The following is a 59745-nucleotide window of genomic DNA, read 5'->3' on the forward strand; positions in this document are numbered from 1 at the left end:
ACTCATCAACGACAGTGCAGTGGAGTCTGTGAAAAGCAGAAAGTTCCTGGGAGTGTACATCACAGATGACCTGACGTGGACTACAAACACCACCGCCCTGGTCAAAAAGGCAAAGACACAACTCCACTTCCTGCGGAGGATGAGTGAACTTTCCCATATCTGCACTCACCACCTTCTACAGGGGTGCCATTGAGAGCATCCTGACCAGCAGTGTCTCTGTCTGGCATGGCAGCTGTCTAGCTGCAGACAAGAAGGCACTGCAGAGGGTGGTGAGGACAGCAGAAAAGATGATTGGATCGCCCCTACCAGCCATTCAGGACCTGTACACACAATAGAGCAATGAACATTATCAAAGACCCAAGACACCCAGCACACAAACTGTTCTCCTTACTACAATCAGGGAAGCGCTACCGCAGCATGCGGTGCTGCACAAGCAGACTGGGAGACAGCTTCTTTCCACAAGCTACCAGACACCTGAAAACACTGATGAAAACAACATGAACATTCCAAACCTTAGAAAATTCCATGAACATTTCTTTCACCATGCCTCTTGCACTTTAAAGGGACACTGTGAGATTTTTAGTTGTTTATTTCCAGAATTCATGCTACCCATTCACTAATGTTACCTTTGTCATGAATACCTACCACCACCATCAAATTGTAAGTATTTATTATGACTGAAAAAAATGCACTTTTCTTACATGAGAAGGGGGATCTTCTCCATGGTCCGCCATTTAGAATTTCCAGAAATAGCCATTTTTAGCTGCAAAAATGACTGTACTTGGGCCATACTAGAAAATATTAGTTTATTACTTAGTAAACTTTCATGAAAAGATCAAATTTGGCAATAAGCAGTAGGCCAGTTTCAATGAGCAGCATAGTTGCAGTACCCTTTTTGACCATTTCCTGCACAGTGTCCCTTTAATAAAATAACGCTGAAAGCCCCCAAAAAGTGCATTTTGCTTAATATGTCCCCTTTAAGTTAAAATATATGTTAACGTGTGTCCTATTTGGCTGGATAACCCCTGGCCATCTCTAATTGACATTCAACTTTTAAAAAAAAATAAAAAAAATGTCTTGTCAATAACTGTCACTCACCTTCATCTAGGACTGCACCATTATGGGAAAAAAAAATCATAATCACGATTATTTAGGTCAAAATTGTAATGACGATTATTAATCACGATTATTGATTTTTTGCAGATCTTTTTGAAAATTATAACATGATGAAATATGACCAAGAATGAATTCTATACGGGATGAGCAAAATAAAATGAATTATGTTAAGGCGATAGCATGAAACTTAAGTGGACAGATTTCTGGCCAGAAACACCAGCCTGTCAGTAGGCTAGGTTCTGGCTTCAATGACACTCTCAAAGGTAGGTCACTATTGCCACGATTAAATCACGATTGAAATCACGACTTCGATTATTTTCGATTAATTACGCAGCCCTACCTTCATCACCTTGACGTCATCCTTCAGCTCCGCCAGGTGCTTTTGTTTCTCCTGGATTGTCTGTTTATGTTTCTTTTGGCTTTGGCCCAACTCTTCCTGTGAGGATGACATTAATGATGGGCAAGCGTGATTATAATGACACACATCATGACAATAACACTCATGCCTCAGTTCCTCCAGCTACCAGTTATATCCAAATGCCTGGCAGTGACATAATCACATGCTCCAAAGAACAAGACATAGGCCTACCGTAAATTATTATAATTACCTGTTTCTCAGTTTTCTCTGCTTCGACTGAAACCGTGTTACGTATGTCCACTGTGTCCATCCATGATACACTGCAGGCAAATACACTTCTGGTCAGTGCGACAGAAGACCTCCAGCAGTTTATCATGCTGAGGGCAGATCAGATCCTCAAGTTTACCATCAGCTTCGACAACTTTGTGTTTCTTGCCTGGGAAGAGGCCATAGTGAGTCTTGAAGTGAGTTCCACAAAAAGAGGACAGGCAAACCAGACAGGACTTGTCAGCTTTCCGTTTTCTCCCAATGCAGACACCACACTCAACATCTCCAGGTTCAGCATACATTTGATTTGGAGAGTCAGACTGCATCCCTGCCTCTTTCAACATTCCCACCATGTTTGTCAGCATGGTGTTTCTGCACAGAACTGGTCTCGGAGTGAAGGTCTGCCTGCACTGTGGGCAGCTGTTGAAACCTTTCAAATCTTCCTGGTCCCAGCAGTCTCTGATGCAATCCATGCAGAAACTGTGTCCACATGGAATTGTAACAGGATTTTTCAGAAGTTGCTGACATATTGAACAGATAAATTCATCCTGAGACACACAAACATTTGTTTCTGCCATGCTCATTGCATGATAGTGGAAGACGAAGAGAGAACCTTCACCTTCCAGAGAGGGGGGGTCACTCACGGAACACGGAAGAAGTTGCTCGTTATCGCCATCTAGCTGCAGTACTACCACAGTACCACCACAGACAAGTGAAAAATGAATGGGTTTCAATGGAGCCATGACTTCATTTTTTTTCTCGTAGCACATTTTTTGCCCAGAAATATTAATATTCAGTTCGAAGCTAGAACTAATAAGAATTCATTCAACAGCGTTTCAACAATCAGAGCTTGAGTTGTGCGCAGCTAGAATCGCGCAGCCAGGAGAAAACAAAAATTTAGAACCCATGGGTTTAAGTTAAGAGGTACATCATCCAATACAAGACTTTTTCTTAAGAAAATGAGGACTCCATGCTCTTCTATTAGATTATTCAGCTCTTAACTTAACCTTAACTTATCCTGAACCAGCTTTGTAGAAGGCCTATAGGCCCCATGAGCTATTCTAACGGGGGCAGTTTTTTTACATTAAAAAAAACTTGAACATAGGCCTACTCCAAATATTATCTCCAAAGGTATCGCTGTTTGCTAGTTGTCTGCTGATGTTGCATAACCTTTTGGATGTTATTGTGAATAAATAAAGGTGTTTTTTATGTAAACAAACACCTGCCTCCATTACAATGACCAGGATCTCGGAAAAGGGTAAAGAAAAAATAAATTCTCAGGTACTGACAAGTCCTAGCCTCGCGCACCATCCTACCTACGTACTTCCGCCAAGAGACTTGGCTCCGCACTACATGAATGCGAAATGAAATGGTAGTATTATGGGATGGTCAGAACCAGGCTAGACAAGTCCAGGGTAGTGTGAGCATTACAACTGCATGTCGAAATTGGCAGAAGTTATGGATAAGGATCCTTTAATACTTCCTTTCTTGGTAAAATCTTAAAATACAGAGCATCAGTGGTCAGTTACCAGCCTGTGCTGGGATATTGCTTGGGAGGGATATTGCCGTGTCTCCCCAAAGAAAGTGGATGTAACCAAGAAGCGTCATTTTGTTTCCTTTCCGGTATCCACTTTATGTCGGGTGAACGCCCCTTTAGGAGACCTTCGGTTAGGAGACCTTCGGAGTCCTGAGGTTGAGAATCAATGAAGTCCCCTTAGCGCTGTAGATGGCAGTAGCGCACGTCTTGCGCAAACACCTCAAAAAGAGAAGAAGAAGTAGGGGACAACGCCCCCTTAGGAGACCCAACTTGAGCACACGCTTTTGCATTGAGTGGGCGTGGTTTGCGATATCTTTGTTTGATTCAGTATTTTTGGTCTCCCTCTACAAGAAACTGGGATCCAAATGAAGTTCATACCGAGCTTGTGTAACTTAAGACTTTTTAAAAATACTCCATTTAAGTTGGTACCATTATTGGTGTATTCATTGGATCTTCTTGAGCGAGAAAAAAATAAAAAGATAATTCAAATGAAATTACACTTTAATTAATCCTGGCCCTTCCATGTAGGCCTCAATAAAATGCACCTAAGAGTCAAAACTGACATGTTCCTTCTTGTTAGGGTTACGCAACAAACAGCTGTAATTGAAACCATCCAAACAATTGCACATCAGTTTTATTGGTAATAACACATTTAAAAATCAACATTGTGAAACTACTACAGTACATACGGCTGTGCTGATGTCAATGAAATGACAAAAAAAGGCACCCAATGACATGGAGGTAAATAATACGGGACTGCACATGTATTACCTGTATATTAATGTGCTTTTCTCCCAAACATCTCATCACCCACAGTAACATCTTATTTGCACTGTAACAGAAAACGACTCCCTCTAATCTTCCTATCCATAGCAGGCCCACCTCCACAGAGGCCATGACAGTAGGCTCGTTCGTGACGAAGCAGTGCTGCTTTTGCTAGATAGTGGGCATGCACACTTTGCCAGTTTGATGCATTCTGGTTAGAATTTTCTAGCACTGCTTCGTCACAAACGAGCCTAATAATGACAGCCCTGAGGAGGAGATACAGTGGGATGTCTCAGTGCATGGTATACCTATGTACAGTGTCAGGAGACATCAAATCATAAAACAAAACAAAATATAAGAACATAATGGCATGAAAGGCTCAGGTGTGACGATCATGGAATGTTTCTGGATGGAAAGGGGTCATTATACGCAAGCACATTGAGCTGCCTCTGCACATGAAAAGCGCTACACACATGCCTTCCAGGCCTCGATTATACCAGAGGTATTGGCAATTGACACGGCAACAAGGCAGACAGACATTCTACTTGCATAAGCTTATATGTACTTCTGATCCTGGTAGTATCCAAAAGCCAGGATAGAGGGGCTGAGTGAATGTGGTCTGTATTTTGTGCAGGAGTGTGCTTTTGTCTCCGTGGATGCTGTAAAAAGACAGAATTCCTGCTTTGTGATCCAAATACACTCCAATTCTACTGCTGGGGACACCTTTCAGACGTGTTTCCTTTCTGTTGTGTATGAAAGAGCAGGAGGAGTGTGAACAGCTCAAACTCCAGGAGTGCTCGTTGTACCCAAACCAAGCTTTACTGCGACTTCCTTTCCGGGTGATCGCTTTAGATGAAAGCCCGATAAAAACTTCTTTTGAGCCCACGTTTAGTCCACTCCACTCCACTTCCCAATAGCATCTTCCAGACACACTCTCTTTACACAACACCTGTTGCCAGTGGTCAAACCGCTCTGGATTATCGGGACGCTGCTGCAGCTCGTCCTTCCAGGTGACGGCCTTGTTTCCTTCCGATAAATGAAGATTGTTCTGTGCAGTGATGGGATCTAGATGAAGTTGACGCCAACCTAATGTTGAGCAATGGAGTTTTTAAAATAACAGCTTCTAAAGTGAATTGCTTCATTACATTGACATGGTACCAGTTATTGACCATCACATTTCATATAAATTAGTGATAAGCTATTCTTTTTTAAAAAACATTACACATATTCTTGAGGGTGCTATATGCATCCATCCCACTAAATGTACTGCACATTACCAAATTATTCTTATTACATCTTTCACACAATATTTCAGACAATGGGAACCTTACTTGTGCCATACTGTATGGATGGATCTATGAAAATATATGAAATATGAGGTACTTACATTTTAAGAAATCCTGTCTAGCTAAGGGCTCCCAGAGACGAAAGAGGCGGATGAGTTTCACTGCAAAACAAGACACAGGGTTCCCACTCTAATGCAGATAAAAAATTCCATGATTTTCCATGACTTTCCAGACCCAAAACACAGATTTTCCATGACCACTTCCATAAAAAGAAATAGTGCTAAGTTTTAAAAAGTGTGAAAACTGAATATTATCTTCACCCCTTGAGCCGACGGCGAGCTACTGCCAGACTAAAGAGTGCTCATTGCATCCTAGAATGTTGCACATTACAGCGTGAAACCAAACCCTCTCTGGCTAAGCATTGTAGTATTGTAGTATAGCATTGTAGTATAACCAGTAAGAAACAATGTTATACACAAAACAAAACATTTTTTGCTTTTACACAACTGTTAACAAAATTCCATGATATTCCATGACTGTGCATGCAAAATGGTGAAATTCCGTGACTTTCCATGACTGGATAAACTTTTAGGAAATTTCATGATATTCCTAGCCTGATAAACCAGACTAAATGTGGATGTCTAATTTAGTCTGGCCTCGATGCATAATACATCCGAAGATTGTTGATGAGAACAACCTTCCCTCAAAACCCTGCCCACTTTGATTCAAAACACATCTTTGCGTTGTAATTGGTTTGCCAGATTCCTGGCATTCTGGCTTCATTGAATCATTATGCGAGGCCAGACCCACCCGTAGACAAAACATTTTGGCGTCCAGCGGGTGGCGCTGGTTCACCAGGCTATGGTATATTCCAGAAATGGAACCCTGAAGACATAATGTAAATGTAATGTAACAAAGAGAGGTCATCAATTAGCACCATTTATGGCTTTATTCTAAATGTAAAAGGAGGCTTTGATTCATTCAGACAGTTCATACATACCATTCTCTGCAATACTGCGTGCCCCCTGCTTAAGAAGATCTTCCAGTTTGTCCTTCAGCTGAGAAACACTCTGGGTCACTTTCTCAAATGTCACGTTTGAACAGACACGGATGTCAGGAGATGAATGTCCTTGATCAGGTGAAATACACAAAGACTGCATGCCCTGCAAAGAGACACATTGAAGTGAGATGAGGATGTGAGAAGTTTTGTTTTCCATAGAGGCTTGTTTCAGTGTTACAATGTATATACACTTATTTATTGGTATTATTTCTTCATTTTATACCCCTCTTTTGATATAGTCTACTTATAACAATTGTTGCCAACTGTCCCAGTTTTATTCCCCGATTGTGGGGAACTTAGAAAGAGTTCAGAAATCAATATTTGGTGTTATAACGCTGGATTTTAAATCACAGCTTTCATGCATCCGACATGCTCTCAACCAGTCTTTCACATCTTGCGCAAACTAAAGAAGGCAAGTGCTACACCCTCCATCATGACAACATTCTACAGAGGAACCATAGAGAGCGTCGTGTCCAGCTGCATCACAGTGTGGGGAGGAAGCTGCACGGAGAAAAACAGGAAGACACTCCAGCGTGTTGTGAACACAGCGAAGAAGATCATTGGAGTACCACTCCCCTCCCTGCAGGACATTTACACCACACGCCTCACCCGGAAAGCACTGATGATCATCAAAGACACAAGCCACCCTGCACACAAACTGTTCAGCCTCCTGCCCTCTGGAAAGAGGTACGGGCGCCTCCGTTCCCGTACCACAAGGCTTGCAAGCAGCTCCATGCACCAAGCAATCAAGATACTGAACACTCAACCCACTCTTCCTCCACTGTCAGCCTCTAGCCAGCCAGGCCACTGACACCCCCCCCCCCCCCCTCATCCTCTACACCAGACGTGGGCAAACTCAGGCCCGGGGGCCACATGTGGCCCGCTCTGCCATTTCATGCGGCCCTCAGAGCCTTTCCCAGAAAAAAATGCAGACTCGCATGGTCACTCATTCTTCAATGCGCTACCTAAAACAAGGGTCTTGGAAATCTAAGACTACTAAAGTCTACATCTAGATACAATTAGCAGGAATGGCATAACTGACAATGGTGTAATTATGCTGCCGTACACCAATTCTTATTATTGGCACGGGCAAGTTGCCTACGACATCCGGCCCTTTGGTCAACTTTCTAAACCCAATGTGGCCCTTGAGCCAAAATAATTGCCCACCCCTGCCCTACACCATATCTGCGACTGAACATTACACCTGCACTACTATTTTTGTGACTGAACTTTCAACCTGCACTAACTCAAAACATGCACACACACACACACACACACACACACACACACACACACACACACACACACACACACACACACACACACACACACACACACACACACACACACACACACACACACACACACACACACACACACACACAGCACTTTCTGCACTAAACCCAAACTTACACACACTGACACACAACTCTCTCTCACACACACAGACGCACACCGCAGTTTCTACCTGCACTAAACACACACACACACACACACACACACACACACACACACACACACACACACACACACACACACACACACACACACACACACACACACACACACACTGCTGCTGGTGTACTTGATAGACCTATTTTAATATTTATTTGTTTCTTCAAAATGCTACTATTACTATGTCAGAACGCTATAAAGGACTTTTAGAAAAAGCACAACAATTACCTCCTCTTAATGTATGTTCTCTACAAGTCTTCTGTTGTCCAGTCTTGCACTTTAAATGTCCGTACTATGAGCACTGTCTATGTCCATACTGTCTTATGTCCATGTATGAGTACTGTCTATGTCTATACTGTCTATGTCCTTACCTAGATTAGTCTATGTCTGCATGGAAAAGCAAGAAACGTAATTTCAAATTCTTTGTATGACCAGTGCATGTATAGAAATTGACAATAAAACCAACTTGACATGACTTGACTTCACATCGTTCTCGGATGACTTAATTCCACTCAGCTGTAAAGATTCAAGTTGCTGTCCTTTGTTTGATGACTTGTGACCACCGCTCTTCCTCTTTATCACACTTCAGAAGTTTTCAATCTGACTCAACCCTGTCATGGCCAGCCCAATTTCCAGGCCCTTCATCTGGTGGTCCTACTGTACATCCACACACCAATACAGTGGTTCTTAACCTTTTTTTCTGAATGCACCCCCTTAGCTGTTCCCAAGACAAGCCGCGCACCCCCATGCCAAATGTCTACACGTGTATACGCACCAAAAAAATGATTTAAGTGATTAATTACAATGATTCTTACTTTAGACATTAATCAATACTTTAATGAATTTACATGGGAACGAAAACATGTTTAAATGTGGTCTTAATTTGGCCAAATTATAATGTTTGGAAACGGAATTTTGGTCACAACCTCAACACAAACAAAATTCCGCGCACCCCCTGAAATCTGTGCCGCACCCCCAGGGGGTGCCCGCACCCCAGGTTAAGAACCACTGCACTAATAGACCAAGCTGCTTGGTTAGGAGCATTGTCCTTGCTTACCTTTTTTTAAATAGTGGCAACCTAATCATAAAATCATATCTTGCACATTTATGACTTGGTAAACTCTCCTCATTGTGCTCCCAACTGTACAGTGATGACAATTGTGTTGAAGTCTGCTTTATGCTTACCTGCAGAAATCTAGTGTGATCTTGTGTTTTTGAGAGCCGCTCCAGTTTAGCATCTCTCCTCTTTAGCTCAGCAATCTCCTGCTCCAATTTCTTCAAACGTCCTTCAGCTTGGGTTACATCAGCCTTCTCCTTATCTCTGATCAGCTTCGTCACCTCAGAGCATCTTCTCTGAATGGAGCGAATCATTTCAGCAAAGATGCCCTCCGTGTCCTCCACTGCTCCCTGAGCAGACTTCTGTTCAAATGACAACATTTTAGGATAAGTCATCAGTCTGGCCTTCTCTTTTTTTCTCTGGCTGTGAACCGGCCATTACAGTGAAACATGGATATGTAACTTACACCAGATGCCATGTTTAGCACTTTTTGGCGTGGTCTTACCCTGGACATCGCCATTTTGGTACAGTGTACTTTTTGTAGATACGTACCACCATCTATAGCAGTGGTTCTTAACCTTTTTTCCTTAACGCACCCACTTAGCTGTGCCCAAGACAAGTCGTGCACCCCCAACCCAAACAACCCTACACACATCTACACATATCCCCAACCCAAACAACCCTACACATATCTACGCACTAAAAAAGGATTTAAGTGATTACAATGATTCTTGCTTGAGACATTAATAAATACCTTAATGACTTTGCATGGGGACAAGAACATATTTTAAATTGGTTCTGATTTGGCTTAATTATAATGTTTGCTAGCAAATTTTGGTCACGACCTCAACATAAACAAAACTCTGTGCACCCCCTGAAATCTCTGGCGCACCCCAGCTTAAGAACCACTGATCTATAGGATAATGTGTGTCACCAATTGATAGCGTTATACTGGCTAAATATGGCATCCGCAATTCATTCCAATACAAAGCAGTGACCAACACAGCATCCATTGCGCATATCTATGACTGTGAAAGGTGTTAAGCTCTGTGGCTGGGAAAACAATGGCTGAACTTAGCTCTGAGTGTGGCAAGAAGCCTTTGGATTGCACCATTTCAAACAAAACTTAAATGTAATTAATAAAGAGATGTCTTGGTATCCCTTATCTCAGTGTTTCCCAACCTTTTTTGTCTTGTGTACCCCCAAGCCTTTTCGTTGTGTCATGAGTACCCCCTAAGTCAAGTTCTATATCGCTTTCTCTATCCCAATGTAACTAAGCTCCATATATTTGTTAAAATGTCATTTTTCCAAGTACCCCCTACAGTGTGCTCGCGTACCCCTAGTGGTACACGTACCCCTGGTTGGGAAACACTGCCTTATCTCACCTCTAACCGCCACTCACCTTCATCACCCTCACCGCCTCCTTCAGCTCTTCCAGGTGCTCTTGTTTCCCCTCGATTGTCTGCTTATGTTTCTTTTGGCCTTGGCCCAAGTCTCTCTGTGAGTAGGAATAGTTGGCAAGCACGTCATCACACACGGATTAGAGTTACGTAGATAGATTTACATGATATATATTAGCATTCTACATTGGTAATTAACTATTACACCCAAATGCAGAGCAACAATTTAGAGTTCAGCTTCTGATCTGTACAAAAAGTAAAAGTGCACAAGTACAGAATGTGCACCATCTGCTGATGAATGTAGCATTTACTCACCTCACTTCATGTTTCAATTGTAATTCCAATTAAAACTATATGAATATATGAAAGATCTCAATAGCTCTAGCCTGGCAGAGTTGTTGTTGTTTTTTTACCAAAGGGGAATTCATTTCAAAAGTTAACAATCAGCAAGTACATTATTAGGGATAAGGATGACATGAAAGGAGAGGGTGTGACAGACCTCATACTTTGCTTCATTTCACTCTAAATGAAAATTCGGTCAAAAGATGAAAACCATGCTCTTATCCCAATAGCTCCAAAATCCATCCTGACAGTGATATAATGCCAGAGAACAAGGTAAAACCAGTAACTGAACATCCTTACCTGTTTCTCAGTTCTCTCTGCTGCGACTGAAACCGTGTTATGTCCACTGTGTCCATCCATGACACACTGCAGGCAAATACACTTCTGGTCAGTGCGACAGAAGACCTCCAGCAGTTTATCATGCTGAGTGCAGATCAAATCCTCCAGTTTACCATCAGCTTCGACAACTTTGTGTTTCTTGCCTGGGAAGAGGTCATTGTGAGCCTTGAAGTGAGTTTCACAATAAGAGGACAGGCAAACCAGACAGGACTTGACAGCTTTCTGCTTTCTCCCAGTGCAGACACCACACTCCACATCTCCAGGTTCAGCATGGCAGGTCAGAGGTGGAGAATCAGACCGGTTTCCTGACTTGTCTAGCATCTCCACCATGTCAACCATCATGGTGTTTCTGCAAAGTACGGGCCTTGGAGTAAAGGTTTGCCTGCACTGTGGACAGCTGTAGACACCTTTCAAGTCTTCCCCATCCCAGCAGTCTGCAATACACTCCATGCAGAAACTGTGTCCACATGGAATAGTCACAGGATTCTTCAGAAGATCCAGGCATACTGGGCAGCTGAATCGATCCTGAGACACTGAAACATTAGCTTCTGCCATGGGGATAGCAGAGCCGGACCTTACCAAGTACACTCTTTTACCAGAAGTCAAAAGTCACTCCTGTTTCTGTTGAAATGTGACTTCACATACCAGTGGGTATAGCCTATTGGGTGCCACAGCATTTAGGCCATTTAGGCCAACCTGGCAAAACAGGCAGGAAAAAAACAAGAACACAGAATGTAAAAAACAGAGAGTTCAAAAGCAGTCCAAATCCAAAGTGCAAATCCAGAAAATTCAGAAGTCTTCCAGCCACAAACCTACATAGGTTATCACAGATACCAAGAGAAAGCAAGGAGCAGAGACACAAGCCATAGACAGACAAATAAATGCAGAGGAAGGGGAGTGTAATTAAGACAGGTGATATCCCTTTAAATCAAGAGCAGGTGAGCACAATGGGGAAATGAGATTCACTGGGTCCGTTCCAATATGTGACCTTGCGTCCTCCACTTGTGCTTGTGGCCTTGTACCAGGAAGTAATGAGTGTGTTACAATATGCAACCTTGCCTCCTCCACTTGTGCTTGTCTCCTCGTACCAGGAAGTAATATATCATGATGACATCACTGACCACAGCATTATATTTCAATATCTTGCAAAAGCTCAATTGTAAAGCCTTCTTCTCATTTGCAATTGGGATGGTGAATGAAAAACAGTCCCTCAAAAGTTGTTGCGGCTAGGCTGACAGCTGGGAAACTTTATCGTTTTCTCCACAGAGGAGGGGCCAGGAGGTGGGGCGAGGTCACAAGCACAAGTGGAGGAGGCAAGGTTGCATATTGTAACGCACTCAATATATCATGATGACATCACTGACCACAGCATTATATTTCAATATCTTGCAAAAGCTCAATTGTAAAGCCTTCTTCTCATTTGCAATTGGGATGGTGAATGAAAAACAGTCCCTCAAAAGTTGTTGCGGCTAGGCTGACAGCTGGGAAACTTTATCGTTTTCTCCACAGAGGAGGGGCCAGGAGGTGGGGCGAGGTCACAAGCCAGCCAGCAGCACAAGTGGAGGAGGCAAGGTTGCATATTGTAACGCACACAATATGTCATGATGACATCACAGACAACAGCATACTTGGCGCCTTCACCAGCTCTGGACCTCTCTGACAGCTGATGACACTGCTCACATGACAATCGAGTTCTGGAGTTTGGCGCATGAACGCCACTGATCCCGGAACAATCGGGATTCATGCGTGTTTTGTTTTGGTTCTCTTTTCTTTTTTTCACCTCACCTTGAGCCTTCACACCCAGGACATATAATTTTAGCTTAAATAGACTAAATCAAACAGTCAGATACCAGCAGTACTGACATATGCACATCTGCAATTGAATGACATCAACTGGTGTTGTTGATAGTGATTACAAGATGATATTTTAGCATTTCTGATACTGTTTACATGCTAGTTCCATGCATGGGCGCCATGTTGATGATGCGTGTGTCGTCATACAAAACATAAGCTCGGGAACTCGTTGTTCTATACTTCCGCCTGAGATCAACCTCGATAATTATCGATCTGACATTGCGTCACCAAATCTTCACGCCCACTTTCCCGAGGTTTTAGGTCGGCTTTCTTGGGATTCTCGACTTTTTGAACGAGGTATATGACCAAGGTTTTTGGATTGACTATGGTTTAATTATAAAATGAACCATGGTTTTACCCTGAAAACTAACATGGTTTTACCACGGTTTATAATTATTCATTAAATTATACTTAGCTGCCACTTTTTTTATCCAACACACATATTGGTGACAGTGCTTGGAGCAATGTTGGGTTAGGTGCCTTACTCAAGGGCACTTCAGTCATGGATGGAGGTGTAGGGAGAGGTAAATGTGGGATTCACACCTGCAACTCTGTAATCTTCAGTCCAACTCCCTAACCATTACACCACGGCTGCAAACAAGTTTTCATGTTTTTTTTGGGTGACCATGGCACCCACAGTTAACCATGTTTTTTTGAGCATGGTATGTGACTATGGTTAAACAATGGACACATACCATGCTGAAAAAAAAAATGAAAACCATGAATAACCATGATCCATGGTAAGTCAGGAACCACAGTGTTCATGGACAAGAAAAACATGTAAGCCTTAGTAATACAATTGTTGGTTCAGAGTACTTAGAGAAACCACCATGGTTACTACAGTTAAACCATGGTCGATTTTCGTGAGGGAAATGTTACTCACTATAATGTCCGATAAACAGCCGTCATCTATCGTAAACCACACAACCCCTATGGGTTTGACAGCAGGCAGGTCTCCAGACCTTATCTCACTTGTGATTAAGTCTGGTGATAACTAGAACCCTTCTACCAGCACACCCCTGCTTGTGATACCTGTAAAAATAGGGCCGGCAGTAGATTTGAAGCTATGGTTGCCACCTCACTCTGATGAAAAATAAAATATAAAAACTCTTGACATTTTGAACCCAATCACCAATTTTGCTTGTTATCCTTCGTTCAGTGTCCAGGGATCCCCCCCCCCCTTGGACAAACCATTAAAACTTATTTTTCATACACCACACTCTCCCTTTTTGTTGCTACAGTCAGACAATGTGAGGAATGGATCGCACTCTGTTTCCTTATTTTTTCCCCTTTTACTCATGCGAGGTCAGGTGGTTGCGGGGTCAGGTCAGGTGGCAACACTATTTGAGGCTGAGAGGGGTTAGAGGTCGCAAGGTCACATAAATTCTGGAGGTTCCCCAAGTGCCACGTAGCCAGATTAGACTTAGGCCTACTGTATTCATTAATAATTATGTGCAACGTCTTAAACATAGGCCTCGAGCGCACACTTGTTGCATACGCCATTAGGCAGATCACACACGCACGCGCGCACACACACTCTGACAAACACACAGACACACAGACACACACTCCGACATACACACACAGACACACAGACACACACTCCGACATACACACACAGACACACAGACACACAGACACACACACAGTCTACATAAACAGCCTGGGCTTCAAGAGTAGGCCATATAAGAAGCGTGGAGAAGAAACGTTATCAACTTCATTTCATTTCATTTCATGTCTGGGAAAAGCTGCTGCAAGGTCGATTATAGGCACTAGGGGGCAGTCAATGCTAATGAAACGAATCAGAGCTCACTGTTCATGTTTCTGGTGCATTACCCTATCTTTTATTTATTTATATTCTTTAAAAGTATGTTGGGTTAAAGTCTGACAGTGGACTGCCACAAGTCAGTTAGGTTTTTATTATTATTATTATTATTATTGTTTCCTTTTTTCAACACTAATTGTAGGGCAACAAACACACTTAACCTCCTCACAAGGTGTCCATAAAAAAGGAGTTGGGTAGAGTTAAAATTTTGAATAACGCTCGGCAAGATTAATTTGAGGGGCCTGTTTCTCTGCCCAACCACAATGACGATGCCGCGAGTGGCGAGCTCCGAAGGAGTTCAGACATTCAAACTCCAGTTACATGCCCAAACCTCTCCAAATGTTGATCCCCTCCCCCATCTTCACGGCCTCTGCAGGACGACAACTTTTCGAATACTTGAAGGGGCTCATCCACGGAATACCTTTGATCAACGGTAGCGACTACAGGCCGACTCATAAAGAGATGGAATGACTATGGATTATTTAAAATAAGTCGCAGAATCAGGTAAACCATTTCGACATAGTATACGTTCTTGACCAATCGTATATGTTTATTGTGAAGCTCAACTAACTGGCCAGCAAGCATGTTCTGTGTAAACCGTGATTTGCTACAAAAGTCGTAGTGGTAGGCACCACACCACAGTGAACGTATACCTAGCCTATGGTGCTATTTAAAATGCACTTGTGTGTTATTGTAACTGGGTGTAGTTGTTAGAGGTATTTTCCCCATTCCAAATATCCATGCTGGAAACTTTGGGGTAAACCCTGAATCTTAATTAGCCTACCGGTCCAGAGGATTAGAGCTACGCATTGTTTACTTGGGTGTAGCGGTATTCGACAAAGTTATCCGCTATTTCAGTCTAACTCTGAAGATAACGTAAAATTTCAGTGAAAATCGGCCTTTTATTACTTACAAAATGTGTACGTTTTATTATTCGCTTCAAGACATTGTGGTGAGTTGTAATCGCCGTAGCCTAGTATTATGCAGAATCGCATACCATGATTCTTGGGTCCCGACTTGACGTGCCTGCCTAGGCTAGCATCTTTCTCAACCCTATTTTTGCTATGTATATAGAACTAGAACTCCACGTGTAGCAGTAGGCCACGATCATAGATTGTATAACATTATGCATTCTATGGCCACGATATATTACTCCGGAATCGTGCTAGGACTTGGTGGTATTTCTTTTAAACTCTCAATACCCTTGTGCATTATTATGTCCTGATGGTTCTGATTGTACATTTGGAGTCAAATTGACCTCGTGACTGCATTTTTGATAGATGACGTCTCTGCTATATTCGCGAATATCATTAAGTTCATTGAAGCCCATTTATTTATGTGTTGTGAAATTCCTCCAAGCATTTACCATACTCTTCCATTTATTATCAAACCTATAGTTGTCAAATGAAGACGCAACCTATGTATAGATAAATAACATGACCTGTGTCCCCTGTCTGTTGCTCACCTAGCCCTTTTGTCTCCATGGTAACATGTAGGACGCCACGCACTGCTGGAGAGGGAGGCGCAGCCAGACGCTTGCTCGTGCGATTCTCTCACAGCAGAGACCAAAATGGTAAGACAACACCACCGAGGATGATAAGGAGGTGGTCTATATCTTACGAAGAGACTTCAATAGAAGTAAGAAGGAGCAGCCTTGGGAATCTTCTGTACGACGAGGTTTCGTTTTTTCTGACGGTTCTGGATTCGTCGACTTAATTGTAGAACTACCTCAACAAGGACACCCCCGATGCACATAGCATTGTCGCTTTTGTATCCATTCGATATCTTTTGATGGTGTGCTGATGCTGATAGTCTACCATATTTCCCCCTTTTCAGCCTTTCTTCAACAACATCTACTACCCATACCAGCCGGACTGCCAGGGTGCCCAAACATCTGTCGGAATACCCTCGTTGCTGAGCTCTCCACAAAGCCAGCGATCCAGCAACAACAGCCACCACACGGGCTCCGTGGCTGCCATGTCAACCTCCGCGCACTCCTCATCTGCCGTCTCGCTACCACCTTTTCGCTTCCGGACGCGGCGCGAGAATGTGGACTGGCGTCGCATCAGCGCTCTAGACGTGGACCGTGTGGCCAGCGAGCTGGACTTCCAGACGTTGCAGGACCACATAACCGGCGTGACCTTCTGCAGCGTGGACGCAGAACGGTGTCAGCGCTGCCAGGCGCCGGTGGACGCCTCGCTGCTGAAGCTTTTCCGCCTGTCACAGCTGACCGTGGAGTACCTGCTTCACTCCCAGGACTACCTCAGCCTCAGTCTGCAGGCAGCGGAGGAGAGGGTCCAGGCAGAGCAGCGGGAGAAAGAGCAGATGCAAGTGGCGTTTGAGAAGCGTGACGCTGAGCTGAAGAGCCTGAAAGATGAACTGAAGCAGAGGAAGAAGATCATCACCTCGCAGCAGGTCATGATCAGCTCGGGCATGGCAAGCTATCACAAGGTGAGCATCATAATGGTGTGGTCGTGTGATGTGTTTTGGTCGTTGTAGTCAAGTCAAGTGCACTTAATTGTCAAACATCTATGTCACTATAGGTTAGCTCAGAACAGACGTTTGAAATTGCGCTTGACCAGTCTTCAATATGTAGTTAAACTCAACATATAAGACATTGATAATAATCACAATCTCTCTCTCTCTCTCTCGCACACACACACACACACACACACACACACACACACACACAATGTGCAGTTTAAAAAAAAAACATGGGTATGGGTTAAATCCGCCAGTCTATCACAAGGTGAGCAGCACCATGTGTGGTGTTGTGTGTTTCTTCATGAAGTCTATGTCGCATTATGATGAAGAATCAACGACAGCTAACCCTTTTTCACACTTTTTCAGTCATCAAAAAGCTTATTCACTATGACCCCAGAAACCATAGCTCATAACCCCCTGAAGTGCACACACACACACACACACACACACACACACACACACACACACACACAGTGCAATTCCCAAATGAACCCCTCGTTTATTGTCATGGTGCTGTGCTGAGGCCTATAGTATACCACTACAAAGCTGATTCAGGAGTAAACCAGGTTAAGTTAAGAGGTAAATCATCTAATAGAAGAGCCTGGAGTTGTCATTCTCTTCTATTTGATGATTTACCTCTTAATTTAACCTGGTTTACTCCTGAATCAGCTTTGCAGTATAGGCCCCTGGTTGTATCTCGTGGTAGGTGGTGGTAGTTGAGCTCCTCATGAAATCAGTGCATTATTTAGGGGTTTAGGGGGTCATTTAGTTCATAGTAGGCTGTCATAGTTGCTGTTGTCTTCTTTGCTGAGGTGACATAACTTACTTCAGGGGCTGATTAAGATCCTGCAGTCAAAGGGTCAACAGGTTCACTGTAACTGAGGTACCCTGAGCATGGCGTCATCCCCATATAGCCTACTTCTGTCTTGGGCACCGGCTCCCAACACATACGCTTACCATACAGTCCATACAGTTAATTTGGTTGTGTGTGCTGTGTGATCAGTATCAGTGGTGGCAAAAGTGAATCGCATGCTCATTTGGACTTAAGGGACACTGTGTGAGATTTTTAGTTGTTTATTTCTAGAATTCATGCTGCCCATTCTCTAATGTTAATTTTTCATGAATACTTACCACCAGCATCAAACTCTAAGTATTCATTATGACTGGAAAAATTGCACTTTTCATACATGAAAAGGGGGATCTTCTCCATGGTCCACCATTTTGAATTTCCAAAAATAGCAATTTTTAGCTGCAAAAATGACTGTTCTTGGACCGTACTATAAAATATTTACTTAATACACTTTCATGTAAAGATCAAATTTGGCAATAGGCAGGCCAGTTTCAATGAGCAGCATAGTTGCAGTACCTTTTTTGACCATTTCCTGCACAGTGTCCCTTTAAATTAACAACACACAGACCACCACGGCAGAATTCTTACCCCTCTTCATGTACCAAGTCACCTTTGCCTGTGCATGAGGCAGATTAGGTAGCACTGTGGTTGTTTCTCTCTTTCTTTCTTTGCCCTTTGCCCAATCAAATCTTTTGATAATTCAGCTATTGTTGGGCTATTATTTCTCACATGTTGTTTTTTTAAATTTTTCGCAAGTGAGCGCTTTCGAGCTTTCGCTCTTCATCAGACTTCTAAGTCTCTTCTAAGTTCTAAGTCTGATGAAGAGCGAAAGCTCGAAAGCGCTCACTTGAGAAAAATAAAAAAGCAACACGGGAGCAGTGTGCGGACATTCTTCTTTATTTCTACAATACTTTGGCCTTTTGTCATGCACCTGCGTCTTGGATGTGCGCACCACTAACCTACTGACTGGGCTATTATTTCTCACATGTTGTTTTCAGACCTGTAGGCAGCTTTGAGGCTGAGCAGATGGTTTCGCCTGTTGACAATAAAGCCCGCCACAATCCCTTGTACTTAAGGCTGTGCTTGCCTAAACTAATGCCCCTCCCCCCACACTGATGACTCACTCAAATCAGCCAATAAGACGGTGTGTTTGCAGGGATTCCCCCTGCACTTGGCAGTCAAGGTGGCCACCATGACAACAAAAACACTTCCAACCTTGATAATGTCCGCTGACAAGATAAAGATGCTGTTGCACATAAAAACTAAAGTTGCTTCATATCGTGATCTAAAATTGAACTATATAGCCTTTCTAGTCATGATAGTCACATGTCTGACTGATAACTTACTTACTGTACTGTCTACCCCCTCACCCACCTTCACAAACAGAATTTAATTTAATGTTCAGCATTCATGGCCTGTCCGTATTCATCTGTAAACTCACCCCTCCCCCTCCTTTATTTCTCTTTTTGTAATTACCATCCAACAACAGTGTTGTTCATATCATATTACAGGTTAACAAGAGTGACTTCACACATTGACCTGTCATCCCCATCTCTGAAATCATGATTTCATCCCATGGTTGTAGTGTCTTTTCTCCGATTCACTTGCCCTCCTGACTGAGCCCCCAGAGCTCAGTTATCAGTTGTTAGATAGATGTGAATTGATTTGTTTGGGTTTCGCTGAGTCTGTGGTTGAGCTGTCCAAATAGTAAGGTTAATCTATTTGGCAAAGACAAACACTGTAACGGTGGTTGCATTGATTTTTCCATGCGGTCATAAGGCTTCCATGAAGTTGAAATATTGTATGCTCAGTAGATTTAAGCTAGTCTGTCTGTCCAGTATGTGAATGCCTTGTTTGTCAAATTATTAATACTTTATTTTAGAGAGGATAAAATGCAGAAATAAATTCAAAAAGCATAAATTATCATATGTCAAACAAGATTGTTCTACTCACAGATCAAGGCTTGCTGTATAGGATCTCTCTGCTCACGCTTATCTGCACCTCGCTAATTCAATTTCAACAATGATTTCGCCAATTACACCCGCTCATTTTACTGCACTTTGCCACACAAAGAGGCCATTCTCCAGGCATGTTGGCAGTCACTGATGCACACACAGTCAGTGATGTCACTCATTCATCCTTCAACATTTTCTTTTCGCCAGTGGGTTTCCTTTGTTATGTTTAGTGTGATGAGTGGTGTGAGTGTTTAAGATACTGTTTGTTCCAGTATTTATTGTCAATAGGAAAAAAATATATTATGTCATCCTATTCCAGACTTGCGGTATGCTACTAGGCTAGAGCTGTGAAGAATGGCAAGGGTAATTGCATTTAATATTATTCAGACAGGACGTTGTTTAATAAAGATAACGGCACATTATGACATGCCATTTGATTTTGCCTACAGAGAAGATAAATATGCCTCTAGAACGTTTTTGAACCATTATTGAGTGTGGTTCAGCAAAGTAACAATTTACCCACCAATTTATGAAACTGTGAAAGAAATTGTGTCCTAGGACTATTTCATTTTTATGTACGTGGTTCAGGGGGTAGAGCACGGGACTGGCAACCCAAGGGTTCCCGGTTCAAGGCCCGACCGAACCACGGCTGAAGTGCTCTTGAGCAAGGCACCTAACCCCCACACTGCTCCCCGGGCGCCGCTCAGCAGGCAGCCCACTGCTACGCACTAGTGTGTCTACTACGGACTAGTGTGTGCACTTCAATGGGATTCACTAGTCCAAATGGCATAAAGTGCAGTCCCCTAGGAGACCAAAATTGGCTTCGTTACGTTACTTTTCAACCATATGTAGTATACGTATGATGTATGGTCTTTTTCTGTTTCAGTGCCAGTTGTGTGATAAAGCCTTCATGAACGCCACGTTTCTACACAGCCACATGCAGCGCCGACATCATGAGGACTATGACATCAGTGAGTCACCTTCAGCATGCTCTCACACATCACACACCCAGTGGTGTAGTCTACGCAGAACGCGGGTATACGGAGTATACCCACTTCTACATTTCAGGGATTTCAGTATACCCACTTGAAAGTGATTGATCCATTGTTTTGAATAGCACAAATATATACAGTATACCCACTTCAAAAAATGCTCAAATATACAGTATACCCACCATAAAAAAGTAGACTACACCACTGGGACACACCCCCCACTTCAGAGGTGTATGAAGTAGAAGTAAAATTAACTTGCTCTTACCACCATTGTAATTACAACACTAGTACATGCCCTTATATAGTATATACGCCTGTTATTCCACTGTACCTACCTAATGAGGTAGGTGTACACTGTTATATACACCTCTGCCCCACTTTGTAGAGCAGTGTTTCTCAACAGGGGTGCTGGGGCACCCTGGGGTACCGCGGCCCCCCCTCAGGGGTGCCGCGTAAACATGGCTGATAAATAAATTATGTAATATAATACATATTTGTCTAAATTGATAAGTTAATGCTAGTCAGTGGAATCTTTCAACTTCAAACGTAGGTCGTGTGACGTCTCCAAATGTGTTACTTTTCTAAGTTTGTGTGGTATCGGATGCGATGCCATATTATGGCTTGTTGGTTTGGGGTGCCTCGAAATTTTTTATGAATTGAAAGGGTGCCTCGCCTAAAAAACAGGTTGAGAAACACTGTTGTAGAGGACCGAATGAACACTGCAGAATGTGCACATCAGATCCACACAGTTGTTGCTCACTTCTTTTCATACAGTGGGTATGGCGGCGGTCACAGACAGCATCTTCAGTCTGACCTGTCAGTGTTCCCAACCACCTCCAGAGCATCATCTCTCTCACCCCCTTAGATTGCCTTCTTTCCTACCATAATTACAGGATACAATTACAATAAGCCATGAAACACAATGAAAATCTCTTCCCAGGGCTCCAGACTAACTTTTTGCACTGGTTGCACTGGTGCGCCTAAAAAATTTTTTTTAGGTGCACCAGCACAAAATTTAGGTGCACCCAAATGTTTTCACCACCCCATACACACACGCACCTCAGCTTTAAAAAATAATAATAAAAAATAACAATAGCAATAATAATAGCAAGAATAATAATAATAATATTTATTATTATTATTATTCTATTATTGTTGCTATATTTTAAAAGACCTGGAGCCTTTCATGTGCTATAGGCTAGTCTTCCAAATGTGCTCCTTATAAAAGACATGACAGTAGGCTACCTAACTAACACATCTTGGCTACCAGCAGTTTGGCTGGTAGAAAAGACCAAATTAGTAGCCTTTTAGTGAGTATGTGTTTGACTAGTAAGATCAACATACCAGCCTTTTCTGCAATAAGGCTACGCACACGGCACAAGCACAGAGTTACAATATGAAGATAGATATATGGATAGATGGATGTATAGATTTTTTTTTAACAAACCCTGCTAAAAATGTCATGCTTTTTAAAATCATTAGACACAAATAGCCTAGCCTATGTTTACAGTGGAATCTGAGGTGAATTGGGTTTTGTCTATTTCCCCGTTTTTGAGCGCTCTCCCTCTGCATAATGATTGTGGTATCTTAGCAAGCGCTACGAACAGACACGACAGCACTAGTGCGCTTGCTCGCTCACTCTCTCTCTCCCTCTCTCGTGCTGTCTCGAGATGCATGAACGATGCCTTGCCGACTGATAGGCCGTATGTAGCCTGCCCTAGTCGCTATCAAAAAACTGTCACAGAAGTCCCGACAGACTAGCGCGTCACCTGTTGTTTGGCCAGCTCTGCACGCGGCTGAAACGGGCAATTATCCGCACCCGTTTGCTTTTTTGTGTGGCAATGTTTATATCCGCTCAAGCCATTTAGTTTTTCCCCGTGATTGTGACTCTCTGGTGTTTAAAATATCCTCAAGTCATTTTGCTGTTTTTACCGTGATTGTAACTCTCTCGTCCGTTGTAAAACTCGCCTGGTTGAGAACACAAAACTCGCTGGCACATGTGAACTCGGATAGTTGAGCGAAGTCGAACATTCTATTCTGAAACGTCGGGCTGCCTGTGAACGAGGAAGGGGGAGAAAGCTACCGGTAGTTCAGCGGAGTTGAAGGAATGACCGCATCGACAAGTTTTATTGTGTGATGATGGGCCACTACTGTAGAATGACTATTAATTTTATGTCCATTAAAACGGTTGTTTGGTAATTGATTTTGTTCTACTGATGGCTGGTCGCACCGGTGCACCTAAATATTTTTTAGGCGCACCATTGAAAAAAATGGGCGCATATGCGACCAAATTGGTCGCACTCTGGAGCCCTCTTCCTGTTCTGTGATTAACTTATAGCTTTTTGGATTGGGATATGAAAAGTTTGCTCAAGGCACTCCATTATTACTTGCTGGACATACTAGCATGGCCACCTTTGCTGTTTGCATTCATTAGGTGCTTATCGCATCCTCATGGGTGCCATTTCCTGATTTGGTATGATTCAAAAAAAGTAAAATGTAAAAGCAAATGTAAAAGTAGATGTATAATATGACAAATGTTTCTCCTCAGAACTACTGTCGGAAGCTCAGAAGAAGGTGCAGTCTGTGCGTTTCCAGGAGGAGATTGAGAAGCTGAAGGAGCAGCTGTCACTGACGCGATCTCAGCTGGAGACCCAACAGCAGCAGCAAGCCTGTATGGCCAGGAGCAGCCAGGTTAATATGGTGGCCTTTTATTATTCACAGTCCAATCGACATGCACTGTATACACAACATAGAACTTGGCTTGATGATTTATGAAAACGATTTTCCCAGAAGTGACAGTACGTGGTATGTATCTACTGCATCTATGGTTTCACCTGGACTGTCGATTGGAGCAAAGCGTATACCGCAAATGGCAAATTTTTAAATTACAACCCCAAAGCAGCACGTTATTTATCTAATGTTAGGGACACTGTGCAGGGAATGGTCAAAAAAGGTACTGCACATATGCTGCTCATTGAAACTGGGTTGCCTATTGCCAAATTTTATCTTTTCATGAAAGTTTACAAAGTAATAAACTACTATTTTCTAGTATGGCCCAAGTACCGTCAATTTTACAGCTAAAAATGGCTATTTCTGGAAATTCAAAATGGCGGACCATGGAGAAGATCCCCCTTTTCATGTATGAAAAGTGCAATTTTTCCAGTCATAATGAACACTTTGAATTTGATGGTGGTGGTAAATATTCATGAGAAAGGTAACATTAGTGAATGGGTAGCATGGATTCTGGAAATAATAAACAAAAAAATCCTGCACAGTGTCCCTTTAAGCTTGAAAGTTTTGAAAAATATAGCATTTGTGTATTTACTCACAATTGACCAAGTGTCCCAACAATGTATGAATCCAAATACAAATGTTGACTCAAATACCAAATATCTCTCTGTTTTTATTTGTTTTGCAGGAGCCGGATCTGAGTGAAAGGCAGGAGGAGCTGAAGCGTGAGCTGGAGAGGTGGAGGGTGGAGGAGAGGGTGGCCATGAGCAGACAGATAGAGGAGATCAAGGAGAGCTGCCAGCGAGACGTCAACTCACTCTACCACAAGAACTCCATGTTGGAGAAGGTGACTGTTTCCATTGTTATAATGATACAGGTCTGAAAGTTAGAGTATTTGTCAAGTGTTTTTTTTTTTGTGCTCATCCCACACTTAATTTACGTTTTTTCATCACCAGCCAATACGGCTAGTAAATGTTCGTTATTTATTTTCGGGGCCTTTGGAAGGTTTCTACCCTTGGTCGTCAAACTTTGCGTGACCCTCCCCTAGCGAGCTTTAAAGCTTTGATGATTGTCCCGTGATGCTGTCAAAAAAATAGCATGAATGTCGACTAATGAGCGTCCTCGCTTAACATCACACAATAGAGTAGAACTCTCTTAACATGCTACTGAAAATGCATCCATTTTTATATTTCGTTTTCTGATGTCCTGTTGCATTAAAAAACGATGGATAATGGTTGAAACACGAGAATTATCACAGCAATTCCACAATTTTGACTGAACACTAACCTGAGATATGCACTTAAAGTGGTAGTTTGCTATTTTAGACATTAAGCCCTGTTTGTGTGACTTCTGGGGTGAAGTAGAGATGTTCTCATCACAATTTTGACATTTGGTGCTGAACTGAGCATTTGGGTATCCAAGACTGCAGCCCCCCCACCTTACATTGACTCCAATAGAGCACTCAAGCAATCGATTATAAAATGGCATTCAACTTTTGTTTTAGAAGACATGGAACTCACCGTGTGGTCAGTGGTAGACAGCGATAAATTGACCCGAAAATTGCAGCAAAATATGCCTTCTAACTGTTGTTTAGCATTTGGCGGACCTATTTTTCCCCAGACGCCGTTGAATAGTAGTAGACATCCAGCCAGTAGGTAGCGATAGTGTGTTGTTTATGTAGACATCAAGGAGCGAGGTAGAACGGCTATCTTTGAGCGGGACTGGCTACAAAAACTACAGCTTGCATACAAACCATAGATAGTTACGGAAACAAACGCACCCCCATTTCCGGTCGCGCGGAGTAATACTAGTCAAACCAATACAATCAATGAAGACGGACAATAATGAATATATCTTCTCTGGAAGCGTATTTCGCGGTGATTTTCGAGCCAACGTATCGCTGCCCACCTCTGACCACTCGGTGAGTTTCATGTCTCTGCAAACGAAAGTTTAATGCCATTTTATGATCGATTGCTTGAGTGCTTCATTGGAGTCAATGTAAAGGTGGGGGGGGCTGCCGTCTTGAATACCCAGATGCTCCGTTCAGCACCAAATGTCAAAATTGAGATGAGAACATCTTTACTTCACCCCAGAAGTCACACAAACAGGGCTTAATGTCTAAAATAGCGAACTACCACTTTAAACCTGTTTTAATACTGAGCCAGGTTCTTGGAACACCTTCCTGAGCCTGGTGTTCGCCATAGTGACATAAACAAACATTCTCTCCCACTTTCAGGAACTGATGAAAGTGCAGGAGACCAATCGTGTTCTGGTGGCCAAGATGGAAGAGGAGCAGGACTCTTGGAAGAAGAGGACCCCAGAGCCCGGCCCGAGTGATGGGGACAATCACAAGCATCATGCTGAGGAGACCAGGCACCAGCAGGAGATCCTCAGGCTGGAGCATCTGCTACAGGCCCAGGTCTGCAGTATGACATCATCATGGTGGTCACATTGGCACTTAAAAAATGCCTTGAAGATAGAGTATGTCATTTTAGTTGTTTACTTTCAAGAGGTATGCCGCCCATTCACAAGTTTGATATTTTCATGAATATTTAGTAAGTAATAAAGTAGTATTTAGTGGTCTGACCAAAGGTCTTGCAGCCAGGAGATGTTAAAGTGGTGGTTCGGTATTTTAGACATTAAGCCCTGGTTGTGCGACTTCTGGGGTGAAGTAGAGATGCTCTCATCACAATTTCGAAATTTGGTGCTGAACGGAGCATTTGGGTATTCAAGGAGCAAGCAGGAGCAAGCAGTCATCCCATCACTTTTCAAAGCTGCTACCATCATACCCGTGCCGAAGAAATCATCACCATCATGCTTCAATGACTACCGTCCTGTAGCACTGACGCCCATAATCATGAAGTGCTTCGAACGGCTAGTCCTGTCACACATCAAAGCCACCCTACCCCCCACCCTGGACCCCTACCAGTTCGCATACCTAGCCAAGCGATCCACGGAGGATGCAATCTGCTCTGCCCTCCATCCAGCCCTCATCCACTTGGACAATAAAGACTCATATGTGAGAATGCTGTTCATTGACTTCAGTTCAGCATTCAATACCATAATACCACAACAACTCATCAGAAAACTGGACAAACTAGGTTTCAGCACCTCCCTCTGCAACTGGCTGCTGGACTTCCTGATGCAGAGACCACAAGCAGTACGGGTAGGGAATAACACCTCAAGCACCCTGACCCTGAGCACGGGGGCTCCGCAAGGTTGTGTTCTCAGCCCCCTGCTGTTCACGCTGCTGACACATGACTGCACAACAACCCACAGCACTAACCATCTAGTGAAGTTTGCGGATGATACAACACTGGTGGGCCTCATCACTAAGGGCGATGAGACCCACTACAGAGAAGAAGTAGACCTGCTGGCCAGATGGTGCAAAGACAACAACCTCCTGCTGAATGTCAACAAGACCAAGGAGATTGTTGTCAACTTTCAGAGGGTCCAAAAACAACTGCCACCACTGACCATCGACGGTGATGCTGTGGAGAGAGTGAGCAACACCAAGTTCCTTGGAGTGCACATCAGCTACGACCTCTCTTGGACCACCAACACTACATCACTGGCGAAGAAGGCCCATCAGCGTCTCTACTTCTTGCGCAAACTAAAGAAGGCAAGTGCTACACCCTCCATCATGACAACATTCTACAGAGGAACCATAGAGAGCGTCGTGTCCAGCTGCATCACAGTGTGGGGAGGAAGCTGCACGGAGAAAAACAGGAAGACACTCCAGCGTGTTGTGAACACAGCGAAGAAGATCATTGGAGTACCACTCCCCTCCCTGCAGGACATTTACACCGCACGCCTCACCCGAAAAGCACTGATGATCATCAAAGACACAAGCCACCCTGGACACAAACTGTTCAGCCTCCTGCCCTCTGGAAAGAGGTACAGGCGCCTCCGTTCCCGTACCACCAGGCTTGCAAGCAGCACGATGCATCAAGCAATCAAGATACTGAACACTCAACCCACTCTCCCTTCACTGTCAGCCTCTAGCCAGCCAGGCCACTGACAACGCTCCCCCCCTCATCCCCACCACCATATCTGCGACTGAACATTCCACCTGCACTACTACATCTGTGACTGAACTTTCAACCTGCACTAACTCAAAACATACACATGCACATACACACACACACACACACACACACACACACACACACACACACACACACACACACACACACACACACACACAAGCACACTGCACTTTCTGCACTAAACCCAAACATACACACACTGACACACAACTCATACTCACACACATACACACACACACACACACACATACACAGGTACACACACACAGACGCACACCGCACTTTCTACCTGCACTAAACACACACACACACACACACACACACACACACACACACACACACACACACGCACACACGCACACAAAACACATACAAACACACACACACACACACATACTGCTGCTGGTGTATTTAATAAAACCTTTTTTAATTATTTATTTTCTTCAAATGCTACTATTACTATGTCAGAACGCTATAAAGGACTTTTAGAAAAAGCACAACAAAATACCTCCTCTTAATGTATGTTCTCTACAAGTCTTCTGTTGTCCAGTCTTGCACTTTAAATGTCTGTATGAGCAATGTCTACGTCCATACTGTCTATGTCCATGTATGAGTACTGTCTATGTCTATACTGTCTATGTCCTTACCTAGATTAGTCTATGTCTGCATGGGAGAGCAAGAAACGCAATTTCAAATTCTTTGTATGACCAGTGCATGTAAAGAAATTGACAATAAACTTGACTTGACTTGACTTGAAGTCTGCAGCCCCCCAACCTTTACATTGACTCCAATGGAGCACTCAAGCAATCGATCATAAAATGGCATTAAACTTCCGTTCGAAAAGACCTGGAACTCACAGTGGTAGACAGTGATAAATTGACCCGAAAATTGCCTTCTAACTGTTGTTTAGCATTTGGAGGACCTATTTTTTCCCCAGACGCCGTTGTTTGTGTAGATATCAAGGAGTGAGGTAGAACGGCTATCTTTGAGCGGGACTGGCTATAAAAACTACAGCTTGCATACAAACCATAGATAGTAACGTAAACAAACACACCCCCATTTCCGGTCGCGCGGAGTAATACTAGTCAAACCAATACAATCAATGAAGACGGACAATAATGATAATATATCTTCTCTGGAAGCGTATTTCGCTGTGATTTTCAAGCCAACATATAGCTGCCCACCTCTGACCACTCGGTGAGTTTTATGTCTCCACAAACGAAGGTTTAATGCCATTTTATGATCGATTGCTTGAGTGCTCTATTTGAGTCAATGTAAAGGTGGGGGGGCTGCAGTCTTGAATACCCAAATGCTCCGTTCAGCACCAAATGTCAAAATTGTGATGAGAACATCTCTACTTCACCCCAGAAGTCACACAAACAGGGCTTTATGTCTAAAATAGCAAACCACCACTTTAAAGAATTCAAAACGACATGGAGAATTTACGTTCATGGAGAAGATCGACTTTTTCTTGTTAAAAAATGATGGTTGTGGTGAATATACATTAAATGGGCAGCCTAAATTCCGGAAATAAACTACTAAAAAGATTACATACTCTAGCCCTCTTAGTTTTTATCAGAATGGCAATGACCAAGTCATAATGTAGTAATAAAGAGTTTGTGTAGTGTCGTGCTGAAGCTGTCTTACTTGTTAGTATAAAGAGCAATCATGAATAAACATACCTGTGCATTATTATATCATCATTATTGTACATTATTGCACACATACTCTGTTATACACATTCATATTATGCATCTTGCACAATCATATCTTGTGATTTGTCAATTGTGCGTTTTATAAATGGCTTTTTGATATTTTATTTTTTTTCCAGGAAGAGAAATGGACAGCCAAATTGCTTAAAGTCCAGAAGGAAAACGATACGGTGAAGAAACAGGTAAAACATACGCGAAATAAAAACAAGCTTAAAAAAAAAACTCAGACCTTGACGCAGATAAAAGATTGAATGCCTTTTACTTGTCATATGTACTCTATTATGCAAAGGAATCAATATTGGACAATATTTGACCAATTCTTGCTTTACATATGTAGATAAACGAGTCGGTTTCTTTGTTTGTGTCATGTCTAATTCGTATTGTCTCTTGTATGTCTCCACAGCTGAGGGAGGACCTGCAGCACTTACAGCAGAAATCGTCCCGTGAGCAAACCCAGCCGCACAGACAGACGGAACAGACGGTGAAGGAGGGAAACGGCCTTCACTATCAGCTGCCGCAGGTCAGACAACAGTGGCCCAGTCACAGGAAGCAGAGCGCTTGTTCAGGATATCCTGCAGTGCTTTTATCAGCTACTGGTCCTTTCGGTCCTTTGGAGATGAACCATTAGGCAGGCCGCGCCCTCCGAGTGACGCAACACCTTCAGCGTTGCTTCTAGTCAGGCCAGGAGCAATAGAAATATAGTTTCTGACCCCCGGAAAAATCGGGAACTCCTCCCACTTTGTCGGGAAGCAAACAACCAGTAGCAAACTAAGGGAGGCGGATCAACCATGATGTTTAGGAAATGTTAATCGATATGCTCTTGGTCAGACCAAGTCTCAGAAGAGATTTGGAAGTCGAAGATAATCAGGTTAATGAACCATAACCATACCTTAACATTTGGGCTGATTATATTGAAAATCGGAGGAATTTTGGTTCTTGTTTACATAATGTTTGCCACAAAAAACAAATCAGCCAAACCAATTGCATACATTTTTCGTTTCTATTTTTGAATGCCATCGTATTTTGTATTTATGTGCTACTTTCAAGTTCTTTTACCGACGTTGGCTAAGACTTCGGACAAAAAGTTGAACGGACAGAGATTTATGTTGTGCTTTTTTCTTCTCAGACGAACCTGGTGTCTTCAAAACCATCTACAGTTGTCAAGGAGTCTCCAGGTATGTACACTTTTCTGTGGGTAATTAGTGCCTTGCTTTGTTAACATATTGTCTGTGTTCTGAATTCGCAGCATTATCTTGTCAGAAACTTCACAGCTCTTCTCTTTCTCAAAACAGCCCCTATCCCAGAACCCAAGGCCAAACCAGTCGTGCATGGTAAGTGAATCAAAAAAGGATAGTTAAAATAGTTTGAATGTCGTATACATTTTGACAATTTATGCTGATTCCATCTACAAGTTAATGCATTCACCAAATATGTTTGCAAAAAAGAGAGATAACAAACACCTGACATTGACTGAACAAGCATTAAAAGTGCATCAGAAATGTCTGGTATAAAATAGCACATAGCAGCCGTGTCAGCCGAATATTAGACCGATCGTGTCATGCTCCGCTGACAGTGTGGAGTGCTCACGTTAAATGCCTTGCTGTTGTTCCACCTCCCTTTGGAGCAGACCCCCCTCACCTGCTCAATAAACTGGAGCCCATAGTGGAACTCTCTGAGGAGGACAAAGGTAAACGCCCCGGGTCTCTGTGGCATGCTGTAGACTGATTGCATGCTCTCATGGACTAGCCTGTATGGCTGATGTTGTAGTCATCATCATATTCGTCGTCTTATTATCGACCGAAATACTCTGCGGTAGGCTTTGATTTGATTGACAGCCAAGTCGGCCTATGGACATCATGCATGTTGTCTGGCATGAAGAATCTCCACTCATGATTCCATAGAACCAGTTGCAACTTCTCGATCTTCTTCTCCATCTGTGTTTCTATGGTCTCTGTTCTGAGAATAGGCCCATGAGTGGTACCCATTGTAAACATCACTATAAAGGTTTCCTTTTCATTTGGTAGTACCATCCCATCCGCCTTCATATGTGGGACTCACCATCTTACCATCCCACCCTTGATGTGGGAGACTGTCTGTTTCTCACCATGTTATGAAAGTTGAAGGTGTGTAGTGTATTTGTGTAGTGATAGTGATGTATGTGTAGTGATGTATGTGTTATTTTTTTATTTTATCTCACAGACTCCTCAAGTATATCAGAGAAGAGGCCGTTGGTGGTGCGTGAGGTCCAGGAGAGGGTGAAGGCGTTCCTGAAGAACCCAGGAGCTCGGAGGGAGGTGAGGGAGGTGGTGGAGCAGACACTGGCGGACCAGCTGCACTCTCTGGGTGTCAGACCGGTAAGTGTTGATACGCCTTTGTTATGGTTAATAAATGAAGAGTTTATTTGCAAAACGGTGTATCCACCATTTTTGACTTTTGCATTTTATTACAGAAAATAGCTGCTCAGGTGGCCTATCACCTATGTGTGAATTCTTGCCATTCAAATATTATATACTTTTCAACCTATACAAAATGCATTTTGCAATGCAAAGCAATGGACTGCCCAATACAAATATTTCCCAACATTCTAAAAAATGGAGATACACCGTTTTGGAAATAAACTCAAACACTGGACAGGCAAACACTGGAAGAGGGTTACACGCTATTTTTGCCTTCTTAACTTTAGTCTCTAGTTATGTCATTTAAGAAATAATTTCTCAACATTTGGGTAGATGACGTGACGTGTAAATTTTGCTGTCGCAGGCTCTTAAAATTAAGTAAATTCATGCTTTCAAAATTGTCAATGCTTTAAATGATTAAACTAATGTCGTTGTTGTGAAAAAGTAATGTGTAATAAATCCAGAGCTTAAATAAGTATACTTAATTTTGAGTCAAATGTCACATTTGTCCTTTGGTGTGACTGAGGCAAGCCTGGTTCTCCATATTAAAACATTTTTAAATAAATAATCAAAGCTCAGTCATTTGTCTAAACAACCCTGGCATGTTTTTCAAGGTGTCTATTTTAGCAAGTGGCAATGCTTAATTTTTTCCTGTTTTTCTGAGACCGTATGGACTTATGAAACTTTGTCGCAGAAAACAATGTCCTGTGGTGTGACATCATATTTTTGGTTAATTCTGTGGATAAATATCTATTGTTGAAGCTCCAGCGGTACATACATTGTGACTTCAGACCCTTAAGAAGCCAATGGCAAGGGTGGATTTTAGATTTTTCTCTCAGAGTTCTTCAGTCAATCAATTATGTTTTGCTACCACAAGATGTATTAGTTTTGTAGTCCTTTGTTGTGACAGCCATAAAATACATTTTGACAATAGTGTATATTTTTCATATTTTTTTCTTATGTAGATGTATGAAAATGAATCTTACTAAAGGTGAAATTGTATTTCAGTTGGCAACGACATGGCTTTAAATTAACTCAAAAGCTCAAAAGTCCTATGGTGTGATGGTAAAAGTCCTATGGTGTGATGGTAAAAGTCCTATGGTGTGACACTTTGGAGTATCACACCAAAGGACAAACAGGTCACACCAATGGACTAGATATTTGAGAAATAGCTTTTAAAACAACTGGTAGTACATATTTGTTTTGTTTTGTTGTTTGACTAGATAAATATTGTGTATTCAAATTACTTATTCCTTTATTGGCCTTTGGAATTTATACTTTGATGCATTGTTGATGAATATTTGCTGTTGATTTTAGGTACTGTCAAATGATATAAAATGTCATTAATGGTGCTTTGAAACCATATAATATAATGGTAACAGTGAAGGAAAGATCAGTGAGAGAGCAGATAGAGGAGTATAGATGAATAAAGTATGCTCTGGAGAGCTCAATATACAGCATAAATGTGCTGTCCAGCTTGAGATACCAAACAGGCACTGGTCACTGCACACTACAGGTTCAATGGTCTGACAGTCATAGCATACCTACAAAAGTGTGATGGTCATGCCAAGGTCACACTTCAGTATGAGTCTTATGAGGTCTGCAGGTTACATTTAATGACCGCATGGCTGTGATTAAGAGTTACAATAGGCTGATAATCGACGATTCAAAGACTTATAAGTGTAAAGTGTAGGTCCATATTGACTACAATTATATTATGATCAAAAGACAAAATAATCATGTTGATATATTTGTTTCTGGCCCAGTTTTGCTTTTCTGTCCTTTAGCGTGACATGAATGTCCTACGGTGTGACATGTTTTAAACGCTCAAATATTTGTTTGAGCTAAACAATATGTTTGATAAACACTGAATATTGCATAAGGGAAGAACAAATTATCGTCCCTGAAAAGTTAGTATAAATTCGGACAATTTTGAACATTTAAAAGAAAGATATCCCTGTTTTTCCTCAAAGGTTTCTAATAATCTCACATCTAATGGGAAAAAAATACTTAAATGGTAATTTCTCATTAAATTAAGACTTAAAAAAATTGCAATAAATATGAAGAGTGTAACAATGTTCATAAAACTCCATCAAGCCATTTCTACATTACTTAATATATTTATTTCTTAACGTCACACCAAAGGACATATTTCAGCAAATTGCTTTATCAACGTAAATAAATAATCAATGAATAGACCAACATTGTGACCACTTGGATTTTTTGAAAGATTAATTGCTGCACTACGTAGACATATACTGTTTTCCCTCATAAACAATGTTTTGTGAAAAAAATGTTTTTTGCTGCCTATCCGTCATCTACCCACTTACAGTTACAGATTCGAGTGCAGCCTAGGTCATTATTACCCAACCCTACCCCGTCTGTCTCTTGCACTGCTGCTTCCTTGCTGTCATGATCTACACTGTCCTTTTTTCAATAAAGGCAAAAAGCCCATAAAAAAAAAATATATATATATTTTTTTAATGTTAAACGTATGTGTTCATTAGGAGTCCCAGGGCCTGTGTACAGGGGAGTTTGAACGCTTGATGACGGCGGTCCAGGAGAAGAGGAGGCAGCAGCAGGCCAAGGGCAGCCCTGGTGGGCGGGGCCTGAGGACAGAGCTCTCCCGCAGCCTGGAGCGGAGGGTGAAGGACAGGCTGGCCGGCTGCAGCTCTGCCCCCGAGAAACGCAGGAGGACCAGAGATCCTCCAGGTACAGCACAGGCAGAGAGAGTAGAGAGAGAGAGAGGTTCCATTGGCCCATTGTTTCCTGGTTCTATTATGCCCCCCCTTAGGCAGACCTAGGCAGACCTAAGGACTGTTCTATTCATTGTAGGAGCATTATGACACGCCCCTTTAGGCAGACCGGAACCTGGTCGCGTTAGGTGCCCATAGAAACCTATTATGTTGGCATATCTCTATAGAATATCTCTGGTACAGGTTTTATAATGGCTCCAGACAGTAAAAAAAAAATGGGGTGTCAATATTTCAGAATAAATTTATTTTAATCCAGGTAAGACTGTGGAGAGTCAAAAAGTCAGTGTAAAATTCTGCAGGTGGCCACATTCCAGTGTTAATATTTATACTATGTTGAGTAGAATTAACACTGAAAATGTTACACTGACCTAAGAGTACAATTAACACTATTTTTTGAGCGGGACCAAATGTCATCTTAAACAGAGTTAATTTTAACTCTTAGTTGAGTTACATTAACACTGTATTTTGTACTGTGCGCCTACTGAAAGTCATGGAGGTGTGCTGTTCTCCTGTCTGCCACCCGTCCTTCCATCTGTGCAATCGTCTGTCCGCCACAGATTCTTTCATGTGCGCAAATTTTGGACAAGAACACATAAGGGGAGACAAACCATAAATGAAGACCTCCACAATGGTCATGTGTATGCATCTCTGTCTTCATAGTGGCCATGCCCAGGGCCTTGTCCAACAGCCTTCCGTCCAGAGGCGTCCGACTGGTGTCAGAAAGCCCACCCACCCAACTGAGGACACCACAGGCACCCCAGCAGAACAGCCGCACCAAGCCCCAACCCAGCACCTCCACCCCCAAGTAAGACCCTTTCTGCACTCGGACTGGGGCGCATTTCTCGAAAACATAGTTGTTAGCCAGTTAGCAACTTGGTTAGTTGTCAATGGGAAATTGCATCGCAAACAACAAAGTAGCTAACCTAGTTAGCAACTATGGCTTTGGGAAATGCACTCTGATTTGCTGTTCCAGAATTCACCACTTCAACTGGATACGAACTGATAGTGAAATAAATGTTGGTTCTGATTGCTTTCAAAATGTTTATTGTTCATTATACTGTATTTCTAAGGTATGCCAATGATAATGGTCAGCCCTATTCATGTGTCAAAATCCACAGAATCATGTTAAATAACCTTGAATGATTTTCATCCCTAGAATTTATCCATCGAGTTCAGATGATGATGATGATGATGATTCAGAAAAAGTATTGGCTCCTCAGCCTCTGAAACGGTCCTGGCCTAGAAACGAGCCTGTGCCTCTCCCTAGGCCCACCATCCCACAGGTCAGCCTGATCTCATAAAAAGGAGCATTTTTTCACGCTAGTGTATTCCACCTGTTGGTCTGACACATTTTATCATTGTGACCTACGAGTTAACACCGTTTAAAGAGTTGCAAATCTCACATGGGCAAAATAATTTCCCTGCATGGTTAAAGGAATATGCCACTATTTTGGGGCTTATTACAGTTAAAATCGTTGGGCAGGGTTTATAAAGGTGGTAAAGTGTCTTATTTTTCATGTTAAGCGTTGTCTTGCTTTAAGACAAGTTAATAGAGGGAATATGTCGCTAAGCTAGTGAAAGTCAATGTATCCATGTAGCATGCTACAATGCTACACGGATACATTGACTTTCACTAGCTTAGCGACATATTCCCTCTTTTAACTTGTCTTAAAGCAAGACAACGCTTAACATGAAAAATAAGACACTTTACCACCTTTATAAACCCCAGCCAACGATTTTAACTGTAATAAGCCCCAAAATAGTGGCATACTCCTTTAACACCTTAACCCAGGGGTGTCAAACTCAAATTGATTGAGGGCCAAAATCAAAATCTGGAACGAAGTCGCGGGCCGAACTCAACATTTATTTTTAAAAATGGCACTTCATATTCATACTTAAATTTCACACACACTCTTTCCCATCATATTTGTTAGTTCAAATGTGTCTGCACATCCCGTGACACAGCAAATTTCATGTTCAAGTCATGTTACGCTACATTAATGGTGTATGTTGGCCAAATGTCATACACATTTGAAATGATCTCGCGGGCCGAATAAAATGGCTCCGCAGGCCAAATTTGACCCCCGGGCCTGAGTTTGACACCCCTGCCTTAACCTGTCACTTACTGTTGTAGAAAGCATAGAAACAAGCCAAATGCGTTAAGACACGCAAAGATGGCATATTTTTAACACGTTCTCAAGTGTGTGCTATACTTTTACTGTAATGTTCAATCATGTCTATAAGGTCTTTGTGTATGTTCTGTATGTTCTGTAAGCTGACAGACACCTTAATTTCCTTCGGGATTAATTAAAGTACTCTTCTCTACTCTACTTCTCATGGTGTCATGTGGCACAGGTGGTGGTCTGCAGAGAGAAGCCCGCTACTGCGGTGGACAGCGATGGAACGTGGACAGAAGGCAGCGAACTGGAAGAGATCGAGCCTAAGCAGCTACAGAATTCCTGTCCAGTCAACCAGAAAACACATGAGAAGAGGACGCAAGGTCAGAATGTGTTCCTGTGATAGACAGACACACTATTCTTTTCTTTCTTTTGTTTTCTTTCTTCTAGCTTGGTTAGCATTTACGCTATTGACTGTCAGTGACAGTAGGGTTTCCACTAACTTTTTAATGTCCATTTTATTTGTGAAACGTAATCCACAAAACTGGATGTAAGTTAGATTGAAAATCAGCAGCCTGTCTTGCCTGGCTTAGACCACAGTGAAAATGCATTTAGATGCACACTGGGCTTATTTTATCACTCACTGTACATAGTACTTCCTTGTTTGGCCTCTCTCAAAGGCACATAATTCATCACCTGATAATCATCCACATTTACAGTATGTACTGTACCAGTATGTAATCAGCTTGCAAAACTATGGGTTGCATTTCCCGAACATCCACTTGAAAGGGTTGCAGAAGCAATGTGCAATTTGACCATCAGAGCCTTACAGTGTTTCAGTTAATTGCAGTATGTAATAGTTTGTAATACATGTAAATAATCCAAATCATTTGAAAAGAATCACAACAAATTAATCAAATATGGCAGTAGATCAGTAAATAAAAATAACGTTTCATGTCACCTCAGGTCACCAGGTGAAAGACCTAACCAGGAGCCTTGAGAATCAGCTGGCTAGCCAGGGACCACCCAAACTGGCAGGGAGTGTCAACACCTTGTACACCTCTAAAATCATTGGGGCAACTACTCCCAAAACATTGGACCAAGTGGAACAGCCTAAGGTATAGTAGGTCATTGCATTTATGGAGCTGATGTTTGTTGTGGGATTTAGGAGTGGGTTGCTGTGAAAAATTGCAGAAGGAGTTGGTTTTGTTTTAACAGAGAAGTGAATATTCTTGCTGCAGAATTTAACAAGATACACAGACCTACTTCGAGTGCAACACAAAGAAGCAAATTGATTTCTGATGAACCAACATTACTTTGTATATAGTTGCTACTTGTCTAAAGTCTCTGTTCACTGAATCAGCTAATCTTTATCATTCCAACATACAGTAGCTAATAATCAACATCACCTATTTGTAACTGATGCATTCTAGCACACTGTGAAGGATGACAAGAAGGGCAATAAGGAAAATCACAGCAATAATACTAACGATGAGGATGATGACGACTGGGACATCTCGTCTCTGGACGAGGCCTCCAAGCCCACCTCCACCCTTACCCCCCTGCAGAAGACGCTGGAGTCCACCAGCACCAGCGTGTGGGGGCCCTCTACTGGACACAGCGCCAAACCCGGTAAATTACTGTTAGCCACTGACGCAACTTTGACAACTTTGTCTTTAATTTGACTGAATTGGAGACTATGTTGTTTTTGTTTTTCTTTATTTATCGATAAAAAATAAATAAAGAATATATATATATGTATACTGTGTACATTATATATTCAGTATATATAAAGGTTAGGTGACAAGAAGAACTGTTCTTGACCAAGGCACTCCAAAAAGTTATAAATGCTTTTTATTTATCTATAGTGAGATACACATAGGACCTAGTAGGTCCAAGCCATAAGCCCAAGTCCTCTGTGGATATAATTACAAATAAAAACTTTTTTAAGTTTATGGAGTGTCCTAGTCAAGAAAGAGTATTTTCTCCTAACCCTGGTAAAAGAATGTTGGCTTTTGACAAAGCAGTCAATTAATGCACGAAGACAAGGACCGTGTTGAATAAGTTGTATAAGAATGATCAATGGCAATCGGGCCGTAATCTACTGCAAAGACTCTGTGTAATGTCGTAGTAGTGTGGTGCTGTGATAGTGAAATCTTATCAATGACTAGTGTGATGTTCCATTGGCAAACCGTACACATGATGAGGCTACAGATACAAATCAATACTGTTTAATGGAGAAATATATACTGTATGTGTGTGTATCTACATGTATTTATACGTCCAGTGATATATTTCTATTCTTTTGCAGGACTAACTGAAGCTGGAACAGCGAGTACACTGAAGAGCAGCCTGCTGTCCTTTAGTGACTGGAGTAGTTCTGAGGACTAATAGCTTTTATTTCTTACAAAAACAAAACATAATTATGAAATATGATTTTAATTTTCAAGCTCTCCACCACCCAATCACTGACTGAATAAAAAAAATTAATATTTGTATTTTAGGTACAGTTTGGTATTTAAAGGTGCGGTTGTGTGGACATATAGATTTTATTTCTTTAAAATCATGAAATATTATCATCCTTTAGCTCCCCACCACTGAAACATTGACTGAATTAAAATTGTAATATTTGTATTTGGCATCTTTGGTACTGTATGGTTCTAATGCCAGCCCTGAATGTGGTACAGTGATACTTTTTTTTAGACAAAGACTTTTTATGCAGAGCACTTTTAACACATTGGGACAACACTTTTTTTGTAAATGCAGTGAAGCAAATGTATTAAATCCAGGTAGTGTTCAACAGAATGTCTTTTGTAAGCCCCCTCTCCTCTTTGGAAAGCATTGCACATGTACTGTATCCTCCTGTGTTCAGAAACACATTGTGTAGATATTAAAGGCCCAATGTGTAACGCAAATTTGCTAGGTTGATAGCATACAAAAACAAATTCAAAGTCAAGTAAAGGACAGGGTGGTGAATGGCCAATGCACATTTTGATGTTATATACATGTTGCATGTCATATTCCATAGCATTACGCTGTACAACTGGACTTCTTTGAACATATTAGCTCCTATTTCCTACAAACTTCTTAAGTTCTGCTTGACGTGGGCAACACAATCAGTTTTTTTAAGTAGTATTTAAAAAAAGGATTTTCAAGAAACATTTTCAAGATTTTATTTGTCACATGCCTTGTGCATGGTCAATTGGCAGTGAAATGTGTATTGCCACTACTGTCTTCTGAAATAAATAATAGGAAAAGATAGGGAAAACATCAACCTCAAAGGAGAAGTCCAGTTGCAGACCGTACAGCTAAAACTTGTTGGATAACATGACATGGATGTATCATGAGGATCTTCACTGAGACATGTCATACAAAGGAGTCCATAGTGGGAGGCGGGACAGTCCTGACACTGCGTGTTTTCTGGCTGGGGAGGCTGTATCTGCTGGAGAAGAGGGGGGGCATGGGTGTGAGTCCGGGGGTCCGTCTTGAAGACGGTGCCAGTATGCGGGGTCGCCCGGAAGACCCCGGGATCATGTACGTCCTGGTCCGCGCTGTGGCGTAGGATCTTGGTTTGCGCTTCTTCCCGCCACTAGTGAAAAAACAGGATCATTTTGGAATGGTCATGATATCAGTGTTGTTTTGTCGTTAATATTACCACATTATTTTGAATAAAATACACGTCTTCAGAAATTGTAAAAAGTGCTTCTATGTTTGATTTTTTTAAAAACATCTTTGCACATGGGTCTATCAGCATCATAAACATATGTGCCTCAAGTAACAGAATAAGACTAAGGTGATTATCATTTTGGTGACAAGATGGTTATAACATAGGCATCAAGGGGCTGACTTGTGTTCTGGATAAGAACAGCTAAAGGTTAGGCTATGGAATGGAATGTTAGGTTGTATTAATACAGTAGTCATCAAATAGTACAGTGATTACTTTCTGTAAAAGACCTCTCGTCCCGAGAAGTAAGCCATGACAGAAGCAGCTGCGATGATGACGCATGTTCCTCCCCATCCAATGAACACTGCAGCACCTAACTCAAACCTGATGGGGGAAAAAAAGATTTTAAAACACACTTAAGCCAAGGTCTCTCCGTAGGCCTACATGGTTCATACACACACCACTGTATATTTGGCGCAATAAATGAAGTACGTTTGTGTGGGTTGGCTATTAGCAAGGATTTTGATTGGTTGTCTGTCTGCATAGGCCGCAGGTACTCACTTTTGTGCTCTGAAATTCGGGTCAACAAACTCGGAGCGCACCTTGTCCCCCCACCAGGAGTAAACTATCAGCCCTGAAAAACCTGGAGGGCAGGAGAGACATTGGAGCAGATCAGAATGGAACCAGTGATGGGCAAGCTGGTTTACTAAAATTCATTTGCAGCAACAAAAGGTTAAAAGGTTACACATGTGTTCACATCCATGTACCACTACTGTAAGTAGTAAATGTGCAGCAGTGGATACTACTGGATAGGCTGTAAAACAAAGAGCCATACTGTTCAGAGCGTAATACAAAGTAGTTGTCCCCTTTTCTCTTAAAGAAACACTAAGGCTGAGATTAATTTATTAATTTGATTTTTTTAATCAATTAGGTTAATGATTCTGTATTTCGAGATTCAAGTTGTGTTTCATTTTTTTAGATTCAAGTTGTATTTTTCCCGTGGGAAAATTGTCTTGGACAATCACATATTTCCTCAGGGACATCTTTTAATCTTTAATATTGAAATACAGAAAGCATTTTGGAATCATTACTCTACTTAAATTCGAATTAATTATTAGAAATCTTAGTTTTTAAAAAAATGAATGAATTTATTAGTCGTAACAAAATTAGATTCTTTTGGAATTTGCTTTGTCACTTTCATGGGCTTCAAGGCCTAAGGAGGGAGTAGGAGTGTGTTGCCTGGCTCTCACCGACTACAAAAGCTCTGCGTCACACCTTTCCAGCCCAAGGTGTGGCTATCGATTTGTATTTCTCTATGAGTGACAATTCCGCCTCCAACCTCTAGGGTGACCAAAGAGTGAAACAACTTTAGTGTTCCCTTATGTCACCTAGCACAAATCGTGCACCTTTTTTACAGATAAGGACATAGTTCAAAATGTATAATGATAGTAAATATTCATGAAAAAGATCACATTTAGCATACATTTTGAAAAAAAAACTACTAACGAATTAGTGGACCTTTGGTGACCACTTCAAAGAGCAATTTGTAAGCTGTAAACATTTTGTACATAAACATCTGCACATAAATGTGTGCTAACATGTCTTTATAAAAAAATACTAGTGTGAATTTGTACGTATTAGTAGTCTAGTAGTGTAAGTAATACCAGAGAGAGCTCACCAGAAGCGAGGTAGGTGACGCTTGCTGCGAACGTGACCCTGGCGTTGGCCAGCTCAGAGCCCCCGATCTTTGTGCACTTCATGCCAATGAAGGCCAAAACGGCCGCCCAGAAGCCCAGGATCACCGACACAATGGCCAGAGCACGGCACACATGGAGGAAGACTGAAAAGGCAGAAAGTAGGATTTTCATTCAAACAAAATCTCACGTAGCCCCTTAATGCGCGCCGTACCTCCTGTGGCACACTGTAATAGTCATTGAAATGTAACTACTATAGCACTACAATACTATGACACAACACAGGTCCTTTAGTAATGCACCACGACTTGGTCATTACCATACTGGTAACAACAAATGTATAAAGCCGCATCTTAAGGGGTTAAGAGGTTGGCATCCCATAATCTGACATGTCTGGACACAGATAGAGATATTGATCCCCAAAATACAGAGACACATGGAGGGAAGACTTGTCAAGGCCTCAGATCAGTGAGTTAAATAAATCTTGACAAGTTGATTTCACTAGACTTCACTTGCACAGAGCCTAGACATGTTACATATACTGTGGTCCACTGGTGCAATCAATTTAGGCCTACAAATGATCAAACGCACATAAACAAGTTCACCAAAATTGTAATGACAGAGTCTTAATCTGTTACATTCGGCTCTCAGTAATGTCAAAGCAATGTTGTTATGATGTACAGGTAGTAGAATCTTTTCAGCAATAATTGAACAGGCCCGTCGGCAGTCCCATCTGCACAAAGAGGATACTAACGGGGCTTATTTAAAAGAGTCATCTCACCTGGAAGAGCCAGCAGCGAGGGGTAGTACTTGCAGTCGGAGACGCCGGTGGTGTCGGAGATGCAGTCCATCCACAGGTTGGAGTAGTAGTTGGATGTGGTGAGCACAATGCTGCCCACCTGTTCAAAACAGACACACACTAGACTCGATTACACATTTAGGAAAAGAGCTGGAACAGAAGTAAAAACCATCAGGCAATTTAATCTACACTGGCTACTGTATGTTTTTTGAAGACTTGTCTGTCTGTACAGTCAGGTCTGCCTATTTCCAAACGTTTGCTCTAAAGCAGTGTTTCTCAAACTTTTTCAGACCGAGGACCACTTTGTCCCCTCAGAATATGTTCAGGGTTAGGGTGAACTGAATTTGCTAATTTGACACTGCTAATTTTGATGCAGATCACTTATTTTCTTATCCACATTCACAAGCCTGCCTTATTGTAATGAAATGCTATGTCTAGCTTTGTAATAATGTTACAAATAAAGCTTACTCCTAGCTTGTCTTGGTAAAATAGAAATCCCCTCGAGGACCACCTGAGCTCTGTCACGGACCACCAGTGGTCCCCGGACCACACTTTGAGAATCACTGCTCTAAAGCTCCTAAACGCAAGACAAATTTCCCTCAGGGAAATAAAAGGTTTCATTCATTCATTCATTCATTCATTCATTCATTCATTCATTCATTCATTCATTCACCTCGGAGAAGGTCCAGTACTCAGTGGGCAGTGTAGAGCAGACCAGGATCCATCCACAGAGGCACGCCACAAAGCAGCCGATCTCCATGTACATCACCAGCGTCCGGTACTGCATGGTGCTGATACGCCAGTGTTTGTTTTTTTGGTGGAAGAACAGTTAAAAGGAAAAAGGTATACACATCCACCAAAAAATAAAACAAAGTAGACACAGGTGCTATGTAGACAAGCGTAGCAGTACTTCCAAAGCGTAGAATTTCAGGAGAACTCTGATGGATATCTGGAGAAAAGAGGTGCGCACATCCAAAACTGAGCAAACCCAGGTGTTCAATAGGCAGGTGAAGAGGAGAGTATTCTAGACAAGGTCTAGATGAAGCTCTTGAGAGGATGGAATCGCTGCCTCTTTGAAAAAAAAAAAAGAAAGAAAATAAAAAGGGAAATTCGCAATTCAAAAACAATTCAGTAAAAAAGTACGCAGGGGACCTTTTCTGAAAACCTCAGTTTGGGAGAGACATTAAGTACAAAGCTCCATCTTCTGCAAACCTCAGCTTGGGAGAGCCACCCCACAGATAAGTCAAAAAGTCCATGTGAAGAGTCTCTTGTGAATCTTGTGTGGAACTGTTTGTTGTGCCTGTAGTAGAGGGCTGAGTCATACACAGAACAGGACCTGTGTTGTGTCGATATGGGCTACCCATCGAGGAGAGCTACCAAACTAACCATTACAATGCACTACAATACAGTAGTGCAGGACTGTCAAACTCAGGCCCACGGGCCAAATCTGGCCCACAGTGTTACTTATTTGGCCCGCAAGATCATCATTTCAAATGTGTATTAAAATTGGCCCTCATACACCATTAATGAATAGCGTAACAAGACTTGAACATTACATTTGGTATGTCACAGGAATATGAGTGGGCCCAGGCCAAGGAAACAGCTCACATTCATTTACAACACAATATGTGCACATTTAAACAACCATATGGTGGGAAAGAGTGCGTGTGAAATGTAACTGAGTATTAAGTGCATGCATGCACAATTTTAGTGCATTTTTTGTAGATAATATTCGGCCCACGACTTCTTTCCAGATTTTGTTTTTGGCCCTTCGTCAATTTGAGTTTGACACCCCTACAGTAGTGCCTCGACATGACTCTACTGCTATGGTAGATTTAGCAACTTGGGGGCCCCAAGGGAAATTTAGCTAGGGACCCCTTACTTCTAACTAGGAATGGGGAGCGGGCAGTTGGTCTGGGGGGGGCCCTGCAGTTCGGGGAAGTTGGAGGTTTCCGAAGCGATTCTCTACCCTTGCCCCTATTGTAAATTCACTGTGAAGTAGGCGTTAAAGTTAGGAAGAGGGTTCGGGTTTAGGCTATGTGAAAAGCGTATTGGTAGCTCATCTCGACAAAACAGCCCATATTGATAGAACACATGCTCACTCTCTCTGTTCTGTTCACATGCAGCATCAGCAGTGCTTTCCCTGTTCCCAAGATCTTATCTCTTGGTTTCTACTCACCCGCCCCTATGCTTGATTTCTAGAGTTTCAGATGATGTAACAGCAAATCTATTAAAAACCAGTATTTACACTGCAACTGCCACAGACTGTGACTGAAGGACATTTGAAGGTGATTCTGTTTGCCTGAACGAATGTCTAAATGCCTTCTCATACAGCACACATGAATGAAATTCAGATTTTTGAAAAGTAGATGGGGGCAAAATGTCATCCCCATCTCCATTTGTGTAGTGTTTTGGATGATGATGACACAACACGCTTTTTGAAAAGGTTAGGAGGAGTTTCTCTGCTCCCCCCAAACTGACATCCTGAACTGCCTCATGCCCCTGAGCCCTATCTCACGCCTTTTGTAAAGTATTCACGAAAAAAAAACTTTAATTTTCGTGGTGCATTCACGTTATTGTCCGTTTTTCGTGGTTGGGTAACGAAACGCTGCCTATTCATTTGAATTGCCCCACTGCTGCTATGGTTATCCAAGCGTCTGCAGGGGCGGGGAGGGGGTGCTGACATAACACTGCTGACTACTCGGGACTCACTAATTCGACGACCTTTCGGTACTTACGCCTTATGTCATACGACCCTAAACCTAAACCTAACCTTAACCCTAAACCTAAACCTAACCCTAACCCTAATTAACCCTAAACCTAACCCTAACCCTAAACCAAACCCTAACCTTAAAGGGACACTGTGTGAGATTGTTGATTGTTTATTTCCAGAATTCATGCTGCCCATTCACTAATGTTACCTTTTTCATGAATACTTACCACCACCATCAAATTCTAAGTATTCATTATGACTGGAAAAATTGCACTTTTCATACATCATACATTTGAATTTCCAAAAATAGCCATTTTTAGCTGCAAAAATGACTGTACTTGGACCATACTAGGAAATATTTGTTTATTACTTAGTTAACTTTCATGTAGATCAAATCTGGCAATAGGCAGCGCAGTTTCAATGAGCAGCATAGTTGCAGTACCTTTTTTGACCATTTCCTGCTTAATGTCCCTTTAACCCTAAACCTAATCCTAACCCTAAATTGCTTGTTTGAAATGTTTGATTACCATGTGACGGTACCGAAAGGGCGTCAAACTAGTGGGTCGCTAGTAGGCAGCAGTCTGGTAATTCAAATGAATAGGCAGCGGAAGCGTTGCCCAACCATGAAAAACGGGCAATAACGTGAATGCACCACGTAGTTTGTAATTATTTCCCCATTTTTTGTATGAAAACTTCACGAAAGGCGTGAGATACGGTTGTGCCCCTTCACGTTACATCACACTCATGCATGTGCAGTTACAGCGTTCACTCCACTCCACTCCCCCCCACCCATCTCTCTCTCTCTCTCTCTCTCTCTCTCTTTCTCTCTCTCTCTCTCACACACACACACACACGCGCAAGCACGCACACACACACACACACATACCCAACTGCGATGCCCCTGGATGGCACAATCACAAAGGGACTTGGGTTTTCCCAAGTCACTCACTAATCATTCAGCTTTTGTATTAGCCCCAGTCTTGTCATCAGCTTTCTTTTAATTACCATGATTGCTATAAAAACATTGCACCAAGTCGAGATCACTGGGTTCCTCTGGCAAGGACCACCTTGTCATCCCCCGCAGTAGACTACGTAGCCTACTGTTGGTGACAGAGCCTTCTGTGTTGCTGCCCCCACCCTCTGGAATAGTCTACCCATCCCACATACGCCAAGCCCCCACACTGAAAAGCACCTCAAATACTATCTGTTCACTGTGGTTTATAGACTCTGAACCTGACTGATGTTACTGTGTGGATGTTGTTGCGGCTCTCTATGCCATTTCACAGAAAATGTCATGGGTAATACTTAGGGGTGTAAATAATAATCGCAATGTATCGAGGCATTGATCCTACGGCCGACGATTTAATCGAATCATATCATATCGTGGGGCATTTTTAAGTATCAAAAATAATCAAATCACTGGCCCCTGTCCAATGCCCTTGCTCCATAACATAATAGAAGTAGAAAAGTAGTTGCAAAAAACGTGTTGAATCGAATCATATAGTATCGTGGGGAATTCTTAAGAATCGAAAATAATCAAATACCTGCTTTAAGAAATCGATACCGTATCATATCGTCATGGAGTCTGTGATTTACACCCCTAATAATACTGTATAAGGCCCTCTGTTGTGTTTTTATGTTCACTTATACTTTAAGACAAACTAAATTAACATAATATACCCACAATACTCATAATCAAAGGTAAGACCAAATAGAGATGCTAAAAGGAAAACATACTTTTTTCAATAATTTGTTCAGATTTCAGAATTTATTCACAACCATCAAGTATTAAGACAGACCATTAATGTATTTATGAAAGATACAAACAACCCTTAATGTCATCGATCACTGTGTACAGTACCAAGAAGAAATTGTGAAAAAGTGGAAACTCCCTTTACTGTGTCTCTGGATATGATATATACAGTACTAAGCGGTTAGGAAGACATTGTTAGGAGTAAGGTGATTTGCCATTCAAAATACATTTCTCTACAAAAAACATCAGCAGTTTGAAACATACAGAGTACAAATCGTTTATTTTGTCTGAATTCATGCCCAGATTTTAGATTGTCAGTCATCTCCATTCACAGTCATCTCCATTTAAAAAATCACTTATAACTGGTTTAGTGAGTCTTGAAATTTCTCATGTGCTATGTCTGTAAAAATTCCCGTTCATCCAGGATGTGTTATCCAAACAGTTTAGCTGTACTGAGAGCAATTGGACTTCTTCTTGGAGCTTGAAACCCTGCCACTGAAAAGCTTCATCAGTTTCTGGTCAATGTCAGGGATGCCGTGTATAGGAGCCCGTCCTAGTCTAAATGTAGGAGTTTTTAATGAATAAGGCTTGATCACTTGTTGCATCAGAATAGGCTGACTGTGACTGTCTGCTGCTGAGGTCAGCTGATCTGCTGGCCAGCGAGCTCCTCTCCGATCTGGACGACCGACCGGACCTCGATGACCTCTCCGACCCCAGTGACCTCTCGTCTGACCTGTCGGAAGTCTTCGACCTGGCCGAACGCTCGGACCTCAGGGAGCGTTTGGTCTTGGAAGAACGGCCCGTCTTCTCCGTGATGCCCGAGACGCTGGAGAATGCGGTTCTGGAGGAAATCTTCGATATGTAGGACGATTTGGACGCCGAGGAGATCTCGGACACCGTGGAGAACTTGGACGAGACGGGCAGTTCGTCTTTGGCAATCGGAACAGGGGCCACCAAAACTGGAGTTCTATACAAAGCAAAAATGTAAATGATTCAATTAATACTCATTGCATCACAGATTATACAATTTACGTAATAAGAATAAGCGAAAGAAAACATTATTTTACAAATTATAGCTCCTATTACAGCTAAATTAACTACACATTCATATGATCTCTTACTATTTTATGTCAGTATTATTTCATCCAATGATAGAAATAGTTCTGAATACACATACTCCTATAGAAGCAGACGGCAACTCTGGGAACACCCATGAAATTGCTTGTTTTCCCCCACGTTGGCTAATCAATATGACAAATGACTGGCAGTGATTGGACTGCACGAGCATTCGGAGGGGAAAACAATGCAGTTTAATGGGCGGGCCAGAGGAGCCGACTGGGTGAATAGGCCTACGTAGTGTACTGCATTGAACATATGCAATATAGTGTAATGCCATGTACTAATGTGCTTACGTCGAGTATTCTAGGGCCCATATCTTGCAAACAGTCACCAGGTGAAATACGCCCCCACTGATGTGGAAGGCAGAACCGGCCCACCCCAGGAAGAGGGGCGTGCCCAGATCAAACCTATCAGAAGCCGAGAAAAGATACTGTTTACAACACAATAGCTTTACAACATAGGGCGCTCTGAGTCTGTATGATCATGCCATATTTTGAAATGGAAGTCATATTTATTAAGAAAAAATAGGGAATTTGAAAAGATACTGTATACATGCAATACAATAGCTTTACAGCATAGGGCACTCTGAATCTGTATGATCATGGCATATTTTGAAAAGGTAGTCATATTTATTTAGAAAAAAATAGTGAATTTGAAATGCTCTTTCTTACTGTAGGCCGTCAATGTTGGGATTTAAGTACTCAGCCCTGACAAACTGAGCATACACAGCGTAGCCAGCGGCTGCCGAAATTCCTGTGGAGGAGAGCGGAGAGTCAGGGCCTGTCCATACTTGCTCTATATTCAGTTGTTCCCTTTAGGAACACGTACACACACACGCGCGCACACACACGCACACACACACACACACACACACACACACACACACACACACACACACACACACACACACACACACACACACACACACACACACACACACACACACACACACACACACACACACAGAGGATCCATTGCCCCAAAGCCACATGATTACAGTACTCAGGGGTGGACTAATAAAATGGCCTCCTTAAGGCGAAGGCCCAGGGGATCATAGATCCCGCCAAATTAATTCCAAAAATGTATGCACACTTCAAGTCAAGTCAACTTGGTTGTCAATTTTTTTTTACATGCACTGGTCATACAAAGAATTGAAATTACGTTTCTTACTTTCCCGTGTAGACGTAGACATACTTTAAATACAGATATAGACAGATTTTAGACACGAAGAGCTCGTTTCCAAAACGCTATATCCACCATTTTTGACTTTTTGCATTTTAATATTGGAATTGACTGATAAGAAGTCCTATAATCTAAGCGTGAATTCTTGCCATTCAAATGTTTTCAGAACATACTTTTTAAACCTGTATAAAATGCATTTTGCAATGCAATTCAATGGAAAGCCCAATACAAAATCATCAATTTCCCAACATTCTATAAAATGGATATATCTCATTTTGGAAAAGAGCTCTTATAGACATAGACATAGACATAGACATAGACAATAAAGCATACTTTGTAAAGTAGGCATTTATTAATCCATTCCTGACAATAGAGTCACCTACCAGCAATAACATGGCAGATGCCACCAGAGAAGAGAGCCCTGTTCTTCTCCTTGTCTTTGCCCCCGATGTATGTGCACTCCATGCCCAGGAGGGACAGGATGAAGCCCAGCATGCCCAGGCTGAGGCCGCCCATCAGGAGGGCACGCACTATCTGCACATGATCTGGAGACACATGCAGAGAGAGCACTTTAGTGTTTATAATGAAGATAATATAAAATATTACTATTATTGTCATCAGCATGTTCAGACTCTCCATTCGGAGCGGTGCGCACACACACTGTCTGCGCATGATCTGAGCACGGAAAGGGAGGATTTAGTGTGCTAAAAATGCACTGTAAATGAAAACATGTATGTAAAGTTGTATACATGTATATGTATGAATGAACTACAACCTTGATTAGTTAATCAATCATTGCATTTCTTGAATTCTCGTTGTTATAATCAGCATTTGATCAGAGGGGGGGCATGCACTATCTGCACGGTAGTGTTTATTGAAGGAAAATAGAATAGCTGCAGCTATTCCTACTTTTGGTGAACACAGGGAAAAAAACATTGAAAACTATCCCCTGAGCAAAGAGAAAGACAGGTAGGCCTACTATAAAATGCTCTGTGCATGAAAACATACGTATAAATAACCCCCTGCCAGTTTCCTTCCTACAATGTATATTGTATATAGGGTTTCTCTATCGTCACAAATCTTCTCTCCCCCTATCCTGTAGGAAAAGGATCATTGAGTCAGTTATTTTACCTGTTCTGGACTATGGTGATATTATTTACAAAAATGCAACCATATCCTCACTCAGTATGCTTGACTCCATATATCATTCGGCCATCAGGTTTTCAACAGGCTCTGCTTATAATACTCACCACTGCATATTATATGACACAATAGGTTGGCCTTCACTTACAGAGAGGCGTTTTAGACATTGGATTCTTTTTATTTATAAAGCCATCCTAGGAAAACTTCCTTCTTACATTTCTTCACTTCTAAACTGGCACTCAAGTATGCATCACACACGTTCAAGCAGTCAGCTCCTACTTTCTGTTCCAAGTGTACGAACTGAACTGGGCAAATCAGCCTTTTGTTTTGATGCCCCCAGGTCATGGAACTTAATTCAGCGCACTTTTAACTTGGAATCTTTGATTTCTTTTAACCAATTTAAGATTTTAATTACAAACCTTCCCAATCCAGTTTGCAATTGCTATCGCTGAAAGCTTGTTTTTTTAGTGCTGACTATGCTTATTTATGTCTATAACATTTTCTTTTATGTTTATATACACTCTTTCTGTCTATGTTTGTGTTGTGATATTTGTGATGTCCGAGTATTTATTTTATTTTCTTTATTCTTTTTTTTATTCATATATTCTTTTAATGTGTTTTTATACTTTTAAATGCAGCTTATATGTCGTTATTGCCTGGATAACTTAATTATTTAATACATTTATACTTGTAAATTCTCGGCTGCATCGAAAAAGAGGGCCACCCTCAATGTATTTCCGAGAAGGAAAATAAAGGTTCAAATCAAATCAAATGTACCTTCACGGAGTAACTAGAATAATGATTCAGAGCTGGTTGGTTAAAAGCTGTGGCAAGATTTTCTGACCCTGGTATTGACACAGACCAAACCAGAACACAAGAAAGGCATAACTGTTTGCAACAGATAGATTGCAATTAACAATTGGGTATTGTGATGAGGCGCACTCCAACCCCTTTTCTCTCTCAGATGTATGATGAAATCCAAGGCACTCTTCGTCTTCATTAAAAAGCTTTTAATTAAATGTAGCTAGTTCATACTTGAACATTAAAATTTGCCAACATGTTTCGGCCAAACATTGGCCTTCATCAGGGCTTTAAAAGGCCCTTTTAGCCCTGATGAAGGCCAATGTTTGGCCGAAACATGTTGGCAAATTTTAATGTTCAAGTATGAACTAGCTACATTTAATTAAAAGCTTTTTAATGAAGACGAAGAGTGCCTTGGATTTCATCATACATCTCTAAGTTACGTCTAACCAAAGAGCACCTTCGCACTACAAAACAGAACGCCGAAGCCCTCTGACCTACGCCTTTGTTTAATGCCCCTTTTCTCTCTCTTCCAATAATTATTACCTCCCCCAAGAAGGTTATGTTTTTGGTCGTGCTGCATATTTTTTTGTCTGTTTGTTTGTTTGTTTGTTTGTTTGTTTGTTTGTTTGTTTGTTTGTCTGTCAGCAGGACAACTCAAAAAGTTATGCACAGATTATGATGAAATTTTGTGGAGTTGTTGGAAATGTCAAAAGGAACAAGTGATTACATTTTGTTGGTGATCCGCGTCACGGTCTGGATTCTTCACCATTGTTTTAGAGCATATTTGGCTTTGCAGTGTTACTTCAACACTCACACAATTGAGTTTCACACTACAATTGAACAGGACCATATATAGTATGCTCAGAATAGTGTTAAATCAATACTATTTCTTTATATTCAAAAAGCACAGCATGTGAGTGCCAGAGGTGGAAAGTAACTAATTACTTTACTCGCGCTACTGTAATTGAGTAGCTTTTTTGTGTACTTGTACTTTTTAAACTACTTTTTAAAATGTGTAATTTTACTTTTACTTGAGTACATTTTCTTTCGAGTAATGTACTTCGGTACATTTTACAGCACAAGCTTTACTGAGTAAAAAAAGCCTAGAATTCTAGCCTAGTTTATAAAGTTGGCGCGTGCGACCTCTCACTCAAATGCTGATGGCTGACATCGAGGCTGACGATGGAGATTCACTTAACTCAGAGGAGATCAACACAGCTGTTCTTCCTCTAACCCAGTGCACCCCTTGCACATCTAGAGGCAGAAGACGCTGATTGTTAAAAAGTAACTTTTTACTTTTACTCAAAGTACATTTTAAATTATTTACTTTTTACTTGAGTAGATTTTTTGACTGGTAAATTTACTCGTACTTGAGTACATTTTCAACAGATTAAGAGTACTTGAGTACAATATTTTAGTACTCTTTCCACCTCTGGTGAGTGCTAAGGCCTAACTCACCGTCCACAGACCAGAGCACGGGGAAGTCGTAGCAGTTGGTGACGGCGGTGGAGTCTGTGAAGCAGGACCTCCAGAGGCTGGACCAGTACCAGGCCACGGTGATGATGGAGTTGCCGCCCTGGCCCCCGATGGAGGTCACCTTCCAGCCCTCCATGGCCATGGAGCAGGCTATGAAGATCCAGCCTGTCACCGACAGCAGGAAGCCCCAGATCTGCAGCACGCGGATCTTCATCTTTTGGGAGAGGATCGCCTGTCTCTGGAGTTGTTAGAGATCAATTGTAAAGTCATTTTTTTTAAAAATGTTTTTTTTTTTTTTTAAATTGTGAAAATCCAGTGTCTAGTATGTGAGTTTTTGAAATTTGGGTGTAGAGTTTTGAGAATTTGAGACATGATTCCAGTAATTGTGTGTAAACAATCAAGAAAAGGTTAAATAACTATTTAAGAGTTGATGTTCACTATGTTTCAAATAATATTTGGTTCCACTCAAAAATTGTGTTAATTTCAGTGTATCCGTTTCAGAGTTAATTTTGCTCAAGCTTTTGTAAATATTGAGATCTCTGTGGCTGAAATTACACTGGCCAGTGTGGCCACCTGCAGAATTTTACTTCTGACTTCTGACTTTACTTCTGACTTTTGAGCCCACTGTCAAATTTGACTCTCCAGTATTATACAATAAAAAATACAGTGCACAACATGTTTTTATATAGCGCAGTATCACAACCATTAAGTTGACTCAAAGGGCTTTCAAAATACACACACACACATTCCCACATTCAAACACATTCAAACTGGATTTATATAAGTTTACTCTGAAACATTGACAGCCCATTTTAACTATGTACTGAAATCTCTACTTCTACAATTCTACATTACCTCAGTGCAAGTCTGTGGTCATCATTCCATCCACTGAGTCTCTGTGCCTCCTCTGTCTCCTGTTGCTGGTGTGACTGTGAAAGAGCTTGTCTCAATGGTGGGATCTTTCACCCATGATGTTGATTTCTATCTGTGTGTGTGTGTGTGTGTGTGTGTGTGTGTGTGTGTGTGTGTGTGTGTGTGTGTGTGTGTGCGTGTGCGTGTGCGTGTGTGTGTGTGTGTGTGTGTGTGTGTGTGTGTGTGCGTGTGCGTGTGCCTGTGCGTGTGCGTGTGTGTGTGTGTGTGCGCGCACGGGCGTGTGCCTGCGTGCATGTGTTTATGTTTATGAGATAAATAGCTTTAGGACAAGGGAGTGGGAGGGAGTGAGGGAGAGAAAACAGCAAAAGATGCTTGCTGGTGTGAAACTTCAACTTGTCAGGTTCCCATATTGCCTGTCACCATGGTTTTTGTTCTGGCTGTGAAAATGCTTACCTTAACACTTACCGAGTGGATCAAACACTGCTATCCCACAATATCCACACAACTTGTTTTGACACATGACAAATATCCAGTGTTTTATTCTGTTATTCTCATTTTTTTACCTGCTGAGTGGGAAAAGAGTTACCCCGAACCCAGACCTTTTGGGTGCCAAACTTGAGCTTTGCTTGCTGCTTCATCAAAGTGCCAGTCCATAAAAGATTTCGTGACAGGAGGCTGACTATTGCAAGAGTGGTTTTCAGCCCATAGACAGCAGAAGTGCTCTTCATTCGCCTACAATGGGGCACCTAAGTCACGCCCTCTACTTCCTGGTTCATGGGGCAGGGGAAGTCAAAAAATAATTACTGGGTTTGAAAATGAGTGTTTTTTTTTTGACACCAATCCAAACCTTGGACCTCCACCTGTGCACCACAAATCCAAAAATCACTCATTTTCAAGCCCAGTAATCATTTTTTGACTCCCTCTGCCCCTCTGTTAGCTTTGCATGCATACTGCAGTAACTATGGAGCAAAATAATCGAAACGCTACTCAAATGGGGTCTTATTATTTCTAGCTTCGAACTTAATATTAATATTTCTGGACAATTTTTTATTTTTAAATCACAAAAATGATAATGGTAGAAAACTCCATTGACACCCATTCATTTTGCACTGGCCCGTGGTTAGGGTTAGCCAGTTGTGGCTAGTAGCTAGTTCCGTGAGTGAACACCCTCTGCTCCTTGAGGTGATAGCATAGCAGCTTAATTTCTCACATCACCAACAAAGTTTGACTGGAATATCATAATATAGATTATTATTCAGATATTTGAATACATTTGCTGTAGCCTACTCCTACGACCCTTGTGTGGGGAACTAGGTAACTTGTGACTCATTTTTGGTCATTTTCCCCATTCTCGTGATTGTCATGTTTTTTCTCTACCAAATAAGTATTTAAGTTATAAGGCTGTTACAAGTGTGTTTGCAGAGGTCACTAGACTGTACTCTCTGGCCCTATTACACACAATAAGCTGCACTGGTGAATCAGTCCACACACACACACACACACACACACACACACACACACACACACACACACACACACACACACACACACACACACACACACACACACACACACACACACACACACACACACACACACACCTTGACATGACTCAACCGACGACCTCCAATTCCCCCAAAATGAATGCGGGTCATATGCGGAGCCAAGGTCACCCGTTTTTTTGAAACACAATACAAAGAGGCCTTATTTGTCTATGGCCCCAGGCGTCCCACGTTTATTAATAATTTCATAAAGATGGCGCCTCTCTCCTTTTGACTCTACTCTCTTTAGTCATCCTCTAATATTGGGATATTACAAGCTTTTTTTGTCACGTGCCACTGATGAGAACAAATGAGAGACTAATGTGATGAAAGACTTGCCTGCTTGATCTGACCTGCATTCTAGTTAGTGAGTGCGGAAAGAGTAGTGGACAAGCCTGTAGCCTATTCTGTCACAACTTTCATTAAATGAAGTAAGCTGCTCCATTGGCATAAAAGCAAAGAAGAGCCCAGAGACTGTCCAGTAAAGACTAGGCTAAAGGCTTCTTTAAAGGGACACTGTGCAGGAAATGGTCAAAAAAGATACTGCAACTATGCTGCTCGTTGACACTGTGCTGCCTATTACCAAATTTGATTTTTAAAAGTTTACTAAGTAATAAACACATATTTTCTAGTATGGTCCAAATACAGTCATTTTTGCAGCTAAAAATGGCTATTTTTGGAAATTCAAAATGCATGATGGTGCATGATGGTGACCATGGAGAAGATCCCCCATAATGAATACTTAGAATTTGATGGTGGTGGTCAGTATTCATGAAAAAGGTAACATTAGTGAATGGGCAGCATGAATTCTGGAAATGAATAACTAAAAATCTCACACAGTGTCCCTTTAACCCATTTCAGCCTGAGGCTGCATATGTTGTTTGACCTTTGGCACCTGGAGCGACATATACCCTACATTCAGACTCTTGAGATTGGATGTTTTTTTAAATGTGGGTATGTTGGAGCTGACTGAACACGTTTTAATACAAGATGAGGGTCTTAGCTATTAAATGCAACTTGTTTTTATGTGCTTCGGAGGCTGAGATATTGAGGTTTTAATAGGCAGAGGGCACCTTTTCCCAAAAAAGGCTTAGGCATTCAGCATGTGCAGCCTTAGGCTAAAATGGGTTAAGGCTTATGTTGAATTACTTTGCTCCTTCTGCAGTCGTCTGAGGACGAGTGTAGCCTAACTTAAAGTTCTTGCTGGCACTCAGTCTTGCCAGTGTATTTGGTTATAAATGACTTGCACTTACACATTTAAATAATGGCCAGGGGCGGCGCTATAGGGGGGCAAACAGGGCATTTGCCCCAGGGCATTTGCTTCAACAGTGTCTCTCAACTTTGTTCTGATATCTGTCCTACAAGGTTGGATAACATGGATCTTAGCAAGACTGCCATCTGGTGGTTGATATGGCTCAGTCCTTCAATATTTTAACTAATAGGCCTGAAGTGAGAAAGGGCGCTGTTATCGTGTCATAGCCAGATTGTTATCGAAATATCCTCGGAACAGCGATAGTGGGGCGCATAAAACAGTGTTTGCGGAAGCGTTGAGCAGGCGCACGGGCCTATCAGCCGGACGAAGTAAGAGGAAACGAAGATTGGGTTTCCACTGATCATAAGGTGGAGATGGACGGCTGCCCTTAAGACTCTAGTAATTTCCGAGTCTGTTTCCGAGTAGGCAATGGATTGGCTACAACAGCAACAGTCTTCAAAAGTGTGCTTTGGCGCTGATGTGGCTACATGTCTGTCACCAGTTTACCTTGACTTCTGGCCCTCACTAGACCTGTGTGACATTTCCCACACAGCATAATATGGCCTTGACCCGCTCCCGTTGGGATGTCGAAAGTCCCTATTGAATGAATAGAACCATGATAGAACTTGAAAATCGGATCTGATTTCAGGTGGTCGCTGTTGATGGGTCAAAGGCCACACTTAAACGGTGTTCTTCCTCCGGTGAGCTCAGGCTTTCCCCCTTTATTTGTCCGCTTCCCTGGCACTGACAAATACCCATTTCATGGCTGTTGTTTTGATGTGGTATCAAACACCAACCATGAAATGAGTCAGTACAAAGTAAAAAGTACAAAGTTAACTTGTGTTATCAAGTGTTAGCACTGATTTTATTCTCAGAAACACTGCTTTATTCACAAACAAATAGGCCTATAAAAAATACCCAACAGTCCATTGGGATTTCTAGTTCAATCACAGCAACAGTGTGAAGGTCCACTAACCTGACTATCAGATGACATTACATAACATACAACCGGAATGAGATCTGGTGCCCAGATTATCTGTTATCCAACCAACAGTAGTGAACAAGAGATTCTTATTGACATTAAAATAGTCCATTCTAATTTATTCTATATACATCTAGTCAACATTAAAATAGTCAACATAATGGTGCACCAGGCCACTGAACTCATTTTCATGAACACCTCTCAGGTTTTGTTGTTGGTGGTGGTGTTGTTTTTTTCTTTTCTTTTTCGTTGCTCTCTTCCCATTTAAAACACAGAGAATATGATCCCCATGCTAAGACATGGAACCACACGGCTGTAAGACACATTTTAATAATGCGAGACATTGATGTCTGTAAAAGCCCTAGATAACAGGGCATGATCAATGATCAGTCAGAATGTGGTGGTCCCACAGATTTTGGCACACATCCAATGTCTAACTGACTGTAGTGTAAAGATTGTAAGTGTAAAGATTATAAAGATTGTAAAAAAAAACAAAAAATCTGTTTGGTAACCAATGATTGACATAGTAGTGTATGGATATCAAACGTTCTTGACTTTTTGAGCACGGCACAAGTCGAAAAAATGTCCTTTTGTGTTCATGACTGACTCTAGAGGCCCTATGCATTGACTGACTCCATGGATATATGGTGAAGTTCATCTACTCAATATAAAGTCTTTATCACGTAGGTTGACACAAAAGGCATGAGGAGTCTTAACCCCACAGACAGTCCTTTGCTGCAGGAGTTGAAATATATGTTCTGCAAGTTTAGGTTTTTGCTGTACATCTCCCCCAGATGTAATATGGATTTACGGTCTTGTATACGGAAGGCTGCAGATTTGAATCCCATACTATCCGTGACTGCAGTGACCTTGGGCAAGGCATCTCATTGCAAGGACTGCAATGTGGTTGGTACGGATGAAAGTTGCTTTGGATAAGAGCAGCAACGTAAATGCAATGTAAAGTATTGTAATGTTCCATTTACACATCCCCTCAGACAAAAGGCTTTGGTACTTTGGTGGTGACCATATTTCTGCTGTTTCATGTAACGGAAGACCTCCAGCGGACAATGAAGGTTGTAGTGTCGTGTTTCTCAACGGGGGCGGTACAGCCCCCTAGGGGGCGTTGGGAAGCCCTATGGGGGCGTTGAGAAGGATACAGCTGAGAGGTGCTTAGTTGCCATTGGGGGGCATTAGTCCTTTTGGTTTTTTAATACTAAAGGGGACGTTGTCAGTCTTATGATGATGTCAAGGGGGAGTTGGGAGGTTTGTGATGACGCAAAGGGGGCGTTTGTTCAAAACAGGTTGAGAACCACTGTTGTAGTGTAATAACAGCTGTCTTCCTTCCTGTTTGCATTGCTTCTAGTGGCGTTTGCCAGCTCCACTCCATCAGACGTAGGCATTTCTCCCAAACTGCCTGGACGTGCCCGCTGGGTCCTGGCAGTCTTTCTGGAGGGTGGCGGGGGGGTTGTGCCGTGGCCGTGCAGAAGTGAAGGAGGTGGCTCTGTTGTAGGAGCACTCTGCCTCTCTGATGGGGAGGAAGAGAGGGAGGAGGAGAAGAATCATAGTGTGGTCTTTGCTGTTGCTTCAAGCAAGGGAGTCGGAGGCACTCAATATCGCAACATTTTTCATTTTTGGCCCATTGATTATTTATTTTTTTAGTTTTTTTAAAAGATATTTTTATGGGCTTTTTTGGGCCTTTATTTCAGATAGGACAGTGAAGGTGTGACAGGAAGTGAGTGTGGAGAGAGATGGGGTAGGGTTGGGAAATGACCCCGTCCGGACTCGAACCGGGGTCCCCATGGGCATGCAAGCCCAAGTGTGGGGGGCTTAGAGCGCTGAGCCACAGCACCCCGATTATTTATTTTTTTATTATATTTTAGTAGTCTCTTTGCACAAATGCTGGCGGGTCATTCGAGCATTGCTGAAAAGACTCAACTACATCATAACAACATTGCCATGACATTTAGACTTGGTCATTACAATTTTGGTGACAGTAAGCAGGGCCGTAACCAGACATGTTCAAATACAGGGGTCAAATACTGCATGCT

General features: G+C 41.9%; 5 protein-coding genes across 7 annotated transcripts in view; 1 reads left to right on the plus strand and 4 right to left on the minus strand.

The window, feature by feature from the left end:
• Positions 1-4232: 4232 nt before the first annotated feature.
• LOC134459849 (tripartite motif-containing protein 16-like protein) lies at positions 4233-11865 on the minus strand. Of its 2 annotated transcripts, XM_063212312.1 has the most exons (7): positions 11799-11865; positions 10944-11678; positions 10304-10399; positions 9030-9263; positions 6330-6492; positions 5431-5490; positions 4233-5129 (listed from the first exon to the last, which is right to left on the minus strand). In XM_063212312.1, the coding sequence occupies exons 2-7, from the start codon at positions 11535-11537 to the stop codon at positions 4585-4587; spliced, it is 1692 nt and encodes a 563-aa protein (XP_063068382.1). In that variant the 5' UTR covers positions 11538-11678; positions 11799-11865; the 3' UTR covers positions 4233-4584. The 2 variants fall into 2 exon arrangements, with proteins under 2 accessions (XP_063068382.1, XP_063068383.1); XM_063212313.1 differs by having other exon boundaries at positions 9030-9260; positions 10944-11854.
• A 4296-nt stretch (positions 11866-16161) lies between these two features.
• dzip1 (DAZ interacting zinc finger protein 1) lies at positions 16162-39341 on the plus strand. Of its 2 annotated transcripts, XM_063212300.1 has the most exons (19): positions 16162-16234; positions 16498-17112; positions 20837-20921; positions 23491-23633; positions 24361-24519; positions 25909-26091; positions 29553-29615; positions 29837-29953; positions 30560-30608; positions 30726-30764; positions 31061-31120; positions 31633-31787; positions 34337-34541; positions 35246-35390; positions 35742-35868; positions 36941-37085; positions 37669-37820; positions 38136-38334; positions 39014-39341. In XM_063212300.1, the coding sequence occupies exons 1-19, from the start codon at positions 16232-16234 to the stop codon at positions 39091-39093; spliced, it is 2724 nt and encodes a 907-aa protein (XP_063068370.1). In that variant the 5' UTR covers positions 16162-16231; the 3' UTR covers positions 39094-39341. The 2 variants fall into 2 exon arrangements, with proteins under 2 accessions (XP_063068370.1, XP_063068371.1); XM_063212301.1 differs by lacking the exon at positions 31061-31120.
• Positions 39342-40038: 697 nt separating this feature from the next.
• cldn10d (claudin 10d) lies at positions 40039-44123 on the minus strand. The gene is made up of 6 exons (XM_063212328.1): positions 43533-44123; positions 42842-42959; positions 42045-42206; positions 40928-41009; positions 40643-40750; positions 40039-40291 (listed from the first exon to the last, which is right to left on the minus strand). Exons 1-6 carry the CDS (start codon positions 43644-43646, stop codon positions 40069-40071), a joined length of 807 nt encoding a protein of 268 aa, XP_063068398.1. The 5' UTR covers positions 43647-44123; the 3' UTR covers positions 40039-40068.
• Positions 44124-47856: 3733 nt separating this feature from the next.
• cldn10e (claudin 10e) lies at positions 47857-53989 on the minus strand. Its single transcript, XM_063212325.1, has 6 exons — positions 53905-53989; positions 53032-53287; positions 50010-50171; positions 49116-49197; positions 48738-48851; positions 47857-48292 (listed from the first exon to the last, which is right to left on the minus strand). Exons 2-6 carry the CDS (start codon positions 53261-53263, stop codon positions 47884-47886), a joined length of 999 nt encoding a protein of 332 aa, XP_063068395.1. The 5' UTR covers positions 53264-53287; positions 53905-53989; the 3' UTR covers positions 47857-47883.
• Positions 53990-59083: 5094 nt separating this feature from the next.
• The window catches only part of cldn10a (claudin 10a), a 3723-nt gene continuing 3061 nt past the window's right edge, over positions 59084-59745 (minus strand). The window contains exon 4 of the mRNA XM_063212329.1: positions 59084-59222. Coding sequence (XP_063068399.1) covers positions 59084-59222 — 139 coding nt within the window. The remainder of the gene's footprint in view (positions 59223-59745) is intronic.

Source organism: Engraulis encrasicolus, chromosome 12 (genome assembly GCF_034702125.1).
Source record: "Engraulis encrasicolus isolate BLACKSEA-1 chromosome 12, IST_EnEncr_1.0, whole genome shotgun sequence".
Classification (NCBI taxonomy): domain Eukaryota; kingdom Metazoa; phylum Chordata; class Actinopteri; order Clupeiformes; family Engraulidae; genus Engraulis; species Engraulis encrasicolus.

Coding starts and splice junctions, on each gene's coding strand:
- cldn10d (XM_063212328.1), bottom strand. CDS start 43,646: ATGCAGTACCGGACGCTGGTGATGTACATGGAGATCGGCTGCTTTGTG. Junction 42,960..43,532: donor AGTACTGGACCTTCTCCGAG/GTGAATGAATGA, acceptor TGTTTTGAACAG/GTGGGCAGCATTGTGCTCAC. Junction 41,010..42,044: donor CGTCACCTACCTCGCTTCTG/GTGAGCTCTCTC, acceptor CCTGCCCTCCAG/GTTTTTCAGGGCTGATAGTT.
- LOC134459849 (XM_063212312.1), bottom strand. CDS start 11,537: ATGGCAGAAGCTAATGTTTCAGTGTCTCAGGATCGATTCAGCTGCCCA. Junction 5,491..6,329: donor ACGCAGTATTGCAGAGAATG/GTATGTATGAAC, acceptor CTTGTTTTGCAG/TGAAACTCATCCGCCTCTTT. Junction 5,130..5,430: donor TAGACAGGATTTCTTAAAAT/GTAAGTACCTCA, acceptor GCTCAACATTAG/GTTGGCGTCAACTTCATCTA.
- cldn10e (XM_063212325.1), bottom strand. CDS start 53,263: ATGAAGATCCGCGTGCTGCAGATCTGGGGCTTCCTGCTGTCGGTGACA. Junction 49,198..50,009: donor CATCTGCCATGTTATTGCTG/GTAGGTGACTCT, acceptor TCTCCTCCACAG/GAATTTCGGCAGCCGCTGGC. Junction 48,293..48,737: donor TGGGCCCTAGAATACTCGAC/GTAAGCACATTA, acceptor TGCTTTGTATAG/AACTCCAGTTTTGGTGGCCC.
- dzip1 (XM_063212300.1), top strand. Junction 24,520..25,908: donor AGAACTCCATGTTGGAGAAG/GTGACTGTTTCC, acceptor TCCCACTTTCAG/GAACTGATGAAAGTGCAGGA. Junction 29,616..29,836: donor ACGATACGGTGAAGAAACAG/GTAAAACATACG, acceptor ATGTCTCCACAG/CTGAGGGAGGACCTGCAGCA.